Consider the following 72,089-nt stretch of genomic DNA (forward strand, 5'->3'; position numbering starts at 1 on the left):
ACCAAGAGGAGAATATTTACAGACCAAATAGGTACCCTGTATGAAACACACACTGCAGACATGACCTGCATCGGACGCTCCAAAGTCAACAGGATGTTAGCTTTCAGGGATGGGTCTGAATAAAGGCCAGGAGGAGACAGAAATCCCTTAAATCCTTGGTTCACTCTAAAATCAATTGCTTGACACGAACTTGCAGACTTGTCAACTGTGATAGGTTTTGTGAGACTCTTTTCATACTCTTGACTCAGATTTATCCATACATGAGAGGGTCCATCTCATTCGCGGAGAAGCTGTGTATAGTTACATAGATGACCAACAGCAGAACTCAATCAAACATCAGCAGCCTGGGCCCAGAGTCTGTGTCCTTACCTCCTACCTATTGCTAACTCTGTATAGCATAGTGCAAAGAAGAAACATATGTTCAAGAAAAGTTCAAACTCAGCACTTTTATTTATTCCCATAATTAAATATTGTAACTAAAATGAATTCAGGGCCTTGCATATGCTAGGCAGCTACTCTGCCCCTGAGCAGTGTCCCTTGTTCCCAGGCCAGGTATTAAAGACTCTTCTGTAGCAGCATTTCCATGCTTAGCCTAATGCTTAGTCTTTACATGATTCTATTGTGGGATTCCCCTCTGTATGCTGTGAATGCCATTGGTTAATAAAGAAACTGTTTGGGGCTATAGCAAAGCTATAGGGGAACAGAGCTTGGCAGGAAAAGCTAATCTGAATGCTGGGAGAAAGGAGGCAGAGTCAGAGAGAACTCATGTAGCCCAGCCAAAGATGGACACTGGAACTTTAGCTGGTAAGCCACAGCCACATGACAATACACAGATTAATAGAAATGAGTTAAATTAATATGTATGAGTTAGCCAATAATAAGCTAGAGCTAATAGGTCAAGCAGTGATTTAATTAATACAGTGTGTGATTATTTCGGGGCTAAGCAGCTGGGAACTAACTAGCAGCTTCCTTATAGCATGGGACACTTGTCTATGTTGAATACTACCAAAAGAGAAGAACTCTGGAGCCAGGCCTTGTTTCCAGAGCTCATGTCAGTTCAAATAGGTATGGCAAAGACCCAAGATCTTATCTTCCAGCAAAAACCTGGATTTCAGCTGTTTCCATTAAAGTTTATATTTATTTCTAATACTTGTAGTCCCGAAGGCAGTTTCATCTGTGAAATGCCAGCACTTACAACACTTAGTAAGAGAGACCTTCATTCAGAAAGATGTCTTTCTCACTGATGAACTCAGTAGAGGGACGACGGTCTATGTAAATCCGTCCTTAACTCTGTGTATTTCAGGCTGAATTATCTCTTCACTGTAATATCAGCCTCACTACTGAGAATGCGTACTGTTTCACTGGCTTAAGAATTGAACCCATATAGGATAATTAATTTCTCAAGATTTTCATGTGGATTAAGAGCTTTAACCAACTCACTCATTTTTTTTTCTTTTTTGTAATCCTTGTTCTCCACTTTGTGTTCTAATTCAAGGAAATGCAAGCAAAGCAGTTACTCTTCTGCAACCAACCATGGGGCACAAGCAGTTGGAGTGATACAAACACTGGAATACACGAATTCTTTACACATTGGTTCTTTACTTTAAAAACTGATCAACGCGAGCCTTGATTGGGATAATTCTTTTAAAGAACACACCACAAGGTCTGGCCTAACAGGCGATCCAAACAATTATCTTTACTATATCATAGCAGCTTCCTGAGCAGCAGCCCCGTGTCTGGCAAGCTTATCGTGTTACCAAGATGTTATTGTCAAAACCAAAGCAGGGTCCTGCGATTATAGTCTGAATTTGACTGTTGTTTTCCTACCCTGTACAAACTGGGTGGATGTGACCCGCAGAGATAATGGTTTTCTCGTGTTATGATGTCCTTCAAGTGCCTTTGATAAAAAAAATCTAGCTTCTGCACAGTAGCTGGAACATGTTAATCACTAACTGAATATTTGATGAAGAAATGAATGAATACTTGGGCAAGTGCCTCGTGGGAGACTTTCAAAGTCCTGTAGTTTGGCTCTAGCCTCTCACCATAAGCATTGAAAACTCTTGGCAACTCTTGAGCATTCAAGGGAAGATAAAAGAGCTCTGGGTTGTTAAAGAAAACATCTATTAAACTTCCATTTAATTCCATATTATCCTTTGTTTTTTGCATTCAAGGTTTTAATGCTGCTGCTCTGCTTGCCTCAATTAAGCCACTTCCTTCTTTCTTGCCAAATTCATTCTTTTTAATCCCTCCGGCTTCAGCTCAAATTTTACCTTGTTCTCCATAAACAGCTCTCTAGCCACTCAAGTGTAAAACTATCTCCACTTTATTCTTCCTCTGACTTACTAAGACAATTTCTGTTAACTATATTGTATTTTATTTTGGCCAGGAATTGTGCTTTATATGTAAGCTTTCTGGCATGATATTGTTAAGATGCTTTTATATGAATACGTAGCTGCCTCTTACTTCTTTATGCCATTTAAATCTGTTGATGTCATGACCTTTGAGTTGTTCTCTGTATTTCTTGTGCCCTTCTCATGCCCGAAAATCATGGTTTCTCCTCTAGCAGTTCTTGAGCTTATATTTGCTCATTGATTGATGGATAGGTTACTAGACATTTCCTTCTTATAGCCTTGCTTAGATATCCAGCAGTTTAATAAATGTTCATTGATTGTCCAAGGATATATTGATTTATTAGTAGTACAGAAAGAAAACTAAATATTTTGACAGAAACTGAGAAAAAATGTTCTTAAGAATGGAAGAGATGGAAGAGTTGTACAATTAAATGATAGCATATGGCCTTGCAGAAAAAGGCTGTAATATATATATATATATATATATATATATAATTTATAATTTATACACTGTTTATATCAGCACCAGGATACTCCCTGTTTCTGAGTCATGGCTTAGAGTACAGATTCTTAACCTGGTGCCTATGAAGGTTATAAAACCTCTAAATGCATCTTAGCATCTCCAAAGGTAAAGCTGTGTCTCCAGGCTGTGGTGGCACACAAATCTTTATTCCCAGCACTCAGGAGGCAGAGTCAAGGTGTATCTTTGTGAGTTTGAGGCCAGCCTTGTCTACAGAGTGAATTCCAGGATAGCCAGAGGTACATTGAGAAATCCCTCCCCCACAAAGGAAAGAATGCAGTGTCATTATTAATACAAAGTGCTGTAATAGAGACAGGCTTATCTAACTCAGATGCTAAGGAAGAAATACTTCCAATTGCAGCATGATGTCCGTGCTTTAGGGGTTGTCAGAACTGAACGTTGCTGGGCTACAGAGAGGATGCTGTCCTTCTTTTTCATCTTGAATGCCCAAAGCAAGGCTTAGGTAATGATGTCCCCAAGGGCCACAGCAATAGAACAAAGTACAAGTGTGTGCGTTATTGGGGATAGCCAGACAGAGCTCTTAATGAAGACCCATTAGCCTTCTTTAACGCTCACCAGCAGTTCACACAGGTGACAGGGCATTGACTGCCCACATTTTAGATGCTGAGTGCCTAACGGCAAAGTTTTGCTGACTTATACAAGGTGAAAGTATCACGAACACAGTGGTGTTGGCTTGAGTTCATAGAGGCAGAAAAGAGCCAAAGTGAAAATTCTCTGCACACATATCTCAAGCTTCACTAAATCCCATCCCACCTATTTTTCTTGCCTGAGACAGAAATCTGTTAGTGTTGCTAAGGTTTAGAATGACATAAAACCCTCAAGTCCTGACTTCATTGGTTTTGAAGATAGTCACTTGTTTCCAGGCCTCTTAGAAAAAAAGGGTGTCAGGAGCCTTGCTGGGCTCCAGCACTTCTCAGATGTGTAATGTTGAGGGCATAACTTAGCCTGCTTGTCTGTGATTTTGGTGAGAAAGTAAGATTAGCCTTAATGGACCTTTACAGCCCTGTGATTGCAGTTGCGCTAGCTGGTGGGCTGTCAGGGGAAACATATCACCACGTGAGCGGATTTAGCAACAGCTCTGGTATTCACTCTGAGCTGGACTATTTCACATATCTATATGGAAGCCAGGGTTTCAGGGAATCCAATGCTGGAACCCTGCAGAGCAGGGGGTGCTTAAGCAATCTCTACAAAGCTCTGTTTCCAGGCTCAGCATCACTCTTTGCATTAGAATGCAGAGACACAGACTCCACTGATGGCCTACTTATCTTTCTTTGACTTAAAACTGTGTATGACTTTCCTGTGATCTAGGTTCTTGCATCTAAAAAAGGAAATAACAATATATAAAATACGTAATTTGTAAAAAAAATAGATGAAGTTTAATAAATGTGTGGAAATTTAAAGTTGTCACTAAATTTCCAAAATCATGACAATGAATGAAAATATTTCAGAAATAAAAATAATTGTTTCTACATATAGATGAATAAAAGTTTATGCAGTATTGTAAATTCCTAAAACTTTTAAGAAATTAGATGATGATAATGACTAAAGTGGTGTGTGTGTGTGGGGGTGATATATGCTTGAAGAATTGGTTCTTCCACCTTTACCTGGGTTCCAGATGTTGAATTGACATTGACAGGCTAGAGGAATAAAAACCTTTATCTTCATAGCTGTTTCTCTGACTCCAGTATTGAACGGTAGCATAGTTTTGAGATAGAGAAGGCATGCTATCTTACAGATTTAATAGTGAGTCCTTGTGGGTTAATGTTTATTCCCCTTATGATACAGCGCAGCTATGCAACCGTGATTCAGAATAAGAACCCTGATAGTTGCTTTTTGCTTTGCTTCTTACTAGCTTCATAGACTTGGACAGGTCACTGGTTTCCAATTTGCATACTTGCAAAATGGAAAGAATAAATACTATTCCCCCTGCCTGCCTCAAGGGAAAAGTAGGTAACACGCTAGAAAATAAAGGAAGGTAATGTTTATAGAAAGCTTTCACTGAAAAGGCAAGGCCTTCAGCAAAAATTCTTCTATCTACTGTATTCTTCCATGTTTTATCTAAGGCTATAAATTGAGTGTTGATTTCTACGCATTCCACAGGTGCAGAAACTGGAGAGCAGGGGGGTTATGGGAGTTGTTTAATTCATAAACCTGTTGTCACAGGGAAGATCCCAGATGTGAACCATAAACCAAGTGCCTCTACCAGTAACAATGAAATGATGTGTATATCTTTCTGTTCCTATTGTCATTTGTATTCTGCTTTCATTTCCTATTCCTTTACCTTTCTTCCTTCTCTGTCTTCCTTCTATATTAGGTAACAAGTGCTGCTGTAGTTTGCCAAGATTCTCGCTAGTGACATTCACTATTGCTAAGAAACAAGCAGAGATCCCGAAAGATAATGGTTACAGTGCAGTGCAAGGTCAATATTGGTCTGTCTCCGGTAAGTCACAGAATAGTTCTGAAATAATTCCCTAAATATTGTAACTATATTAGTTAGAGGGACCCTGTATGCTCTTTGGGAGTAAGACATGTATATAAATAACTGTAATATAGACAAGGAGTCATCATATGTAAGAAGAAAGATATAAATATAAGGAGCATTCAGAGGAGAAAATAAATTAATGCCAGATGAAAGGTCCTTGATTTTACATCAATGTCAGCTAACGCCTGTACTTGCCTCTTTCTACAACCCCAGAATAACCCAGTATATTGTCACTCACTGCATGAAGCGTTAAGGGACAGGCAGTTAGACTTGGGAACAGAGTCAAAGTAAGTGTAGCTACATCCTCCCCCTCCTTCAGACTGCCTCTCAAGAATCTAATCCCTTTGAGCTTTGTAAAGCTAAGGAATATTTACTGTAAAAACATATCCCTAGATGGCTAGAGGGAGGAGGAGAGAGGAGGTGCAGAGGGGAATCATCTCATTTTTCACAGATGTTGATTTCATGTTCCCACCTGGTAAGAGCCTAGGGGCCTGAGCAGAAAGATGCAGGTCGGGACCTGGAGTGGCAACGAGAACTAGCCACGGCATCCAGAGATGGAATCATAAAAATCTCTAAAACATTTTCTAGTGGCTAAACATCTCATTCTCTGTTTTCAGTTTCTCCCTCTCCTTTCTTCTTTTTTTCCTATTTACTGAAATTTGGAAATGGTCACAGAAAGCCCTGACTACATAAAGGTCTCATCTATAGAAAAAAATATTATCTTTTTTAACCTACAAACTAAATAACATTATATAGCTTCTAGTTTCTTTGTGTTTTATTTAGCAACAGCCATGGGTAGACAATAAGAAAGATTTTTAAGTCGTGGGTAATGAAATAATAAATGACACACTTTCCAGATTAAATTCTGGCTTCCTTCCAGAACACCCTAGAAATGCATTCAGAAAGCACCGAAAAATGCAGCGCACTGGGACTTCAGAGCCCACGAGGCATTCCGTGGGAGGTTGCTAGGAAGACCACATTTACAACCGCGACAAGGTCCATTTGACTCACTTTCCAGACCCACACATCTCCAAAGCAAGAAAAATCGTGATCTCCGAAGGAAAATAAATACAACTTACAAACAAGGCTGGGAAGGGCGGAGAGCGGAATGGGTTTGGGGGTGGGGAGACAAACCCTTCAGTTGCAATCTTTTCCGGGTTGGGGGGGGGGGAGAAAAATAAGACAAATTTCAAATCAAGTTGCTCCTCGAGACTACAAAAGCGGTTTGGAATGTTAGGCGGATGCAAAAGGAATAAAGCAAACGTGGAGGGGGGAAAAGGGAGGCCGATAAAGTTTCTGGCTACAAGACAAGAGACGTATCATTACCATATGATCTAATGTGGGTGTCAGCTGGCTGTTCTCATTGAGTGAAACCTTCGTTTTTCACTCTGCTATGGAGTAGAAGCTGGAGGTTTTCAGCCTAGTGACAGTCACAGCGCAGCACGCCCCCCTCCTCCTTTCCACACCTGCGAACTCTTTTGCTCGGGCTGAATATCTAGTGTAATTACATCTCAGCTCTGAGGGCTCCCGTGGCAAATACCCGGATTAAAAGGTATGGCTTTCAATAATTGTCCTGAATTTTGCTACAGGCTAATAAAACTTCCGTCAAGTGGAGGGCGGAAAGAAATACTCGGAGAAAGAGAGAGAGAAACAAGGAAGAAATCGTGCTAAACTTTTGACTATCTTTATGCAACGTTAGAAGCAGGAGTTGCTTGAAAACAGAAATTAAGTACTCGGGAAAATAATCGTTTGAATGCATTGCTTTAGTGCTTTCTCTTCTATTCTTGCAAAGATGCTTATTAAAAACCTGTAACTTAACACCATGACTGCCTATGCTGAGGTTTTTGCATTTGTACTGATGAAATATTCTGCTCCTTATGAACTGCTAATAGAAAAACATTCTAAGCTAATCCACTGCTTGTGCCTAGATGAGCTATTTAAGATTTATTCCCCTCCTGGATTTTTGCATACTTCACAAATCTTAAAAAGTCTCAGCAAGTGCCTAGCTATAGAGATATGAAGTCTATTTCTGCAACACCAAAAATGAATAGGAATTATTACCAAAGAGGTGAAAAGCTACACTGAAAATAACTTCAAAATAATGTTAAATAACTTTAACATTGCTATGTTAAAGATCTGAGACAGTACAGCAGCATACTTTCTTGGATATAAATAAATGTTCCTGTCAATGTATTCAGTGCAAATGAAACTTTCTTAAGAGGTGCAGTGACTGTGAGGTGAGGGTGGGGTTGATTCTCATTTTAAGGTTAAGCAGCGTGACCAGATGGGTTAAGTGTGCCCTCAGTGATCTCAGCGTCTATGACTTTTTCTTCCTGTTGATGTTTATTTTACCAGAAAAAAAGAAAAGGAAAACAAAACTTGAGTTTTATAGTGGCTCTTCCTTACAACAAATGCTACTCTGATTGCCTATTTTTTACTTATTTCTATTAAATAATTACTGAAGGAAATCTCCTGAATACTGGGGCATTTAAAAATTGTTCTGTATTAGCAGATTATCTTGCCACTTAAGTGTTAAGATTTGACTTTGAAGCAACCATGAAAAGTATAAACATGTTTATACAGATGTTACTTGGGATGATATGCCTAATTAAATAGGGGCCAGAAATAATACTTTTGATGAGGCATTTCTAAACTACAGCAACCGTTATTAGTGGAAGAGCAACTTTACAAATATTTGAGAGTAACAGTTCCCATGAGTTATAAAAAGCGGGTGTCATCTGTTACAGCCTCCTTTCTTTGTGTATGGACAACCTCTTTTTGATGTTCTATTTGCTATTCATCACATGAGAAAAAAAATCACTGAAACAATAATGAGGACCCTTAGCAAATATTTATTAATTACTCTATCATGCTGGAACTTTGAATATGAATATTATAAAATATTATATAAAGAGATTTTATGAAAATTAGAATAAAAATTTTAGGTATGTAGACACTCACACACACGAGAGAGAGAGAGAGAGAGAGAGAGAGAGAGAGAGAGAGAGAGAGAGGAGAATGTAGCTGAAATGGTATGCAGTCTGACTGTATCCAGCTTTAATCTAAAGGAAGGTTGTGCAGAGAATTCGCACTATTTTAACAAGGGTAAACAAATATAAATGATGAGGGTTCCTCTGAGCCAGGGGCTCAACATTTCCTTTTTTGGGTTGTTAGGGAAGCTACCAGGCATCTCTGCTCTGGAGAATGGATTACCAAGGGACATCTGCACTAACTCTCCTTACCCTTTATTAAAGCTTAAAGCTAAGATTACTTTGACTCATGCTTTCCCCTGAAAATTATAAGACATTAAATATGCGAGGCCAGCAACCCTGTGGTAAACCATAAACATTGTATTTCAATGTTGAAACGGTTAGAAGGCGTCTCCTTTATGGCCATCCAAGTAAACTTCTTGCCAAAACAATAACCTCCCTTTTAAGAGAGACCCAGTAACTCAGTGGGAATGGCCTGCTAGAGGACACTTTTTATTGAACTTGGGGGCAGTTAAGTGAATTACAATCTTTATGGCCTTTTTAATTGATAATCAAAATCCTGGGTGGGGTGTGCTGTTTTATACATACTCCAATATTCCTGGAGTAATGCTACAGTATTTAGACATATTCCAGTAAACTAAGAATAAAAGGGAAATTTTTAAAATTACAAAGCATTTGTGTCTGTGCTAGTGGATCAGGTAAAAATGTCTAGGCTATAGATACTGTATCTGGTCAAAGATGCTGTTTTCTTTCCTTTTTTCTTTTTTGGTAGCTATGATGGACAACTAGGGCACAAGCAGCATTGTGTGCGCATTTACAGAGGCACAGCTATCCAAGAGTAAATGTATAATTCTAAGTTGAGATTATGAGTCCAAAAGAAACACTGACAATAGGTTTGGTGATGACTTCTAAGAGCTGCAGAGAGATCTTCGGCCATCCCATCTCAAAATAGGTTGCTTGATCTCCATTTAAGCAAATACATTTTGTTATTTAGACTGTCCATTTGGAGTTATTTCATTCATATCTAAATAACTTGACATTTGGTGTAAATATACACATTGTGTTTTAATGCTTTCAGACCTGTTTGGTTTCTTGGAACCAGCAGAATACACTGTATTGTTAATAAACTGATGGTTAGCTGAGTCATTCATGTTCAAAATATTGTGCAAGGCATACAGAACAAGGAATAATAAGTCACGCCCTGAGGAAGAACATCCGCTAATGTGGGGGACAGAGTGAACACACAAAACACATTATAATATGTGATAAGTTCATTAAAAGAGGTCAGAACAGCATACTTGAGATCCCAGAAGACGCAGAGAGCAAACGCCTTGGATGAGTCAGGAATTACAGGAGGGAAAGCCAGAATCTCGCATAACCATTAAACGTTCCTCGGAAGGTAGGTAAGCAAAATGATAAGGGGGGTCTGTGTGTCAGGGTTGAGTATATCCTCGAGAGAGAGAAAGAAATGAAGAGAAAGGTAGCTTTAAGTATTAGTTGGTACCAAATAGTGAATGGCTTCACAGACAACTCAGGAAACACGGTTATCACTGATAAGTCATGAGATGAAAACAAACAAAACCAAGCGAGGTGAACTGAAGTGTTAGACAATGACTTGGGCAGCAATGTGGAAGACGGTCCGGGATAAGGGAAATGTCCAGGGCAGAAATGTGTAGGAGCCTCTCACAACAACTTAAGGAGGGGATGAGAAACCCTAGACCAAGGAAAACGCAGGGGCATCTGGAGACCAACGTGGCTTGATGAGGTGTCTCTGGTTGGACTTGGAGATGTCTCAGTGTATAGACAGAGGTTTGATCGTGGTATGGCACTGCTGAGTGAGCATGGAAAACACCGACATGATTTCTTATTCAGAAACAACTGGCCAGTGATGTGGCAACTCATCATTTAAATCCAGGCCACTAAAGGAAGCAAGCGATTTTAGTACCGTTTGGATTGCTACTGGTAAGCAAATGGTGTGTGTCCTGTAGTCACCTTTACTGCCTTTCAAAGACTTTTTGAATGCCTGACTTCATCACAGTGTTATTTTTTGTTACTATATTTTTTTCTTTATTTTCCTCTGTACTCACTCTGCTATGGGATAATTTGTAAACAAAAAATAATGCATGAATTAAGTGACAACCTCACTCCTCCTAATCCCTTCACTTTGCTTTTCAGGTCCCCAGGTTGTGAAAATACGTGAGATAACCATGAAGACAACTCTCCTCTTACTCCTTCTGGCGCAAGTCTCTTGGGCTGGACCATTTGAACAGAGAGGCTTGTTCGACTTCATGCTAGAAGATGAGGCTTCTGGGGTAGGCCCCGAAGACTCTGGTTTTCCTCCTGATCTACCACACCTGGAGCCCCTGGGACCCGTGTGTCCCTTCCGCTGCCAATGTCATCTTCGAGTGGTCCAGTGTTCTGACTTGGGTAAGTGAGTCCGGCCAATCTTGTGCATCTTCTTCAATGAAGTGGAAAGTCTCGGTGGTTGGCATTTTCAGGATTTATCTCTGTGATTCCAGAAGTGAGAGACAGCGCCACCTAACGAGGAGTAAAGAAAGCTGTCAAGGAGAAGGAGAATTGAGACTAGGACTCCTTACGCTTTTGCTTCACACAGCAACCAAGCTCTTCTTAATTCAGTTCCATCAATTCTGCAGTTTGCAATAAATCTCTTAAAAGTAAAGCCATTCTGACTTTAATAGACCCCCTTTTACAAAGTAAAACGTCTACCAATGCCTCTTCTTGTAGTCTGTTTCCAGGGATTCTTCTTCTGTTGGTGCTTTGTTTGTCTGTTTTGTGTTTAGTTCTTGATTTGTTTTCTTAAGATGGTAGATACTAGGAAAGCCTGGCCAGGCCTTTTCTCTTTACAAGGTCCAGGCAACAGAATTAAACATTACTAACTTGCAAAATATGCAGTTGTCAGAAACAAAATGAGTTGGGTTGAGCAACAGAAATTTATCTTCCAGATACATAAGTTCTCCCTCTATCCTCCGGTCTTGGTTTTCTTCTTCTTTGACAGTTTGCAGCCAAGATGCTTATGGTCTTTAGAAAATTTCCAAAGAAATAACTACGGCTATAGTATAATGTAAATATCCAAAATACTCTGGGAGCAGGAAACTCTAGCCTACTACACTAAAGACAGCTGGCTTATCCCTTAAAAGTAAAAAATGGCCTGGAATTCCAAGAGCCACATGCTTAAAAGATAAATATTCAGAGAGTTTGAAGGCTCAGTGGTTGGGCCAAAGGTCAGTGAGTTTGATTTCTACGTCAGCTGTTTTTCCTTTCTTCCTCTTCACTTGTATATTTTCTTTTTTTTAATTATATATTTTTTAAAAAAAATACCAATCCAAGTTCCCACTTCCTCCTCTCCTCCCATTCACTCCACACACCTTCCCACCCCACCCCCATCTAATCCTCAGAGAGGGTAAGGTACATGGCTTTGTGGAAGATCCAAGGCCCTCCCTACTATATCTAGGTTGAGCAAGGTATCCATCCAAAGAGAACAGGATCCGAATATTCCTGGTTCCACTGCCAGTGGCCCCTCAGTCTGTCGCAGCCCCCGAGCCATACAACTATCAGCCACAGTCAGAGGGACTAGTTTGGTCCTATGCTTGTTCCTTCCCAGTCCGGCTGGAGTTGGTGATTTCCCATTAGCTCAGGCAACCTGTTTCAGGTGGTGAATCCATCATGGTCTTGACCTCTTTGCTCATATTCTCATTCCTTCCACTCTTCAACTGGACTTGGGAGCTCAGTCCAATGCTCTGGAAAAGATGATCCCAGGAAGAGCATTTTGCTGTGCATCTTTCCTTATAAAAGGAGTACCACAAGATAGCAAGGTGTGTCTCTGAGAAGCCCCATATTTATTCAGGGCAATTTGCTAGCCATATTTTGAAGAGAAATGGCACCTAATATTAACCAAAGGAATACACTATACAAAGGAGCTCAGAAAAACATTGAAATGGTTCAATATCAATAATTGAGAAACATTTATCTCAGTCATCTTTGGTGCTGACACAAACTGTACCTCACTTTAACCCTCCAGTGAGAGCATATATGAATGCTATCCAAAGGCTACAGATAGCTCATTGATCCATTCATTAATCTGGTACATTGCACCCTATGATGGATCAGTGGCGTTTTAGGTATAGAATTGTGAATTATTATCAGTTTCCATGGCTAAGTTTTCCATAGGATTATCCTTGTCAGAAGTTTTAACAAGATAGAGGAGGTACAATATCCAATCTTTGATCAATATTGCCTATATGTGATTTCAGTATAAGCAGACATTTTCAGTTTAAATGCTTGACTTTGTGTTTACCGCTAAGAGTTATTTGTGTTGATGTTAAACAACATTGATTCCTTTCCTAGGCGAGAAATTAAAATTGAAAAACTAAAGCCCTCTCACGTGTCTATGAGGAAATGCAAACACTTCTGGACGACGCACAGAGTGTTGGGCCCTAGTTATCTCTCTTCAGGGTACCACCATTTCATTACAAGCTTATGTAGGGCACAGAGGACTGAGAAAGTAAACATGAATTGGCCATAGATAGTGGCCCAATTCTTTTTCAGATTCTGTTGCAATTTAGTTTTTGAGTTGAACCAGAATCCAGTGTGAGTCCCAGAGTTTCTCTTCTACCTTTATCAGGTGAAGATCATTTTATTGAAAAACCAAACAGCAAATGTAGTCTTAACTAATTAAGAAGTCCAGTCATTATCTTAAACAATAAACAGTAAGTAAAACTTGTTCCTTTTATATTTACTCTTAACAAATATATGGTTTTGTAAAATTTGGTTACATTATGGGGACCATGTAATACTTTGGTACACATATACACTGAGTGAATTGTAAGTCTGTTAAACATGCCCACCTTCTCAAACATTTATTCCTATCTCGTGAAAAACCCTTTTCCAATCTTTCCTCTTGCTTTCTGTAGGATATAGTACAATGTAGGTATCTAGAGTTGACTGGGTATAACCTCCTTCAACTGAACTTAGTAACCATAGATCTTCAGACTGTCCTCACTCACCCATTCTACCCAGCCCTTGGTCATCACCTTCTGCCCTCAACTTCCTGTAAGACCCGTTTTCTTATGTTCCACACAGGAGTGAGATCGTTCAATATCTGCCTTTCTGTTCCTTGTTTGTTTCACTGAAGGAAACTCTCCAATTTCATTCATGTCGCAAAAGACAGAATTTCACAGTTTTGAATGAGCCGCAGCCCCTTGTATATGTGCAGCACAATTTTCCTAACTATTTATCACTTAATGTGTATGAGAAATAGGATTGTAACAAATTTTAACGCTTTGGCTTAAAAAACGAATCAGTAGAGGGAAGAGGCAGCCTACACAGCGGGAAAACATATTTACTAGCTATACAACTGGAAAACGTTTTTTCCAGAACATAAAAGGAACTCCAAAAATCCAAAAAGTCTGTTTTCTTATTTAGTGAATGGATATGCACTTTTATTTTGCTAGAAAATAACTGAAAATACATGTAGACATTCTTACAAATATAACTTTTATATTTAGGATACAATCTCATTGATAAGCAAAAGCTGACTATCTCATATGTGCATGGCTCGTGAAGCTGTCCAAAGCCAGGTGTGGTGGTAAAAGCCTATACTCCCAGCTACTCAAGACACCCATGAAGAAGGGTTTGTAATTTCAAGGCCTATTTGGGTTTGGCCTAAAGAGAGAGACAGAGGCCTAGGGAAGCAGATCAAAGGTCATCCTAGGCAAATAGGGAGATATCCAAATAAATGGTAAAGATATGCTCCTGTGACCTATCACCTGCTTTTATACTCATTGAGGATTAGCTTTAGTTTGAACTGACAGTAGTTAGCCATAGGGGGCTGGAGAGATGGCTCAGAGGTTAAAAGCACTGACTGCTCTTCCAGAGGTCCTGAGTTCAATTCCCAGCAACCACATGGTGGCTCACAACCATCTGTAATGGGGTCTGGTGCCTCTTCTGGCCTGCAGGCATGGAGGCTGAACACTGTGTACATAATACATAAATAAATAAATAAATAAATAAATAAATAAATAAACAAACAAACAAACCAAGTTTAAAAAACAAAACAAAACAAAAAAAACCAAATTGAACCTTAGCTCTAAGGTATTTCCATGTTTGTTTCAGATGAGAACAGAGAGACTCGAGTGTGTCATGTGAAGGTTGATTCATCTCGAATTCATGGTTAGATTAATTTTAATACAAATAATTCCGAAGTCAAAAGTGGTTTTAAAATAGCTGATATTTTATTGACTTACAAAAACCTGGAGCCTCCTTTGTCTCCATTAAATAGAATGAAGTTGATTAGGAGCATATTTGGTCTATAATCATTTGCTGGGAAGTATGAGCTAACTGAACTGAAGGTTTCCTATCCACACATGGACCTATGTAGATAAACTCTGAAAGACCTGGACCTCATGGAACAACGATCAACACAACACTAGTCTTTACTGACAAGACAAACCAAAACCAACACAGGGCTAAGATGTTTGCATGAAAAATCTGGGTTTGACATACTTGAAAAATAGATGGTAATCTCTATGATAACATTTATTAATCATTGTAATGTACAGAAGTTAAAAACAGAAAGACAGACTATAATCAACAGCAAAACAATTAGTCTAAATTCTTTCTTATTGACACTAATAAGATGCTGAATGCATTTAATGGGGGAAACGTGAATCAAATAATCCCAAGCTAACTCCGAATAGAGTGCTTTAAGGTTTCCTTTATTAAGAGGGAAAACTCTCAGAAAAGGAAATAGGGTCCAACATCAAGATGCGGAGCACAGAAAGGAGGGGCAAGCTGGCAGACTGCATCCTTTTGGTACCTCAAAGCCATACCTCAAGCTGGTCTGGCCTCTCAAAGGCCATTGACTGAAGGAGGTTCCCCATTGCTAATCATAGATAATGAGAATAGTTTTTCGAGACAGGGTTTCTCTGTGGCTTTGGAGCCTGTCCTGGAACTAGCTTTGTAGACCAGGCTGGTCTTGAACTTTCAGAGATCCGCCTGCCTCTGCCTCCCGAGTGCTGGGATTAAAGGCATGTGCCACCATCGCCCGGCTACTACTTTTTCTTTTTGAATTTTAAAATAGTCGATCACTTCATAGAGTTAAAACAAAACTTACAAAGATAACACAGCCTTTTAGCAACCGTCAATTCAATTTTAAAAGATCTATTTAAAGCTAAGAAGTAAAATAAAAGCAGAGAATGATCTCAGAATTGTGTGTGTGAGTGTGTGTGTGTGTGTGTGTGAACTAACATCAAAACTAGTCAGATTAACTAATATATTTTTCTTATTTTAATGCCGTCTGCTAAAAACTTCATCATAAAGTATACACAAAACAACAGACTAGCTGAGATTAATTAATTCTCTTAATTAATTAAGATTATTTCCCTTTGGGACATTTTAAGAACTCATATTTTGGGTAATTTATCTATTACACTTCTAGCTTTTTTTAATGTGGTGATTAACTGTATGCCACTTTCTTAAGACATGGAATGTATAGAATTTGGAGGGAATCTGATATGCGAACTTATTTTCCTTTGAGGGTACAGATAAATTTGACACACAAATATCATGTTGGGAGCCTGGAGTGTTGTCTATTAGCCACCCCCTCTACTCCACACTAGAATTTTGTTCATGCCATTAAACCTTTCCTGAAAGTCACTAGGTGGAGGAGAGTTACCACAATGCTTTATGTTTCAGCTTCTATCAAGAGAATTCACAAAACAGTTTAATATGTTATCATGTTACTGCTATGAAGGGAACAGTATAACATAGTTTTAACTGAAAATAATCTCTAAAGCTATCTAATTCAACGTAATAATAATAAACATCAATACAGGAGTTTGCCAAATGTGTATAAGTCCCTTAGTAATTCAGAACAGATACATAAGCGTTAGAATTTTTATCACTAAGGTGGACTTCCAAGATCTAATCTGCAAAGATCACAAGTCTGAAAGTGCTTTTTGTGCTAAGTCTTCATCTCTAAGGTTTATACCTTGAATCAATCAGTTTCTGTTACAAAGTTCAAGGTAGACAACATGAATCAAACCGTCAGCCATTCAGAGGTGTTCTTCTGCCCTTCACCTGTGAGGATTCGCGTCAGCCTGACATTGTCCAAGTGAAACTGTCAGCCATTCAGAGGTGTTCTTCTGCCCTTCACCTGTGAGGATTCACGTCAGCCTCACATTGTCCAAGTGTTAGGACAGCCTCTAGAATTTTAGCTCCCAATTATACAGAAGGAAGCATGTATGGAAATTAAATCCCTGCCAGAAAAGAGAAAATGAGTAATAATGAGACATGGCACTACATTCCAAATGAAAGGAAGTCAAGTCTTCTCGTTGGATCACACTAATTATAAAAGATTTGGCAAAAGTCTGCCTCCTAGTTGCATGCAATTAGCAAAATTAGCAGATTGACATTTTTGAAAATGGAAGTGATTATGATTGTGGAGGAACCCTCACAAATCCTCCCACAAGGTAAGCTGCTTTATAGTTTACTCGTCAGGATTGAAAACATGTCAGTCTTACATTATGGGAACCGTGTCTGTAATGAGTTCTGTGTTTATAGAGCATACGATGCCAGGTAAGTACCAACAGCATCTGATACTGAACTTTATTAAGACACTAATCATGGATATGAACAATATTTCCACCCATTGCCATTGGAGTGTTGGTTTGTGGATGAGACCAACAACAATAACAAAAAAAAAAAAAGAGCTCAGAAATAAGTGATTTTAAATTTACGTAATTTTTGTGAAAGAAATGAAGAGATTTGAAATTTTATTGCCATGTGGTTTCTGAGTACATGCTCATTAGATACACAGGACTGGAAATCTATCTTCCCAACATAGTAGTTATTATATTTTCTTGTGATTTTAGTTTTAATCTAAACTGCAGCAAATTATATTTTTTATCAGTTACATTTCCAAGTGGGTAGAGCTTGTTTGTTTCAATTGCATCTCTAGTCAAGAAGCAGAGAATTGTCAAAAGAGTCAGAGATGGTAATACTTGAAGCTGTGTAATGATGGGAAATTTATTTCTGTCAAAAATATTACAGAATTAGAGTTTTGTTGTGATGTATTGAAATAAAGAGATTGACACTCTATGTGAGGATAGGATTTCCAGGTTGTTTTTACTTTATGAAAAAACGATCTCTCTCTCTCTCTCTCTCTCTCTCTCTCTCTCTCTCTTTCTTTCTTTGTGTGTGTGTGTGAGCAAGGGGTATGTGCTTAGGTTCCCACCTGTTTATAAGAATTTGCACTGTGTGTGTATACGTGTCCATGGACTCAAGAGAGGCCATTTGATTCTCTGTAGCTGGATTTACAGACTGCTATGATATCTTGATATAGGTGTTGGAAAGCGAACAGACCTCCTGTAGAAGCTGTACACACCCTTAAACACTGAACCACCTCTCTGGAATCAAATATCTGGTTTTTATTTTACTTCCTACACTTCCCCAAAATGAAAATAAAAATATCTAACAAAATTGGTTAAGTGACTTGTGAAATGTATTTTTTAAGACCAAAGACTACTTGGCTGTTAAGTGTGTACAATAATATACTGAAAATCTACATTCCAAAATGAAAGCTTCATAAAATTAATTTCACATATACCACCATATTTACCCTAATTTATACTACCATCCCATAGATCAGTTGGTTTTAAAGTGACTATTAAAACTCATACTGTCCTGGCATTCTAATTAAAAGGAAATCAATTGCTCTCCCTAAAGATTAGATACTTTTTCATTGTACAACAAAGAGCTTGGTGACGAGTTCAAATGACTTTAAGTTTAAATGCAAATCAGCGTCAGTGTCAGATGTATACAAAGGAGGCAGAAATGTGGCTGCAGCACTCTCTTAATAAGATATTTGTATGGACGGGACAGCTTTGCATTGCTCTGCTATCAGATATTTATGAAACAGTCTTTAAGGCACAACATGGAGTGGGTGATTTGTGCAGCATCCTAAAAGAAATGCGATTTTTCTCTATGCAGAAAAACAATTATACTGGAAACAATTTCAGTTTATGACTAAGGGAAAAAAAAACCTTGATTTGGTTTGAAAATATTTTCAACTATAATTGATGTAAGTATTGGAGAAAAACACGTTACAGGCAGATCTATCATTGAAACTTTCATTTCCTAGTAAACACTTTTTTTTTTTTTTTAAGTCAGAAGCAGTTGTAATTCCAGCACTTGGTAGCCTGAGGTAGGAGGATTGCAAATGTAAGGGTACCCTACAAGGTGAATATTGCCTCAATTTTTTTTTTAAAGATCCTTTGTGATTTTGTATTGAGAGTTCCTTCTCACAGACTACGTATTCCTGTTTCTTTTATGCTAGGTTTGGATAAAGTGCCCAAGGACCTTCCACCCGACACAACACTGCTAGACCTGCAAAACAACAAGATAACTGAGATCAAAGATGGGGACTTTAAGAGCCTGAAGAACCTGCACGTAAGAACTGTCTTACCTTTTCCTTGGTTCATAAGATCAGACTTGATCTTATAAGATTAGGTTTTCAGTTTGATTCCTGTGGGATACATATGATTCCTCTCAAAATGTTAGTGCATACCTAATATAGGTAACCCCGGCATCAATATCTAAAGCATATTGCCCTATGAAAATGTCAATGACTGTGATCCACTGCAGAGCAACTTTTGACATACTGGGTACGATCCTTGACAAAGCAAATCAAGGTGGCCTTAAAGAGTAAGAGAAGGATGGGCATGGGGAGAAAGGTGGCCTTAAAGAGCAAGAGAGGGATGGGCACAGGGAGAAAGAATATAACTTTTGTGGCCACAACACAATAAATAGAAATGTCTATGTTTACGTTGAATGAAGGTGACAATATATTTGAGATGCCTAAAAGGAGGAGGAACTACAATGACTTTTGTCAATAATGAGACAACAATTGTTCTAGTGGGGAGAGACTTCAGGGAAGCACATTTTCACTCCACATTTAAATCTAATTTAAAGAAAATTTCCAGAAAGTAGAAATTCTAGTGATACGGGATCATAGACATTTTAATTTGATAATAAATGTCACAGTAATATAATTCTGAGGCCTAAAGCATTTAATTCACATATTTTTAATTATTATCCTCATTGTAGAACTAATTGAGTAAATGTACAATAAGATAAGCAATATATATGATAAAATACACCATCTAGCTGTTACACATTAGAATAGAAATTATAGATACAAAATTAACAATGATATGCAAAGTAGAATAAGTGGTCTGAAACATTTTAGAGTTAATATAGTCAAGAAAAGATTTAGTAGTGAATTACTTGACACCCAAGATGACTATAGCCATAAATATTAATGAGACACTATACTAGATTTGTAAAAGAATTCAAATAGTTGTCTCAAATTATAGATTCTATATTGATCTTGCTAACGAATGTGTAAATTGAAAGAATTATAAAAAGAATCTAGGATGCAACATTCTTTCAAAAACTCCTCTATCAAATACAGAAAATAGTAGTATATATGAAAAAGATGTCTGTCAATGTGTCCTAGCATACACATGTAAGTAGTGAGTGCTAAGAGAAAAATCAGATTCCATCATATATCCAAATAGCAGACAGTTTTGAAAAAAATGTGACAGAATCGCCTTAAAGGGTTAACGAAGTGTAGAAAGGGCTCGTTGTGCAAGAGAAAAGTAAAGTTAGTAGGAAATGAACAACTGACAATAAAAAGGAGTGCTGCCTGAATGAAAGTTACAGCCTTCCATGCTAGAGGAAAGATCCTGAACAAGAGCCAGGAGCCCTGCAGCTCCTCCCTGCTGGGATAAGGATGAGCACTACTCTCCAGCTCACCACTTTTGCTCCAAGCCTCTGCCAGAGTTGACAGAAAACCAAGCAGCACTTGTTTGTAATGGTTCAAGTCATTACTCAAAGAATCTCATTAAAGTGAAGATAAAGAGTCAGTATCATTTCAATTAACTGAAACAATTTTAAATATGAATTTTCTCTCTCAAATTGTATTACAAATCTACTTTTATTTTTTTAAGGAAGGGAACTTCCCTTATGATAGCTACAACTTCCTAAACTTAAAAGTATAATCTGAGTAATTTTGGAAAGTTCTTTGTAAAGAGAGATCCGGTTTCTGCAAGACTTGATTTCTGCAAGACTTTCTCCAACGCTGCTATAGGTTACTTGCTTTCAGAAGCTTCTTTTTGGAAGGTTTGTGAAACAGCCGTCATCTTGGCAAGTCTTTGCTTCTACTTCAAAGTGCCCATCGGAAGAACAGGAGAGTTCATTAGAGCCTGTGATCACGCAGGGAATGCCAAACAGCTCTTTTTCTCTCCGCTTTTTATTCTCCATTTCTTCCTTCCTTGTTATTATGCAAACAAACATTATAATTTTGGTTGGGAAAACTGGACCAGAATGACAAGGAAGGAAAGAAAGAAACAAAAGTTTAGTAAGGATTAAAATAGAAAAAGTTTAAGGGGAAAAACAAAAGTCCTTTATTCTCTAGTTATTATCTGCATTTACAATTCTGTCGGTTATTGCTTGAGTAGTTTTATATACCATATATATGTTTAGATGTATACGTATACATAACTTGTATATAATAATAGTGCCATATTTAATATGCTTGTCTGAAACTACGGCTTGATAAATATAGTAAGGAGTGGGTTTTAAAATAAAAACCAACAAAATCTCTTAGCCACTGAAAACTAACAAGTATCTGTTTAGCGCTTGAGGTACTGTGGTCGTGGTTTTCCAGTTTAGGAGGCCTTATTTTAATCCCCCTGGCTAGTCTCACGTTAATGTCGCTTCTCTATGGATAAGAAAACAGGCAGAGAGATGCTGGTAGCTTTTCACAGTCACACAGCACCTAAGAGCCAGTTCTTGACTACAGAGGTCAGGAGCATTCTGTACCAACATGGGCACTAGGTATTGCTTATGAATGTATGAGCGACCACAATTAGAATCTCAGAGCAGTACCTGGGACAGTGGAACCCTACATGAACGTTTGATCAAAAGACATACAATGGTACAAATTATATTTCAACATTCAGCAGAGTAAAACAGATTTTTGGGGCTGTATTCATACACGTAACAATGTTAAGATTTCATTACTGTCCTCTATGGCTGGAATTTAAGGATTTCTGTTTCATCTTAAATTAAAGTTCTGCAATTTTGAGGAAATACAAAAGCTGAAATTTGCCTTATTCTGTTCCTCTAGATCAAGCCATCACTGATTTCTTTCAAAAATACTTCTATTTTAAAAATTATATATTATATTTTAATTATGTTCTTTACCTTCCAAAAAACGCCTCCTAGATCCTCCCATTTCTCTCCCACCCAACTTCATGTTCTCTCTCTCTCTTTCTCTCTTCCATCATCTCTCTCTCTCAAAAATCAAACAAACAAACAAACAATGATGAATAGAAGTACATAAACAGAAAAAACAGCAACAATAATATGAGAAAAAGTATCAAAATATGACAAAAGATAGGAAGTCCATTTTGTAGTGGCCACCTACTCTTGGGCATGAGGTGTGGGCTGAGTATGAGAACCAGTAACTTTTCATTGAACAAAACTGATTTTCATTTTCTCAGCAGATCTCACCCACAAAGAGCTTCTTAGTTACGGGTGGGTCTTTATCTTCACTACTTCCTCTCAGCTCTGGGATTTTGTCTGGTTGGAAACTGAGCAGATATTATGAGAAGTGCCACAGTCTCTGTGAATCCATCTGTGAGAAAATTCTTTAGTGTATGGAATATGCTGTGTCCTTGAAGTCATCCAGCACCTCTGGCTCTTAGAATCTTTCCTCCTCTTCCACATAGATCCCTGAGTTGGGGGAGGGGTGTGGTTGATAAAGACATCCCCATTAGGGCTGAATACTCTAAAATCTCTCATTGTCTGTACATTCTCCAATTGTTCGTCTCTCTTAATTACCATCTACTACAAAAAGCAATTTCTCTGATTAAAGTTATGTCTACAGGTACAGCAATATGTCATTAGGAGTTATTTTATTGCTTTTATATTTTAGTAGGATTATAATAGTAGGTAATTGCTTTATGTGTGGGTTCCATCTTATTGAGTGTGTCTCAAATACAATTAAAAAGTAATTGGTTATTCTCATAACATACATGTGACTATCGCACTTGCACTAATACATCTTATAGGTAGGTTCTTTTGTAGGTCACAGGGCTTGCAGCTGGTGATATTGATTATTGTATTTCTTTTCCAATAACATGTATAATACCTTCCAGTGCCATGAATTCTTGTCAGCAGGGGTGCAGTTTAGTTGGGGACCAATTCAATTTCTCCTTGTTTTATGACATAAGTAAGTAGTGTCTCAGGAATAGGGCTTTACCATTGTGGAGGGTGACCTTCACAATATCCTTTGATGTTTTTTATATGTTTGTTTGTTTTTTGAAGAGGGCATGGGGGGCAGGAATCTTTGAGACCCCTTTAACTGAAGATTCAACAAGATGTAACCTATCCATGACACAGAGGGTTTTACTTGGTAGCATAAGATATCTTGTTGGGGCATTGCCTCCCCTTATGGCGATTCCATTGAAATTTCTTTCATAAGTGTATATTTTAGGAAGCTTCTCCTGTAGTAGGTTTCCAGATGGCTGTTCAAAAAGTATTTAGTGTTATTTATCTTGCCGATATCCTCTCCTTGCCCTTCTCTCTCATTTCCCTCCCTACTTAAACTTCTTATTCTAGTTTCTACTTTCTTTTTTAAAATCCTATATTCTGTTTTCTTTTACTGAAAGATTCCCTCTTGTCCCTTAAGATACCTAAAGGTTACTCTGTTTTTATTTTAATTGAAACATAATTATCTAAAACATAAAGCTAACATCCATATATATGAGAAAACAAGCAACATATGTCCTTGGGGGTCTGTTACCTCAGACAGGATGATCGTTTCCACACCCTGCAAACAATTTAATTCTTCTAAACAGCTGAATAATAGTCCATTGTATAAATGTACCATATTTTCATTATCCGTTCATTAGTTGATTGGTAGCTTGGCTTTTTCCAATTTCCCGCTAGCTATTATAGAGCAGCGATGAACCCAGACGAGCAAATATCTCTGCGGTAAGATGTAGAGTTTGGGGTATGTGCCGAGAAGCAGTATAGCTGAATCTTGTGGTAGATCTCTATTGTCAGCATTATAAGGAACCATTGTGATGATTTCTACAGTGGCTTTAGCAGTTTGTACCAACAGTTAAGAAATGTTTTCCTTTCCCTAAATCCTACCCAGCTGCCATGTATTTTATTGATCTTGGCCATCCTGACTGAGATAAGACAAAATCTCTGGTTTCACTTTCATCTTACTGATGGCTAAGAACACTGAACATTTTCTTAAGTGTTTCTCAGTCATTTGTGTTTAACCCTTTGAGAACTCTCTGTTTAGTTCTATGGCACATTTTTTTTGTTGTTGTTCATTTGTTTCTTGAGATAACGTTTCTTCATGTAGACCTGGCTGTCCTGGAATTCTCTCTCTAGGCCAGGCTCACCTCAAAATCAGAGATTTGCCTGCCTCTGCCTCCTTCGAGTGGGGATTAAAGGCAGGCTCCACCATGTGTTGGAGGAGGCCAAACTCTGAAGCCCATTTTTAATTGGGTTATTTGCTTTTTTTTATGTTCAGCTTTTTAGTTCATTGTTTAGCTAGGCGGGAATGCTATATTGAACACACAGGGAAAAAGATGGCCTGTTGGGGGTGGTGGTGCAAACAACCACCAGAGAAGATTTGAAGTAACAAGCCACAGGCTTTGTGGTAAAATATAAACTAATAGAAATCGGTTAATTTAAGTTGTAATAGCTAGTTAATAATAAGTCTAAGATAAGAGGTCAAATAGTATGTGATTAATATTAAGCCTTAGAATGGTTATTTAGGAACTGGCAGGTGGGAGAGAAACTTCCAGTTTCATTATTCCAAAATATTTTTAGAGCTATTATGAAAAGTTTTATTTCCCTGATTTCTCTCCCAGTAGGTTTGTTATTTCTGTGGCATTGATTGATGGTTTCTAGGAATCTTGTGTTATTCAATGATTTCTTTAATGTCATTTATGGAAGCATGGCTCATAAAAACTCAGAGAGAAAAATTGGGGTTCAACCTGAAGATCTCAAAAGCAAAGCAGTCACCCACTGGCTCTTGCCTTGATCTCAGTCTGAAAGTGGTGTTCCAGTCTCCAGGAATCGCAGAATGAGACTTTGTCTGAGAGCTGTCTTCTTCCAATTTTATAATCCTCTCTAGCTCTGGGATTAAACGCATGCACCACTACTGCCTGGTTTCTGTGCCAAGCTAGTTTATCTGCTGGGATAAAAGGTGTGTATTATTGCTTCCTCGTCTATAAGACTGGCCAGTGTGTCTGTTTTACTTTTCTAATCCTCAGGCAAACATCATTTATTAAAATACAAGTGTAATGACACTACAATTTATTTTAAAAACTTTTAAGTATGTGTACACAGACATATCCACATGCATGGAGCACATTTCCACATTTCTCCGATCTCTTGCCATTTTCCAAATTTCTCTGCTAGTTTCGTGAAAAGAATGAAGATATGTTTTATATAATATATATGGGCACATTTGAATTTCAGGCATTGTCTTCTTCAATTTCTGCAGACCTTGATTCTTGTCAACAATAAGATCAGCAAGATCAGCTCTGGGGCGTTTACACCTCTAGTGAAATTGGAGAGGCTTTATCTGTCTAAGAACCAACTGAAGGAGCTGCCTGAAAAAATGCCCAAAACCCTCCAGGAGCTTCGTGCCCACGAGAATGAGATCAGCAAAGTGAGGAAAACCGTGTTCAATGGACTGAACCAGATGATCGTCATAGGTACAGATCTGATTGTAGCTCGGGGACCAGGCTGGGTTGGGGGAGTCATGAAGGGATTTCGAGTAATCCTTAGCTGCAGGAAGGGGATGGGCCAGAACCCATGAGTCTGAAGGCTGTGTGAATAGCATTCGCAGCTGCAGGAAAAAGGGAATATTCTCCCTGGACTTCGGTGATGTGAGACTGGGAAGGGAATACAGCGTATCTGTTCTCATGAGTAGGATGAAGGACAGACAGTGCTTAATCAGAGAGATTCAGGGAAACCTTTCCATAGCAGAGCTTGCTTTCTCACCATCTGTAGATTATTTCCTTTCTAAAAAAAAATTGTTTTTATAAGGTTTTGGTGGGTGTGTAATTATTAAGTGTGATTTTAATGTTGGCTTGCAAAACGATAAATTTAAATTCTTTAACAACAGTTAGGAAATTTATAAAATAAAGTATGATTTATTAACACCTCCTTAGCTTTTCTGGAGAAATTATTAATAGTGCCATGGCTATAATTTTTCATAAATAATTGTTTTAATTGTTTGACTGATTCATTCATTCATTCATACAAGGTTTTGTTGTATAAGACAGTCTGCCCTTGAATAGCAAATGATCTTCCTGCCTCAGGTCCCTGAGTATTGGGACCATCACACCAGTTTTAGTAGGACAAAGTTTCATTTCATTTTGATGTTTCTCTGAAGAACGTAGTCTTTCTTACTATTTTTTTTCCATTTTTCTCAGTCTATAAGTTACTAAAAACTAATATTTTTTTTTCTAGAATCTTCACTGAAGCAGATACAGACATCCTGAAATGTCCTCTAAGAGCCTTGCACTTTTTTTTTTTTTTATCTTTGTAGAACTGGGTACCAACCCTCTGAAAAACTCTGGAATTGAAAATGGAGCCTTCCAGGGGATGAAGAGGCTCTCATACATCCGCATTGCAGACACCAACATCACTGCTATTCCTCAAGGTGACAGGAAATGCATCAAAATATTTTGAGAAACAAAGCTCTGATAGATTTGACATTAGAAAAAAAAATGATTGTGAGTGTTTACATTGGGGCATGTGGAAAGCCTGGCTTCAGTGAACTCTCAGTACCTTGAAGGGGTTCTGCTCAGGCCTAATTGATGCACTTGTCATGCAGAGATTCCCTATACATTCCTTCTAAGATTTAACTTAGGACACTGTAAGTTTGGGTTCTGCTATCATGATTCCTAAAGAAAATACCCAGTTAATAAGAGTACAGTAGTACAATTTTGTTTAAAAAAGCGAAGGGGGAAAGTACTCATATCTGGCTGTGTCTCTGAAACTGAGACAAATTCTTCTTTGATTTTCTCATCCTACAGAGAACTCTTTTCACTACAAAACCTTCCATTCATCAGTATCTCAATAAGGAGATCCAACTGATGATGTAATTTTGGTCATTATAAAGAATATGACTTCAGAGTCTTTGCTTAGATTCAAGTTGTCATTAATGGGTTCAAGGGCACTCAAATTCTTAGTATTAAGGTCTCAAAATTAAGTAGAAGATATGAGCATATTTAAGTGGAGAACTTATATTGACTTCTAGTATTGTTTGAAAAATGCATTAAAGTTTTAAGCTTACACAGTGTACCCTGGAGACATACTGGGAGTAAAAAGACACTGTTTCTTCCATCAACCAGAGCCAGAAGGCTGATCGTCGTCATCAGTGCTGCTTCTACGGCCACATAGAGTCCTGTCCTGGTGAGCCAGGGAAAGCAGCAAAACACCTACAATAAGTGCCTTGAGCTTCACTTTCCTCCTACCTCAAAAGTTCAGCCTCACAAAAGTCCCTCCATCTTTGCTACTATCCCTCACCCCTGCCCTCTTTAAAACAAGTGCCTTTCTCTGTAACTGGATACTGGGTGCAAATTCTCATCTACAGGAAACACTGATTATTTTTACATCATAGATAGCTTTCTTATAATCCCTGGTTACTCCAGGCTTTTTATACAGAGGGTCGTTTGGTGCCCTGGGAAATAACTATTGGATAGATAGGTACATACATACATACATACATACATACGTATGTACGTACATACACAGGTACATGTTTGTAAGCAGAGGCTGCACTTACATTTCCTGGAGGCCCATACCTGAATAACCACACAGAAACTATATTAATTACAACACCGTTTGGCCAATAACTTAGGTGTATTCCTAGCTAGCTTTTACATCTTACTTAAATTAACCCATTTCTCTTAATTGGTGTATCACCAACTGGCTGTGGCCTACTAGTAAGGTTTCAGCATCTGTCTAGTGTGGCTGTGATATTTACCAGATAAAATTAAGGCTCATATTGTATAGGTAAAGTACCTATACCAAACTGATGTTCATTTATTTTGTTTCTAAAATTAAAAGGTAGAGAAAACCAAAAAGCATGTCACAAGGGAACAGAATCTTTTGACAAATGTCACCATGGGGAAGGATAATGAAGATCATTTTTTAATTCATTTCTCTTCAGTAATGCAACTTTTTCCTTCATAGTTAAGCTTCTTTCTGGCCCTAACTTGTGAGAAACTGTGCTCTTGGAAAGAGGGGCATTTAGCAGCCAGTAAGCAGTAATAGTGGAACTTTTTATTGATGCTCTGATGGCAAAAAATAAAAACACCACCAACAAAACTCATTGAGTTATAGAAGGAAGGAGGCATCTCAAGTTTTCTCGATGAAATACACCCTTGTTGCACTTCCAGGAAGATTTTTAAATTTTATTTGTTTATGTCTAGAAGAAGTCCGTGCTTAAAACATTTTATTACAAGAGTAGTTGTGATTTCCTAATATTTATTCATGAGAAAATTCAATTATTATTTAATTTCTTCTGGCTTAGAGAATGTTATTTCAAATTCCGTTGTCCAGATGGGAGCATGGTACACTTCCTTTTTAAAATTTGCAAATTTATAACTTTGAGTCTCTGTTTCTTTACTAAGAACAGGAATTGATTTTCATCATTTTGCACATTGAGAAAGTCAACATGTTGAGAAAGTAACATGGTCAATTTTTTTACATAACAAAGATATGGGAAGTCTCTATCTATCTATCTATCTATCTATCATCTATCTAATCTATCTACCTATCTATATGTCATTTATTTATTTATTCATATTTTCATTGTTACTTGCTACTCTAAACATTCATCTATGAAGAAACGTAATAACTTTAAAACCAACATAGAAGAATTATGGCAATAAAATCACTAACTTAATTTGCTAGTTGCAATGCAAATTTCATAGCTATGAAAGCTGCTGTTTCCTAATTATGAGTCTTTATAGACAAAAAAAGCCTAAAATTTCCTCCAACCAGGAACTAGGTCAACATGCATCCATTCACTGTTTTCTTTGTAGCTGCTCCTATTCTTTACAGTGGGATACTACATTATTAATGGCCATATATTGCCAAGCAGCGCGGCCCCGGTCTGCACTCTATGCGCTAGACCCCAGTTCGCGGGCTTAGGGCAAGGGGCTGGAGGTTGAGAATACACAGGCGCAGAGACAGACAGACACGCATACCTTTTAACACTGATACCAAAGCCCTTCTTTAATAGCACCATGGAGGCTTAAATACACTGCAGTCAATGGCCAACAGGTGAAAATCCCATCCTCTAAGCAAGGCACAGCTTCTAGTAACTTTATTTAGAAGGTTCTAGGAGGGAAGAGCAGCTGAAGGCCAGGATCCATTAGTCCCAACAATATATTATACCTAGTCCTACATAAACACATAGAAGACATGAAGAAATGAAAATAAATTCTAATATTGCTTACTACTTATGTTACTAAATATTTGGAAATCATAGCTATTCAAGAAGTATCGTTGAGAGTTTAGTGTGCCCTTTGGGTCTTAGATTATTTAACCAGGTGCTCCATATATGTCAGGTTGCTTGATTATAGGGTTCTTCACACACCTCTTACAATAAAATAACCTGAATTTAACACAGCATGTAAGTCAGAGATTCTCAATCTGTGGGTCATGACACCCTCTTCTCAGGGGTCACCATTGGAAACAAAGATATTTACACAAGAATTCATAGCAGTAGCAGTAGCAATGAAAATAATGTTATGGTTGGGTGAATGCAAGGGGTTGTAGCATTAGGAAGATTGAAAACAATTTATATTATAAGCTGTTTCTGTACAGCCATGGTGGAGAGGCAACAAATGCTCTCACAGAGAAGTCAATTCTAACGGCCAACATCAGCAGAATACACTTGTGCAAGTTATGAATAATACTTGTAAATGAAATATCTGCCTGCATTTTGACACAGACTTAGATGATACATGGATACATGATCCTTGCATTGCAGTTCCATTGATGATCTCCTCGTTTAGTCTTTGCATCATGAAGTGTTTATAAAACAGCAACCATGTAAGCCCGCTGACTCAGGTGGAAGGAACAATGAGAGTTTCAGTATTTGACTTTCATTCTATGGGTGCCAGCACAAAACTCTATCACAAGAGGTAAAGAGCTCATAATTTTAAGCTCATAAGTCCCTATGAGATAAAAGCAGTAAAGGTTCACATCACTTGAAAGTGTGCATTGTTATTATAATAAGAAAAAAGAAAAAGATGAAGGCTAAAATTATTTGAAATGACTTTTACAAATTGACAGCATGTGTCCACATTGAAAAATTGTATTTATAATGTTTGTTGACTAATTTAGCAACGTTTTTCATGTCCCAGGTCTCCCTCCTTCTCTCACTGAATTACATCTGGATGGAAACAAAATCACCAAAGTTGATGCATCCAGCCTGAAAGGACTGACTAATTTGGCTAAGTAAGTAAATTGATTGCTTTCTATCAAAGCAATGAGGGGTGGATTTCATCTTTAGAAACACAATGTCATCCTTTTTTTTTCTTTTTGGTTTTTAGAGACAGGGTTTCTCTGTAGCTTTGGAGTCTGTCCTGGAACTAGATCTTATAGACCAGGCTAGCCTCGAACTCACAGAGATCCGCCTGCCTCTGCCTCCCGAGTGCTGGGATTAAAGGCATGTGCTACTACTGCCTGTCTGTTCTACTTATTTTTAAACTATCTCAAGTTAATATGCTTTTAAAGCAACATCTCAGCTTACCAAATTCTTGACAAAAGTGAACAAAGTAATATAATTACTATAGACAGTCAGATTGATAACATATTCTGTGGATATTTTGCTGTTTATAGGTATTTTGTACAGGTGTTCAATTAAAACAGGATTTAAATGTCCGTTTAATATATTCTAATTTAGGGTCATCAAGGGGAAAGTTAAGAAATCTGTAACCATTCAATCCATGTTTGAGAATGTATTCAAATGGTACCTATATGAACATAGAAATACTACTTTCAGAATAACTGCAAAGGAATCCTCTAACCCCTAACCCCTAGTTTCTCAAGAACTTAAAAGAAAATGTCATTGCACATTTACAGAAGACTCACAAAAGAAATATTTCTTTTTTTGTGGACTTGTTTAACTGTATTTTTTCTTTGTACATCGCTAGGTGTTACTTTCTAATTTGGTTTCAAACCCTCCTGTATTTATTTATTTCTTTTTTTTTCAAGGTCAAACAGTATTTTATTAATGCCAGTCCACTACCAGTCAAAAACAAAATGTCATAAATAATAAATGGGCATGTAAAATGAAGGTAAAATCTAAACATTTTCAGCCAAGATGACAAGTTAGTAACCGGTAGTTAAGATAATCAGCGATGCTATTCATGCCCCCAAATCTGTTTAATTTAACCTTTATTTCATAATCGATCCAGGACCATACTTGGAAGGCTTTATTTATGTAAGACCAGCATCTGGGTTCGAGTAGGCTCAAGATTTGAGCCTACCTGAAGACTAGGAAAATCATTCTGCAGCATCCAGACCAGCCCTTTGCATGCCAAGATAAACATTCCCTTCCTTCCTTGCAGCTGTTAGCTCTCCTGTTATGCTGTGGCCTCATTCTGGTATCTGCCCTATGGATTAACATCTCTCTGCTTTGGGTGGTTTTATCCCTAGAATGTTTAATGGATTAGTCATGCCTCTAAAGCAAATTCTTCTGGATTGGAATCCCATTAATATCATAGAAACCTTATTTGTTATGCCTTTAATTTAAGAAATATGAACCAAGACCTCAACCAAATGAAACTCATAAAACAGAGAAATGAGTCAGATGTCTGAGTAGGGGGAAGTGAAGCACATACCAAACTGGTCCAGGGTGCAAATAAAGGGTTACTGGAGAACTCTTTGTTTTTTTATCTACTATAACACACTAATTCTATTTATTGCTCTGGAAAGTAGGCTTACCTGACATTTCAGAATGTTTTATTTTTAATTACCATGACTAAATGTATACAATAAACGAACAGTTGTTTCATTTCCAAAGAGACTAAAAGGCTCCTACTATTTTTTTTTTTTGCTCTTTCCCAAATGAATGTGCATGTTTATTAAATGGAGAAATTCATTCATGATTATTTGTGGACTATGTCAGAGTCTACTCTGATTCTATGTTAGAAATAGATTTTCTACAAGACAATTGCTATTCCAAAGGAGAGGTATTCAAGTAGTCAACTTAGAACACTGATTTTTACACTTCCTAAGATGATCTCATTATGTTACAGAAGAATATTTGCTAGAGGTCTCCATTCAGGAGTCGTCATAAAGGTCATCCTGAGCTCAGATGTTAGGAGTTGGCTTTTTGGGGTGATGGACATGGTTCTGTTGGTGACATCATTGCTGTGCAATCATGAATACCTGAGTCCAGACTCCCTACTTTAAAACCCTGGGCATGCCGGGCGGTGGTGGCGCACGCCTTTAATCCCAGCACTTGGGAGGCAGAGGCAGGCGGATCTCTATGAGTTCGAGACCAGCCTGGTCTACAAGAGCTAGTTCCAGGACAGGCTCCAGAACCACAGAGAAACCCTGTCTCGAAAAACCAAAAAAAAAAAAAATAAATAAAATAAATAAAAAAATAAAAAAAAATAAATAAAAAATAAAACCCTGGACATGGTGTCACATACCCTGGAAGAAGAAAGACACAAAGGGATCCCTGGAGCTTGCTGACTGGCTAGTTTTGACACTTTGGTGGTCCCCAGGTTCAGTAAAAGACTGTTTCAAAAACTTATTTGCAAAATTAAGGAGGAGGCAAACCAATGTCAATATCTGGTCTCTGAACCCTTGCGCCACACACACACAGACACAGACACACACACGCACATACTTACGCGCATGCGCGGGCACACACACACACATGCTCTTTCAACTTCACAAACATCTGCACACGTGCACACACATACAAACAAAGAGCATAGTTTTGGTCTAGACGCAGAAAGTTTGGAAGAAAACACTCAAGAGGAAAAGTCCATGCAAACGCAAGGAATGTATCATTAAATTGCTCAATTTCCTACAGTGTAAGAAAGGGATTTTTGACCACTGTGCACACCGATTTCTCAATTTCTGCTTCCTTCTGCAGGCTGGGGTTGAGTTTCAACAGCATCTCTGCCGTGGACAATGGCTCTCTGGCCAACACTCCTCATCTGAGGGAACTCCACTTGGACAACAACAAACTCATCAGAGTGCCTGGTGGGCTGGCAGAGCACAAGTACATCCAGGTAACCAGAGCCAGTCCCACCTGTGAGGACCACCTGGCGCGCAATCTCCTAGTGTCATTCTGGGAGGAAGCGAACTCTTTTTGGGAATAGTTTTCAGCGTCATAGCCCTCCACTAGAACAAAATCCCATGCTCGCATGGCTAGTTTGCAGTGAGGGACTCAACCAGACAATGAACCCCTGATGTCAGCTCTGAGCCTCACATGACAGAATGAGTGTCTTCTTGTAAAGACAGTAATCCCATTTGAGCCGGGCCACTTTCCAAAGGCCCATTCCTCCACCCCACATTATTGGGATGGTGTGAATTTGGGCATATACAAAGTCATTACATACAAAGGAACTTTTAATATTTCGCATATACGGTCTTACTGCATAGAAAGCATGCTTGACTTATTAATTTTTAAAATAACGATACTTCGACTGTACTATGAAACTCAGTGCTAAATAAATATTTCCTATGAGCTAGGCTGGCTTATATTCCTAGCTCAGTGCAACAGTACCTGTTTTATAAGGCAGTGAGAGCATAATGAGCGACAGAACAGACTAATTTTAGCTATATAGTCACAGCTGACAAAAGTCATGCATTGAGTTAAATTGATGCAGATTATCAAATTGCATAGCTTAGTAAAGATAGGAATACAGGAGCCAGTATTCCAGTGGGTGATAGCCTCTGCGTCTGTGAATCTAAAAATGAAAAGCATGCATACTAAGTAGTAGCAAAAATAATCATATGTAATAACAGACTTATAGTGCTGCTTTGAAAAACTAAAACTAGAATGTCTATTCAAGCTACTCAAAAAAGTACTTTTTAAATTTGTTTTATGTACACCATTATTTTTCTATTTCTTCAGTGCTTTTTGGTGTGGTTATTTATTTACTTATTTTAGTTCTTTGACACAGGTATTTGTCTCTTGAATGCTGGAATAAAAGGGGTGTGTCACCACACTCAAATTTTTTAACCTTTTTTCATTTAAATAGTTGTTAAGTTCAGTCACTGCGTCTCAGAAACAATATTTTGAGACATTTTATAGGTAAAATAACAAAATCTATGGATTTTGCTGGTGACTCAGGGTAGACTGAACTTTTCTGTCATCAGAAATGCTATCAAATGTCTCGTCCCCTGGTGGTTGTGTAGCCGAGGCAAGTACAAATCCAACTGACAGCGAATTCAACATTAAGTGGGTTTAATAAGTGCTTGAGCCGGGCGGTGGTGGCGCAGGCCTTTAATCCCAGCACTCCGGAGGCAGAGGTAGGCGGATCTCTGTGAGTTCGAGACCTGCCTGGTCTACAAGAGCTAGTTCCAGGACAGGCTCCAAAACCACAGAGAAACGCTGTCTTGAAAAACCAAAAATAAATAAATAAAATAAAATAAAATAAGTGCTTGACATAAATGTGAACATGAAGGCTGACATGCTTTCTTGAGTATTGCTTTCAGTAGGGTGGTAATGTGTGTGTGTGTGTGTGTGTGTGTGGTGTGTGTGTGTGTGTAACTTAGACTTGATAAAACTAGCTATCCTTCTTGCTGGTAAGGTTCTCATTGTGCTTAGTGCTTTTTTTTGACCCCCACTTTCACCTTCTTTATTTCTGTTTTTCTCATCAAATGAGCACACAGTATGGAGATCGCGGAATTGTTTTACCAGGAACATTAAGGAATGAAACGCATTTCTTTAGGAAACCTTTGTCCATTTTGATGTCACCTCCTATAAGTTTGCTTCGTTATGTTTCTGCTCTGAGCTTGAAGATGTAGCCCACTTGTTTTGTGAGTTGCAAAGATAGGTAATTAAACGTGACACTTTGAAGTCTGTTGAACTTAAGCACATAATTCTGCAGTAACCTATCATTGGAAAGTAGCATTCTCAGCTTTTTCTTTATAATCTTTAGTACATACAGCACTACAGTACAGGCCTATATAGTCATCTGACCACTACAGCACAGACCTATATAGTCATCTGACCACTACGACACAGACCTATATAGTCATCTGACCACTACGACACAGACCTATATAGTCATCTGACCACTACGACACAGACGTATATAGTCATCTGACCACTACAACACAGACCTATATAGTCATCTGACCACTACAACACAGACGTATATAGTCATCTGACCATTACAGCACAGTTTTAGAGAGGGAGGTAACTTTGTCTTAAAAGGGGCCAGCTGTTCACATTTACCACTAATGAAGACACTAGCTGCAGCTGATTTGCAAATACTCTCTATCAAGTGATCTCTGTATCTAGCTTGGCTGCACTTTTTAACACTGTCTTTCTTGGCATAATTCTCTGTGCTTTTTGAGGTGATGTTTTGCATTTCATTGTCCATATAGTGTATTAAATTAATTCATTATAAGATGTTAAATCAGTTTTAAATTCTTGAGACAAATCATTCTTGGAAATAGTATACATTCTTTCTGTATATTGTGAAATACAGCTTCTTAGACTATAATTTTCTTTTAAGTTTTCAATCTGGCCTTGGTATTAGAAAACACCTTCCTGGTAGAATGTGGCATCCACTTCTTGTTCACAGTTTATTCCTTGCCATATTCCTTGACATATTCGCTCACTTTCAACATGAGCCATCAATTATTACTAAGTATTGCTCACTTTTCTTGACAAGTTCTGCTAGTATCAAGGACAGTAATAACAATACAACATTTTCAAAATGTAAAAATCCTGAAAGAACTATCAAAACTATTCCCCTGGTTTTAACAATACTCCTTTCTGATTTCTAATGCTATATGTCATTGTCCCTTTAAACAATTATATTCATAAGGGTGTTTTAAACACTACACAGACATGGGTTTCCTTGTTGGTAACAGATAGCAAAACATCACTTGAAGATCCTATTTCCAATGCCTTAACCCCCAATTTATTTTGCATTATTTCACTATATAGCCTTAGACCGAACTCAGACTCATGAGCCTCTTGCCCCATCACCCAAGTGTTAGGGCTATAGGAGTGCTCCATCATGTTTGGATGATGTTTGTTTAGTTTTTAAATTAACCTTGTGTCTAGCAACACTAAGAAAATTTATGAACAAATTGCCATTCTATTAAGCATGACAACAAAATGTATTTTATAAAACATTTTGGTGAGTTGAAGTTTAATAGTTTTAGCATAGAGTTTGTAAACTAAATATCGGCAGAGTATTATGTTGGTACTCTCTTGGAATCCCAGAATTGGAGATACTGAGTCAGGAGAATTGAAAGCTGGAAGACAACTTGAACTACCCAGAAAGACCATCCCAAAGACCACCAAACAAAATAACAAATAAAAGGAAAACCTTATTAAGCCTGCTTTTGTAAATGTGATATTTAAATATACTTAGGAATTTGTGTTTTTTATTTAAATTCTAATGTGTACATTTTCCTTTTTTATTTCCTTACACATTTTTTCTCCTTCTATATATCCTTATTAAGTGATTTAATATTTTTGTTTTTGCTCTAAAGGTTTAATGTCCCATAAAGATAGTATATGCTAAAAGTATATTTAATATGTGAAGCAACACCCATTCCTTCAGCGTACTTCTTGACTATAGCAGGCACTGGAGATGTGATCATTACGCTTCTGTAATGAGGAATGTTCTAGAAAAGAAAACACAGAGAAAGCCAATTACACTGCATAGTGATAACCACTATGACTATAAGATAGACATAACTCTGAATTAAGAATGATAGATTGGGATGTTGAGAGAAGGGTTGTATGTTATGAGGAAATGAAGCAGAATGGTGTCAGACTGTAGGATGGGCACGCCCTAGTGAGAACTTTTGTTGTTATTTTTTCCTCCAGGAAAAGGCAAGGAATAATTTTCACCTGCTTCTGATTTTGTGACATGGATATTTCCTTAAATTTATTTTTGTTCTCACCTTTTTGTTGTTGTTCTTCTTCTTTTGTTTTGGAGTTCATCTTGGATGTAATTTTTTTTTTAAACGGACTTTTGAAAATAGAAAAAGGAGCCTAGGAGGAGCAACCGGCTGCTTCAATAGTTGAGGAAGGGGCCTGGAGGCTCAGACTGGGCTGTGGGAGTAGACATGAGGAGGAGCGCTCTATGAACACATTTTGCAGAGGGACGAATGGGATGATGGAGTCGAGAGTGTAAGAGGGAGCTCAGTGCAAAAGTATTTGTAGTGTTTCTAGCATGAGCATCTAGAAGGATTGAGGTGCAGCTCACAGAGTATGACATTATGAGGAAGGAAAAACAATTTCTGGAGGGAAGGAGGGAATCAAAATTTGGTTCATGGAGTCGAGACGCATGCATACCACCAAAAGGTCCGAATTAAAATAATATGTATGTGAAGAATCTCAGCACACGTATGGAGGCTAACCATTCTGCACTGTTTCATGCCGCAGGTTGTCTATCTCCACAACAACAACATCTCTGTAGTGGGCTCCAACGACTTCTGCCCACCTGGCTACAACACTAAGAAGGCTTCTTACTCCGGAGTGAGTCTTTTCAGCAACCCCGTCCAGTACTGGGAGATCCAGCCATCCACCTTCAGATGTGTCTATGTGCGCTCGGCCATTCAGCTCGGAAACTACAAGTAACTCTCCGAAAAGTCTCGTTTATATAATCTGGCAAAGAAAGCCCCAAAATCCAATCTGTCAATATCATTACTAAAAGGAAAAAAAAAAAAAAAGAAAGCTAGATGTTGGAAACTCAATCAATGCCTTTTCCACATGACCTATTATGCATCAAGCCAAATATGCAGATTGAATAATTGCCTACAATAAAAGTATTTTGCCTGCAATAGTCAGAATCATTTTTAAAGGTTTCTGTAGATGTAAACTAAGCTATCAAAACCTGATGTAACCATAGAGGTCAACCATTTAGTAAAGCTTTCAAAGGAACCAAATATAAAGTCTTTTATAATTCATAGAGCTAAATTAACTCTTTTGACACAAAGTCAAATGCCAAACTCTAGCAATGTATTAGTCTCCTTTATTATTTGTAATGCCTCATTTGAATATGTAAAGTCAATACAGGCTCTGTAAAATTTTCACTGCCATTATACTGAAAAAAATAAAATTTTGAAAATGCATTCAAAACGGATATTTTATAAATATTTAATCCTAACTATTCCTGAAATTTCTGGGCAGTTGACAATATTAGTATATATTTTCAATTTCTTAACACTTCCTCTACTCTTTATACTTTCATTTGAGAATGGCAATAAGTAGTCTCTACGTTCAATGTTAAGCTTGCAAAGCACAGAACAGATTCGGTTTCATGAGCATAGAGAACTCACATTTCCTGTACTCATTTATGAAATCAGTTTTAAGAGAACTATGACCACAATCAGGCTGCTGTCTAGACATTTCTGCATTTACTGATGTCCAGGAAATCGACATAGCCTTTAGTTAGCCTCTGACTTCCTAAAAACATTGTTTTGAGTTGGATTTTGAAACAGCTATGGAATCTGGCAATTAAGCGTGCCTCAGGAGTGGACGGCTGGGCTTAGAGAATTTATGACTTGGAATGTTTGGGCCAGCAATACCTAGTGGGAAAGTATGGGAGGACAGTCTGTGTCAGCTGCAGAGTAGATGTCTTATCATCAGCAATCAGAAGACAGTAATTTAAACCTTGCTTTAAGCACAAGGAGCACCAGTTTTCAATCCCGGAAACGGAATAAAGGGCTCCCGTTTTTACATCTTCTATAGCATTTGTTCTCAGTTATTTTGTTGATCTTAGCCATTCTAATTGTACTGAGGTGAACTTTCAGAGTTATTTTGATTTGCATTTCCTTAATCACCAAAGATAATTAAAAAAAAATAACTCTTGGCTATTTTACTTTTCTTTCTCTCTCTCTTGCTTTGACTTTCATTAAAATAAAATTCTCTAACACATCTTGCCCTCAATTATAGCTATTTATGATTTTGTTTTAAGAGTTGGAGAGAAGGGTTTGACTCTTGAGAACTCATCATTATATGTGTCTGTGTGTGTGTGTGTGTGTGTGTGTGTGAGCACAACCTCCTTTCTTATTCTTTCAGATGAAGATCAGTGTAACTCATCACCAACCCTTCCAAACTCCATATTTGCACATCTGAGGGAAGCAAATATTTTTGCATTTCATTTCCCCTTTGTTTATAGTGTGGTATGTGGCATAACCAAGTTAAAGCAGTGTTTAGACAAGTATCCGAATCCTGAAGATGAGGAAAATGCAGATAACTTTGCTGAGGTTGCTGCTCTCCTTCTCCAGACACATAGCTTGGGCTTCAGTCGTCTCTAGGGAAATTCCTTTGTCCAGACCTTAGTTGGAATCTGAGATTCTGCATTTGAGATAAGAAGAGGAATGCTGACACCCTCGGCCAGCAGTTCTTAAACCATGGACTATGATCCCATTGGCAGGGGTGAAGGAATCTTTCACAGGGGATACCTAAGAACGTCAGAAAACACAGATATTTAAATTATAATTCACAACAATTGCAAAACTACAGTTATGAAATGCTATCAAAATAATTTTATGGTTGGGGGTCACCACAACATGAGGAATTGTATCAAAGGGTCGCAACATAAAGACGACTGAGAGTCACTGCTCTAGTTCTAGCCTTTGAGGAAGAAGACAACAGGAAGTTTTCATGGTGCCTGTTGGACCATTTCTTCTTGTTCCCTTATATAAAATTACCACTGCTGGGGTTTCAAAGTCTTTTGTGACAGAGCAGTCCAAGCTAGGTAGTTTCAAATGATAGAAATCTCTTCTATTATGATTTCAGAGGAGAACCTTGAAAGTAAAAGTGCTGGTTCAGTCATAGTGATAATTTGGAGCTAGACTGTCCCTTTTCAAAGAGGAATATAGCTTCAACTCCGTATTATTGCAAGGCAAACAGAAGTTTTCCACGGCAAAGCCTAGTGGGATACTGTAGCCACAGCAGTTTGCCCTTGAAGGGGATTATGGGAGCCCATCTCCTTCTTACCACCTTCCATGTTCAAATCAAGAGATAAACAGTTTGATTAAAACATGTTACCATCATGATTTTCTTGATGTTCTCTACCATCTCTATAAGAATAGATCTCAATTTCTTTATAGACTGATTACGATAGGTAGTTTGTTACAGTAATAGAACCCGGAATGACTTAGAGGCACTCCTTCTAAAGTTTCTAAGTAACCCATCTCATTTCTTCAAGTTCTAGGATTTGTGAGACAACTTGATACAATCTCTCTCTCTCTCTCTCTCTCTCTCTCTCTCTCTCTCTCTCTCTCTCTCTCTCTCTCTCTCCTTATGACTGTCATTGGCTGGTTTTATCTCTAGCTCACATAGACCCATGAGCAGTACGGGACTATAGATCACTCTGTCTTAGTATGTAGCTTAGTATGTAGCTTAGTATGTAGCTTAGTATGTAGCTTAGTATGTAGCTTAGTATGTAGCTTGATTACATCTGCAGACACCATCATCCACTGATGTCATAATTCCAGGCAGTGCTGCTTAATTTTAAATAGCATTAGGAGGACACACAGATCAACTCTCAGCAAAGATTTTAACTTTAAAAATAATTATTTTTGTTTTACTAACAATTCAATTTGATTAACATATGATTTATATAAAGGCTGAAAACCATTAATTTGCCTCTGACCAGTGGTTCTCACACATGTCCTGAACGACTCTGCACCACATCTTGTCTGCTTCACATGACCCACACTTTTCCAGAAAACAGCTCACAGGATCTCTTAATGCATTTTTCATCCATGACCTTGACCTGGCAAGGGATGCTGCTATGTCATATTCATCACAGAAAATGACTATCTGCGTTCCACCTGGAGCGTTCATTTCTCTGAGTCATCATCATCATCTTTCATTCTCCCTTCTTCTTTTCCTCCTAACACTGTGCCAAGAAACTCCATCCCACCCACAACTTTATTGCTGCTGCAGACACAGGACATACCTCTCTTATCTTTGTGGAAATGGCGAAACACCTAATCCCTCAAGTAAACTAAAAGCATCCTCCCAATCTGTTTCTCATTCAACCCCAACTCTAAGCATGCCTGTTTCTAGGCTGCCACTCTGGACCTTTATAAGTCCTATCTGTCCTTCAGAGGCCAATCTCTATAACACAGGAATTATTAGCTACTGAGGAGGCCACTGCAGTCATTTTGAGAATTCCACCCTTATTGATAAAACACTTCTAGTGAATTTGTTTAAGTATGTGAACGCATTACTTGTCACAAATACTTCACAGGCTTATAAGAGCTAGTTTCAAACTATCATTCCTAGCAATAGAGAAAAAAGTATAATCAAAGGATATTAAAACACACTATTAGCAAATTCACATCCAATCATAAATATATTGCAAAGTTAGATAACCTTCAATGACATGAAATGCTAGCTAGCTATATTATGTCTCTGAGCCTAATAATAAATAACCAGGATAGGACAGGGTAAGGCCTCATCTGAGTTTATGAGCCCCAAACAATGCCATCAGATAATCTCCTCAGACACTTACTTCCCTGGAGACTTTGAGAGCCTAGTTAATGTCTCCAGGTCAACAGCAACAAGTATAGGAGAACAAATCAATTTAAAAGAGACGCAAGATGTTAACACCATCCTATCGTAGATGTAGAATAGAGGGATGAAAGGCAGGATTGAATAATACACAGTGAGAGAAGATGGGTTCTCTATGTCCTATATTAGTGCAATAGGGGAAGAACGGCCTTTTCATTGGAAGTTGACAGTTGAGAAGGAGGAGGAGGATGGAAAGGCCAACTTGAGAGCGGCACACTCACTTTAGGAAGGTGCTTGTCAGTCTCCATAAACAGCAGAGAAGATAACTGTGAGCAAAAGAGACAAGACATGAGGCCAGAGTCATTTCTGCAGGGCACGACTTCTTCAGCATCCTCATGCATGAACTCTTTTAACCAGAGACATTTTGACAGAATAGTGGGCATAGAAGCACATAACAGATATACAAAGCTAACATTCCACTGGTAATAAATCATGAAGAAATATAAAATAATACTTTAGTACACACACATATATGTAATTTTACAAATTATTAAAGACTAAAGCAAATTTATCTAATCCATGCTGTATACAGCTTAGTCTTAAAAGAAACATAGCTGGTTGCTGTGTGCAGATGATTTTCTGCAGATGGAGTTCTCAGGCAGTTGTGAGCCACCTAACTTCAGTACTGGGAGCCACACTCCTGACCCTCTGCAGGAGCAGCAAGCATGTTTAACAGCCGAACCAACTCTCCAGCCCCATGATTCACATTTATTTTGGGCAAGATAAAAAGCATTTTAAGTGGCCTCCGGGGGGATGACTTGATAAAAATTGCATTTGATATACTCCTTTAGTTGTCCAGACTCAAGGGTCACAGGGATGGGCAGAGGAAGAATATGCAGACTGTTGTTCAAATTGTCGAGCAAGAGATGATGGTGACTTTGGCTTGAATATGCACAGAAACAATGCTGAAGGGGCCAGCGCACAGATGTGTTTGGAAAATGAAGATGACAGGTTTGGCTGACCTATGAGAAGGGGCATGGGAAGAGAGATGACTTCGTGTTCTGGCCTGAGTCACTGGAAGGTTGGAGTAACCATAAGCAGAGACGGAAAAGATTGAGAAGGTTAAGATGGAAGGACTGAAAGCCAGACGTTTAGTTTGGAATCTAGGCTTTTAGAGGCACTGATTCAACATGCGTGTGGATTTATCAAGGGGAACTTAGATGTTGGGCTTTCGCTATAGTTAAAAATCCTGGCAAAGAGAAAATAGAAACCATGGCTGTTCTTTATCGGCACAGAAACAACTTGACTTTATCCAAACTAAGCAGTCATTCTGTACACGTTAGTAACACATTTTACAGGGCCAGTTCTGGCTGTCTGCAATGTTCCTGTGGTTGCTAGGATAAATAAACAGTATATGCGTCCCTCTGGATGCCTTTGCTGTCAACATGTCAGCATTTCCCAAACTGGCCTTGCCGGACCACACCAAGAAAGAAAAATTTCCTGATTAAGGGTTTTATTGTTTGCTTTAACATCAAGTGGTTTATCTCTTGTGAATTTCAAATTGTTTAAAGGTGTTCTAGTGTCTGTTTCCTCAAGAGTCCCATTAACAAAAGCGTTACTGGAGCTGTCTTGAATGTTGCTTGTTAACGTGCTAGTGCTTTCAGAGGCACAAATAAACAGCATTTAAAGATAAAATAGTGCATTCCTAAAACTGTAGGTGGTCTCGATGGGGTTCAGGTTCTAACTATGCAACCATGTCTCTAAAACCATAGAAATGTGTGAATTTCACAACTTAAGCGATTTCTAATGGAAAACTAGAAGGAACGATTCTTTTATTACTTACGTTAATAGCTGGTTTATAAAGAACACATACGATCACTTGATCTAGCAACAGAAATAAAGAAAAAGAAATCTTGAAATAATTTACTTTTCTTTCTCTTTCTGTAAAAGAAGGAATACCCGTTTGTAGGCCAGGTGTGGGCTCTTCTAGTCAGAACATGTTTTATGACAGAAGTAGAAATTAAATCTTCGTCTGACAACTTAGTCATTTACTTAATCAATTCCGTATTTATTGAGACCCTAAAATATTGCAGAAATCGTGCTAGATGTCAAGAAAATAAAAATAAAACCTGTCTGTTTTCTTTGGATTCACAGGTAAGTTTGAAATTAGAGAGAGTACGTGAAAACTTTTCCACCCTCCCCTCCTTCCTTCTTTCATTTTTCTTTCTCTTTTCAGATGGGCATTTTGCTATGCAGCTGAAACTGATCTTGACCTTATAAACACCTACCTCAATTTCCTAGTGCTTGAGTTACAGGCACACAGCCCCAGCTGCAACAAATTTTAAAAAACAAATTAAGTGAAAGTATCTAAAAAGGTCCTCAGAGGAAATGAAAGTCAAAAACATAGCATAGCCATTGGTGATTATAAAGTATAATGCTATATAAATTTCCTGTGGTTTATCCCCCCAGCAAAGTCATCTGAAACACTGTAACAAATGCCAGGCAACCTCCGAGTCAAGAGACAGGCTTCAACTGGACCCAGGAAAGGACAAACATAGCCACCCCTCTAGGTGTTTCTGGATGGTGCTCCTTTAAACTAAAACCCTTCTCACAATATCTGGATTGATAGGTGACTTTGGAAGCTATTCCTTCCGAGATTCCGAGATTCCACAACTCTCCCTGGTGGGAGTTCTGCTTTGCAAAGATGGATGCTCACAAAGCAGCGGTTTTTTGAAGCTAAGTTGGTGCAGGCCTTTGCTGTAACTGTGATTCAGCTCCAGCTCCCAGGCTGCTGTCTCTTCTACAAAGTGGATGTCTTCTCCAGATGTTAATGTCTATTTCTAAATTTCTTTCCCAGAAAATGCTTTCGACGCAGGTTGAACTACAGGGGTAAAAATACAAAAAAGAATGTAGGTTACTAGAGCCCTTTAACTCTAAATGTTCTATTTAGTAAGTTCTATGTTTTTGTTGGTTGTATCAAAACACAAGAAGGTAAGTGTGTGATACATTGTTTCACATCTGCAATGTACAATTTGCAAAAAAAAAATGTTTGTTCACTGTGGTGGTGCATACCTGCCACTCTAGCCACTGGGAGGAAAGAGCAAGGGAAGAGCTATAAGTTCAAGGCCAGCCTGGTTTACACAGTGAAGTCTGGCCATCTTGATCTACACAGTGGGACCTCCATCTCAGAAAAACAAACCAAAGAAATGAATAAACAAGAAAAAAATCAGTTTAAGCAAATCTAACTCCTCAAATAGTTGTTGGTATGTAAAATACATTAAAAACAATAGAAAAGAGAAAGAAGAGGAGGTAGAAGAAGAAGAAGAAGGAGGAGGAGGAGGAGGAGGAGGAAGAGGAGGGAGAAGAAGAAAAGAAGAAAAGAAGAAGAAGAAGAAGAAGAAGAAGAAGAAGAAGAAGAAGAAGAAGAAGAAGAAGAAGAAGGTGGTACCTTCCTTTCCTTCCTGTGCAGCATAGAAAGTTTCACCTGAGTATCACTAATTCCTTATTAATCAAAGCTGCTTCTTCAGTCTCAATCTAATGCTCCAACATAACCAACATGAGACTGTCTTTCATGAAATAGCTTGAACTCATCAGTAGTATAACTGCATACTTAAAAGGGGAGATGACTTCGTGGGGTTTATAAAGGGAAGTGCAAGATAAACATATAGATTCATAGAAACATTAAGGGACCAACTGTCATGTAGTTGAAGCAGTCGTCCAGGGTTGTATGCCTCAATCCATGTGTAAAATGCTGAGAGAAAGGAAGAAACTCTAGGTGTTTATTATACATTCTGAGGTACTTTTGAAAGTCATTGCATAGTAAAAAAAACACTTGATTTGACCTACTGCTTCTCGGTGAAATGATAAACAAGGTGACATTACTTTAGAAAAAAAGAGAAGAAAAGAAACTCTTCTGACCATTTATTTAATGTATAAATACAACTTTCTTGCTCATGAAGTAGTGGAAATGGATATTCTGGGTTGTTGTACCACTGTTTCCCCCTATTGCAAATAAAGACCCTGACTATTTTCACTGATAGAAGGAATAGGTGAATCCCCTGAAGGACATGCATGGTTTATACTCAGCCTGCCAAGGACAATGTGAGCAATTTAACTCCATCTCCTACATGTCTGAACCTGGACATGGCAACCACTCCTGCCATTCATATTATCATGATGCATATTAGTAGTAGCATCTTCTTTGCTGAAGGCAAGAATAGAAATTGAATTTCAGAGAGAAACATAAATTTTCATGTTTTTTTTTACCAGAAGCAGCAAGTTTTCAACAACACCATAAATTATGTTGTTGATGAACAGCCCATCAGATTCCAGAAATTTTGCCCCAAACCAGGTTCATGTTTATAAAGATGATTGAGAGAGGATATAGAACAGCATTTTGCAAAACCAGCACATGGGACATTATTTAAGGGTTCATATTTACCACAGAAGTACTCCATCATTACTTTACTGGTTAGCTAAGCTAATAAATTAAAAAAAAAACTAAGGTTAATTTTTAGTGTAGCAAAACCCTTTCAAATGCCAAATTGTGTCTTAGTTAGCCTTTTCTTTTTAGCAATAATCTTGTTGTTAGAGGAGGCATTAACAGGTAGTAGAGCCAGGAGTTTGTTGTGGGTTCTAGTTATGTCAGAATATATATTCAGAAACTCTCACCAACATGACTTCCCAAGCATGAGTTGAACAAAGATGGCAACAATAGACATGCCAAGGTAGATGGAGAGAGACCAGAAGGCCTAAAAGAATTACAGATGGCAGTTAAATCTATGGGACCCTCTTATAATTCTCTACAGATTTTAGATATGATAGGAAGTATATGTTTAACACCATATGATTGGCATCAGACAGCAAAATTAATCCTGTCTCCAGGACAATATTGGAAAACAAAATATAAATATGGAGCACAGGATATTGTTCAAAAATCTCTCCCAAAGAGAGGAGCAAAACCAACTATGGGCATGCTTACAAGGTTAAGGAAAATATGCTACTTTACAAGCTCAAAGTAAAATACCAAAACAATTTTTAAAAGAAGTTTCAGAATTAGCTGTTACAGCTTGGAGAAAATTGCAAGTAGGGGAAGGCAAGACCACAGTTCTTGCTGGTATTAGACAAAAAGCAGATGAACCATATGAGGATTTTGTGGCTAGACTTAAAAAAAAAAAGTTTTGAAGAGAATGATTCCTTATTCAAAAGGAACTAAAACGTTATTAAAACAATTAGCTTGGAAAAATGCCAATTCCCTCTACAAAGAGCTTATAAGACCTATTAAAAAGACAGGGGCAATACAAGATTATATTAAAGCATGGATCAAGGTATGGCCTATATTGCAGAAGTTAAGGGACAAATGCTCAATGGTACCTATATACCAGGACTTAATTTTTTAAAAAAAGCAAGCTGGGGGGTATGCTTCTCCTGGAATGGCCAACCAGGACACATGAGTAAAAACTGTAACAATAACAATAAGAATATTTCACCAAAAGGAATTAAAAATAAGGATCCACCAGGGTTATGCGCTAGATGCAGGAAAGGAAAGGAAAGCACTGGAGAAATGAATGGAGATCAGTGTTTGATACAAAAGACAACTTGTAAAGTAACAACAAAAAAGGCTGATGATGCCAAAAACGAGAAGAAGGGCAAGCCCTGAGCCCCGTAGAAGAAAGAAGGTATGCAGAGCATCTAGCCTTAATTCTAACGCACCAACTTTTAATATATTTGATTTGCCTAGGGTAACACCTTAAAGCACAGGTTTGGATCTTGCTGTAATAAAAGATTCTTTCTTTTCTCAGACAGATGGGACACAATTTGTAGAAACACATTTGTAGGGACCTTTGTCTCATGGGCTAGAGGGATTAATCATTGGCAAAAGTTCTAATTATAAAAGAAATTTTAAAGTTCTACTAGGAGTAAAAGATGCTGATTATACTGGCATTATAAAAGTAATGATTCAGCCATTAAAAGAAACTATCCAGTGAAAAAATGATCAGCCTGTGTGGATGGATCGATGACCCCTAACAACAACAAAAGAAATACAGACTGTAAAATCTTTAGTTCAAAAACAATTTTTAAAAAGGCCATTTAAAAAATCCAAGAATTATTAAAACACACCAATTTTTTGTAATATAAAAGAAATCTGGAAAATAGAGGGTCTTACAAGATTTGAGAGTCATTAATGAAACTATGCAGGATATGGGAGAGCTTCAACCAGGGCTTCCTTCAGCTATGGCTGTGCCTCAAGGATATTATATCATTGTTATTGATTTACAAAATAAAATAAAAATAAGATAAATGCCTATAACTTCTTAAAATTGGTTTTAAATTTTTTAAAAGTTAAATACATAAAAAAACTTCTTCTACATAGATTACAAAAATATAAAGACTATAAACTATAAAACTTTTAACCACAACCACTTGACCCTAACTCAAAATGTGATAAACTCATAATCTAAATAAAGATTTATATCAAAACTGCCTTTAGAGTTCTGGGATTAAAGGGGTGCACCACCAACACCCGGCAAGCATATATTTTTAATCAGTTGAAAAATAGTCAGTCTCTTAAAAGAAATGCATGCCTCAGTTCCCATCAGTTTTTAAATACTGAAGTGTGCCTGGCATTCAGCTCTGCTTGTGGCTAATCATTATTAACATTCTTAGCTTTGTTTGGCAAAGAAAATATAATAATGCTTATAAAAATACCAATATATTTTTTTACCTTTTTGTTTATTTTTGAGATCATGATATAATTATAGCATTCTTCATTTCCTTTCCTTCCTTTCATCATGTCCAAATACCTTTCCTTATTCTCTTTTAAACTTATGGTCCCATTTCTATTAAATGTTATTTCTTGCATATATATATAGGCATATGCATTTTTATTCTTAAATATAACCTGTTAAGTCTATATAATATTACTTGCATGCATGTTTCCAAGGTTGACCATTTGATAAAACATAGATAATAGTTCTTTATAGTATCTTAGAATTAAAAGAATAAACATAAATTCTTGCATTTCTAATGCAATGCAGTATCATTTATTTATTTATGTGTAACAAGAAAAGCTCCTTAGAATGATCCAATAGTAAGTACTATTCAGATATCAGTCAGAAAATTTGCTTAGAGGGTTTTTGTTTTATCTTTATTATCTTTACCACCATTTTGTCTAACACCGTGATCCCACAAATAGGCTATGAAATATTTAGAATGATATTTTTTGATATTTCCATTCCCTAATTTCTGTACTTCCCTATTCTACCGAATAGCTTTATTAAACTATAAAGAATAAATTAATTAGCACTCCTCCATAATCCCAATATATTTTATTTTACATAGCATTACTTATTATTTTCTCAAGATATATTGCTTACTGGCTAATTACCATTCTACTTCCATGTACATAATTTTGAGGACAGAGATCTTTTCTGTTTTGGTTGTTGCATTGGCAAAAGTAGAATGATTCTAGATAGAAACCCAGTGTTCCTGAATAATAAACAAATTAATATTAAGGATATGACTAAACAATAAAGGTTTTCTTTTAGTCAATATACTTACTCTGACAAGAATTCAACATGTATGCAATTATTAATCAAAACTATGTGAGCTATTTGTCTTTATTTCCAGTGCTTCTCTTATGGGAAAAATGGAGTTGTGAAAGTCGACTTCAAGGGATGTTTTGTTACTTAAGTTCTGAGAGGGGCACATTGAGGAGGGATTGGAATGCTAGAGGATGGACAAGCTCAAAGTGACACCATACCAGTGAATGCAGAACTTTGGCTATCGCTTCCCAATGGAAACTTGTGCTTTCAGCAAGATGGCTTCCATTCTGCTAAGAGTGTCCAAAGAGAGGTCACAAGAAATGGGAGGAGGTAGAATGAAGAGAGGCATGGAGGGAGTGATGCAGGGAAGGAAAAAGAGAACAGAGGAGGAGAAAAGGGGTGGGGGGAGAGAGAGAGAAAGAGAGAGAGAGAGACAGAGAGAGAGAGAGAGAGAGAAAGAGAGACAGAGACAAGTGTCAAATGTGATTCTTTGGATTGGCTCTGGACTCAGAACCCTGCAGTTGTGGCGGAGCCCGTTCTTCTCAGCAGCAGCAGGAGGGAGAGCCCCTTCCTGCCAGCAGTAAGTGGATTGTGTGTACGAGTGGGTTATTCAGTCTTCGGAAAAATCCTAGTGGGATCTGTGGTGATGTGGAATGCAAATTTAAGAAGAGCTACAGCAAAGATCTCCTGCTGCAGATTTTGCTTGAGCTTGTCATCAATGAAATACTTGAAAATCTTTCTTTGATCACTGAACCGTAATTTATGTAACACAGTGGATTTTGAAGGCAAGATAAGGAATCTTGAGCAACCCAGATATGTTCTTTAAAATAAACACAGGCATGAATACTTGCGAAATGCTGACCAGGGTGCACAAAAGTATTTAACCCCCTATATGATTATACCATGGGCATTTTAGAATCACACTTAAAATTTTCCAATGAGCTGTTTTCATATTTGGATAAAAAAGTGTAATTGCATTTCATCAAACTACTATAGTAACTACAGATGTTTAAAATAAGTTTTCAAAGATTTGTAGAAAATGCACAGATAAAATGGACTTCTAAAACATTCTCTCTACTTCTAGTTTGAATAGGAATTACATGAACAATATGAGCTAGTGAAACCATAGTTACAAAATGGCCTGCAAGAGGAATCCTGAACCTGTATTTCTGTATTTATTGATTAGAAGTATCTTCCTGCCTCAAGATTTCAATCAAAGGCGTGTGTTTCAACTCAAGATCTGGATCAAAGATAAGTGTCTTCCTATCTCAAAGGTTCAAACTGCAAATAGATTCACCTGCTTCAAATCAAGCAAATATTCTTAGAGGTGTGCCCTATATGTCTAGATTGTAGTTCATTCCACATGTACTCAAGTTGACAACTAAGAATAGTCATCCCAGTAATCTATGATTAGAACAATATTTCGATATCATATAATAATTGAACTTTAAAATGTTAAGAGAAATAAAAGTACACCCAAATGGCTGACTACATGCCCAATTAACATTATGAAACACGATTATAATTATATCTTATTATATAATAAATTGTGAACAGTTCCACTCAAGGAACATAGATCAACAATATGCCATTCACAAAGTAGTAACTCATGACTTAATATAAATCCTTGAACAGTCAACACACCAAATAATGACATCCTGACTTTTTTTTTGTAATTCTTAAGGGATTTTTAAAGATCTTCTAACAAAATCCACATCATTTGGTGTAAGTAATGCTTTCATCCAAGATAACACTAAGGCATGATCATATATATATATATATCCTTATATATTCAAACTACTGCCCTCTGCTGAGCATTGCATTGGATGCTGGAGGCCCCATCCTGCAAGCAATTGCATCAAATCACATATATGAGCATTCTGGAGGGTTTTTTTTTTTGTACATGACAATGGGGTAGCAATCAGAAACTTAATAAATATGACAAGCTGCCTGTGCACAAGATTTGTTGAAAAGGAGAGAAATGAGCAGGAATGTGTGGGGGAGAGTAATTGGGACTGAATATGATTACAACATGTTTTATATATATATATATGTATATACATATTTATCTATATATATCTATACATATACTATATATATAGTGTATAGTTTGTCTGGCTTAAAATCCAGCAAAAGAAACCAAATGAGAGGCTCATTCACACATGTGCATATCTAGGAAAAGCAGGCAGAAAAGTCAACAATATACCATGATATACATTCTGTCAAAAGCAAAGTGCTAACTGGGCTGAGTGGCTGTCTTGGTGAGAGTGAAGCTTAAATGTCCTTAGCATGAGAAAAGAATGTGTTTTAAATTGGGTGTGAGATGAAGAGAACTGCTAAACCAACACAAAGAAAAGGGCAGGCAGCGTGAGACAAAACTCAGGGTTCTGAGATATTATCTCAAACAGGTTTAGTTTTTATTCTACTAGAATTTAGCAAGTATCAAATGAAATAATTATCATTTGCACAATCATTATAGTGGGTTGGTGTGTGTGTACTCTTGAATGCAAGCAACAGCATATGGTATGTGTGACTGTGGGTTTGGGTGCTGTGGTGATTGTATGGTGGTCAGAAGGACAACTTTGTGGAGTTGATTATTTCCTTTCACGCTTATAAAGTTCCAGGGATTGAACTCAGGTCTCTAGGTAGGAACATCTGGCCAGTCAGGAAAGAAATTTTCTGTATTACAAATATTAAGTAAATGCAAATGATCATTATTTTCCCTGTCAAGAATGGCAAATGGGTGAATTCATCATTGCCACAGAGTTATTTAAGGAATTGAAGATTAAAATAAGAGCTATAGGAAGCACTGCTTAGAAAGAGAAGTCTGTTGAGAATGACCACAATGACTCCAGAGCCTTGGAATCACAACCTCCTGACACCAAGCCTGCTAATTCCAGAACTGTGTATTGGTGGGCTTATGAGACCTTGAAATCTCATTGGACAGTGTTACTTTTAATTTCCCACACTGTAATATCCCTTCACAGGAAGAAAATGGTACTTAGAATCAGGGAAGGAATGTATGGAGTTGAAATTATGACAAATAAATCACATTTGAGTAGTATTTACTTTATCTCCATCGGTCATATTTTCTAAGGACTCTCTAAGAAATGAGGACACCGGGAGTATTCCTCCTTTCAGAGTGGATATAAAGAATACTATATATATGTTCAATATCAAAGTAGCGAGTGTATCGACAAATAATCCCCTTGCCTCTGAGTTCTCTTGTCATGTTCAGTTGCAATTTGGGAAGAGAGGGTGTTTGTGCATCAGATACACATTAATACGATGATAGAAAGTGGGACAGGAGTTTGGAAGTACGGGAATGTTAAAAAAACAAGTGAAATATAGGGAGTGTGGGCCGAGGGTGGTGAGATCAACAGAGAACCTGAAAACTTTGAGAGTCAAGATGACATTAGAGAACTGAAGACTAGTTTTCTCTGGCTGTAATTGATGATCCAGAACAAGCGTGCTGTGTTTTCCTCCTTAGATTCTTTTCTTCATTCTACCTTTCCAAAATGGCAAAATGAAATCATGCATCGTTTCAAGGTTCTATTTGAGTCATGGTCATGGCAGTCACGAATCCAAGGAGGCTTCAGAGCCCCCCTGCCTCCCTCTTATTGGCCCATCTACAATGCACCACCCGTTCTGGGAAGAGCAATCCACATACCCACAAGCACATTCCCAGGTCCTTTTAAGATTATTCCAAATTCTATTCCCAGAAAAGACATTAACCAGATCCAGATTAAGTACATCATAATGTTACTTTCCTTGGCTTCCAAAGGGGTATGTTTTAACTGGGACACATACCAGCTGAATGAATCTACTAAAGGTCACCTCTCTAACCACCTTCATTACTGGATGTTAAAGCATAAAAATTGTCAAATTCTCAAATAATGGTATGAATTATAAAACTTCATATGTGTGTCTATAATTATCATTTTTAAAAGTATTAAGTACATTCAAAGTCATTAATCTAAAAAGCAAAGTTTCCTCTAAACAAGCATAGATAGATAGATATAAACAAATATATATACATATACATATATATACATGGAGAGAGAGAGAGAGAGAGAGAGAGAGAGAGAGAGAGAGAGAGAGAGATAAAACTGAGAAGAACAAGTTCCACAAGGCGTTTTGAATACTGTAGTCAGAGTAAGCTTTTCAAAGATGCCCACATTTTAGTCTTCAGGTGTTCTTACCATGTTATATCCTACACCAAGCAGGATTTAAGATAGGTGGTGGGATTAAGGGTGCCACAATTGACTTTAAATTTTGAGTTGATCCTGAATTATCTTGGCAAATTCAATGCAATTACACGATCCATAAACAGGGAAGAAAGAGGTGGAGGATGCATTGCCAGAGAATGACAGAAGGAGGACTCCTGGCCATTGGTGTCTTTGGAATTGGTGACTGCAAGATCTGAGGAATCAGGTTTTTAGCAGCAAGTTGAAAGAAATGGATTTTCTTTCTCTCTTTTAAATTAAGAATTTCAATTATTTTACACCTAGACGACAGTTCCCCTTCCCTCCTCTCCTCCCACCCTCCCCACCTTCATCTCAGTCCCCCAACTTCTGCTCTTCTCTTTCTGTTCAGAGAGGGCCAGGCCTCTCATGGGTATCAGCAAAACATGGCAAATTAAGTTGTGGTCACAATAAGTATCTCCTCTAGTATTAAGGCTGGGCATGGTAATCCAGTATGAGGGATAGGTTCCCAAAAGCCTTAGAAATACATACTCGACAGAATGCTGTTGGACAGATATATTAATTTTTAACCCATCCACAGCAGTTCATTTCGGATTTTTTAGGGTGGCAGGACAGGGGGACGGGACTCCAGAGTTAAAAGACAGTAAATTTTTTCACACTAATAAATTTGTGGCAGTTTGTTACAGGATGCACAGGGTTTATCCTGAAATGTTGTCCCCTTCCCTCACTACACTCGAGACACCCTACGCTCGGGTCATTCCGCAGAGCCACTGGTGAAGCACAGGTGTGATTGCCAGCAAGAGTGCTGTGATGGGCACATGGATGAAACAGGATATCAGGCTGAAGACTCATGGCCTCCTTCAGACAGCCTCAGAGACCAGTCAGTAAGGAAATTCGGAGGAACAGCAGAACGATGAAACAGACCACCACAGCTAAGCCTTACCCATTTTCTGTCCACCAGAAATGTTACCTCAGCTTTCTGACTTGCAAATTCCACTTTGTGGAAGACAATGGTGAGATTATTGAAATAGGGAGTCCTAAAGTAACTTCGCATTTTCAAAGTGAGTTTAAATACAGGTGAAGAAAATGTTCATTAGTCTAAACGTCCTCCCACCTACAGTTCAGGGAAGAAAAATTACATTAAAAATGAAAATAAAGGCCATGTAGAATCTCTGCATAAACATTTATTTCTTGACAACATAAAGAAGATAACTACTCTGGGACTAACTAGCCTCCAGGTTCCTGAGCACATGGCTAAATGACAGAAGTATTCTAAAACATCCTGGACCTTTAAAAATCTTTTCATAAATTTGTATTATTTGTGGAGAAAGTAGGTAAGATCCCCAACTCATGTGAAGACAGTGTGAATCTCCTCCATTGTCTTTAAGCATTTTTCATCAAAAAAAAAAAAGGCAGAGACAGTACCTTTAGATTAAATTTGAAAATACAGCACACTGCAAAGTGCTTATCAATTGTGTCAACCAACACAAGAAGCTTGAGATTTTGGAGCTGATATTCTGAAGGAGTGATAATTTGTTCATTGTGAAGTAGGGGTGCTGTCATATTTAGCCTAAAACTTTCAAACTTGGCATAATGGGATTTCCTGCCACACACAGAGGTAAAGAAAATCAATCAACAAAGAAAAGAACATAACTTTTTCTCACAATTATCTTCATCACTTAGAATATTTGTTAAAGGTGTAAGTATCTTGGCCACTCACACTCAGCCTGAACTTTAAAAGAAGTTTCTGGATATCCACATTTATAAAAGCATATTGCCTTTCCACAAAATCTGAAGTATTACTATTCATCATGATATAAATGAAAACATTGCCTTTTGAAAAAAAAAGAGATTTAAATAAGCAAACCATTGCCAGAATTATCATAAAATAACCCAGAATTTTCCTGCTGGAAAATTTAGAAGGAATTCTATGGATAGCCATGCAATTCCACTGTTGTACAAAGGAAACATTTGGATTGGGTTGGAGCATGAGTAGTTTAGTACATATGCAAAACCACGTTCCACAAAAGGCACAAAGGAGACTGAGAGACATTCATGTTTTCAATATTGAAATAATTGTTGTAAAAACATCATTGTGGCTTATGAATAAGTCAATTATGTATTTTAAAACCCCATCGCTATTATCTGAAACTCCCCTCTGAAGAGTATGGGCAACCACATGACTCTGGAAAAACACACATATTATCTAAACTATATTAACAAATACATCTTATAACACAAGCATTTCCAATACAGAGAGCAAGAAATCTAGATTGATAGTTGCATATTAAATTCAGGACCTAAACTATTTACACTAAAATCATAAGAACTACCCAATGCTAAGACAAAACAATCCCTTTCTAACAGAAACTATGTGATGACCAGTCAACATTATGTCATTTTTCAAGCATGTTCTGTGGTTTTGGTGATGAAAGCACATTGGAGAATTAGCCGTGTCTTGAAAACTTGATACTTTTATGAGGATGTGCCCATTAGACTCCTCAGAAATCATTCATTTGCAAGCAGATCAGAAATTCTTTTAACTTATACATTCTTCATTCAGGGTTAGTGTCTCAGATGATGTTGGGTTTGGAATCATCAACAATGTCCTCTGAAGAAAAACAGATAGATTGCTGCATTCCAAGATCTTCATAAACCTTCTCTTCATGGTCCCAACTTTGGAAATCAGTCAGTCTCCTCACTATAAGACTCCTTGCATTTCCTTGGGCTATTGTAGACCTCTTTTCTGCATGAGGTGGTTTGAACTTTTCCCCCAGGGTTAACTTCAGTTCACTCTTTGCCCCAAAACTTCTCTTTGTCTTCCTTCCATTGTAGAAAATTTCCTCCTAAGTCAAAGGGCTGGCGTCAACCTGCTGTTCCTTGTTTCAGAGGATAACTTCTTCCTCCTGGGAAAGATACGGTCACATGGTAGTGAAACTTCATTTTATCTACACACTTATCAGCTCAGCTTTGGGTGTCTTGGGTTAGGGAATGATTTTAGGCGTTCCTATATAAACTGATGAATGAATGATCAGGTTTTCATGCAAGGGATACATCAAAATTTTAAAAGATACCTAGAACTCATCACATTAGCTACTTTTTCATCTGTGCTGAAACGCCTGAAGAAATCATTTGCATGCAGAAAGGTTTGCATTGACTCATCCTTACCTAGACTTTCAACCCGTCCTGGCAGAAAAGGCCAGGGAGAATAATTCTGTTCATGAAAGTGCGAGGGAGGCAGTGGACCCAGAGAGGAAAGGCAGAACCTTCCAAGGCCTACCCCTAGTTTCCCACTTCTTTCAATCACGCCCAAAAGACTACCAGTCTCAAAATAGCACCACAATCAAGGGGATGGATGGTCAGTCCATGAGCTTGAGAGAATATTTCAGATTGAAAATGTAACACCCACAAGTTTGGGCTAATTATTACTCGAATTGCATGTCGGGAAATAACACCATCGTGTTAGGGGCACTTCATTAGGGTTTTGTCTTCAGAAGAGATTAGTGCGCTTATTACAGGACTCTGGTTAGTTCTCAAGAGAGGCAGTGGCTGTAAACTGTGTTCCCTTCTTGCACTTGGCCTTGTGAATTCATTACCATCTTTATATCAACTTTATTGTGTCCTAGCCAAGGGAGCAGTAAAGACTGTCAAAGCTTGAATGTTCAGCCCCCAGTACTGTAAATAAATGTATTTTGTATAGAGCATCAGTCATTTTGTTACAGTAGTAGAAACCATAAAAACTTGCTGAGCATTGTAGCTTAGCAACATCTCATTAAAAATTGAACACATACTCCTTTGATTGCACGGCTGACTGAGAACTATGCTTCACCTATAAGTTACCATGCTAATTGTCTTTCTGAGTCTGGGTTACTTCACTCAATATGATGCTTTCCAGCTCCACTGCTTTGCCTGCAAATTTCAAGATGTCGTTATTTTTTCCTGCCGTGTAGTATTCCATTGTGTAAATATACCAAATTTTCCTTATACATTCTTTGGTCAAGGAGCATTTATGTTATTTCCAGGTTCTGGCTGTGACAAACAATGTTGCTATGAACATAGTTGATTACATGGTTTTGTGGCACGATTGAGCATCTTTACTCATTCATAAGTGGCTTTTAAACAGAAAGCAAAGAAAACCAGCCTACAAATCACAATCCCAGAGAACTTAGACAATGATGAGGAACCTAAGAGAGACACACATGGATCTAATCAACATGGGAAGTAGAAAAAGACACCATCTCTTGAGTAAATTGGGAGCATAGGGACCTTGGGGGAGGGTTCCAGGGGAGGGGAGAGGCAGGGAGGGGAGCAGAGAAAAATGTAGAGCTCAATAAAATTAATAAAAAAAACCCAAATTACCATGAAGCAAAAGTCTGGTAAGTTGAACCACGACAGAAAATTTTCAGTGTTCTCCTTCGTTGCTTCATTATTTTATTGCGCATGATTTACAACAATTTACAATTTCACCAGATAATTGCATTAACATTTATATATCAAAATGTAATTATTAAGCATACATTTGTAAATTTGATTGGGATTTGCTGTGGTTTAATTTAGAACACACCACAATACGCTTACAGGGTTCTAAGTATTTTAGCGTACCAGTCTGTCTGATCCTATAATAAGTAGTCCTCAAACTGTCGATCACTTTTGTAGAATATAACCTGTCCTGTGGAAAGGACTGCTGGTTTTCAAGAAGAATGGTTCAGACAGAGAACAATTTGTAAAGGTGTTAAAATAGGAATGGGGTTTGGAGGAATGGAATAAGAATGGTTGAGGGCCGGGAGAAACAGGAAGGAAGATGGCATCAGGAACGTTTATCCCCTCTGGTCAGATCTTTCAGCTCTTACCACCCTGAAACTAAAGAATCATGAACACAAATTGAGTTCCACATTTGAGAGTGCATATGTAATATCTACCTTTTCTGTCTGGATTTTTGCAACTGCATTGCCCAGTTATATCCATTCTGATGCAAATTAAAAGATGCCATTCTCTTTTATGGTTTAATATTCAAGCATGTATTTGAAACAATAGCACGAAAGCAGACACAATCCAGAGGGAATAAATCCTGCTGCTCCACATTATAGTGGTGATTACATTCATATAGCTGCACAGAAAATTTCATTAAAGATTTTATAAAAATATAATGTATAGGAGGTCAAACAATAAGCAAAAAAAAATTACAAGGAACCCTGGCTTGTAGTAAATGCCTTTAATCACAGCACTTCAGAGGAAAGAAAGGCAGATCTCTATGATTTCAAGGCCAGCCTGACCCACGTGGGGCATCTTGTCAGGGCTAATCCTCTTTATAAAGTCACATCATCAGTGCACACCATAGATATATGTTAAAATACCATATTGGATTCCATTAACATGTATAATCATTCCTGTTCAACTATAAGAAAAATTGATTTTTAAAATGTAGAAAGAGTGAAGATAAGAGTCTCTGTGAATTCAAGACAGGTTGGTCTGCATAGCAAGATCCAGAATACTCAGAGCTACCCAGTGAGATCCTGTCTCAAACAAATAAACAAACAAAATAAAAAGTCTATTTTTGTGTGTGACAGCTTAGAGTTTACCTGAGAAGAACTGGTTTCATCTGTTTTTCTACCGAAGTCTTCTCGGGCTGCGTCTTTAGTTCAACTGCATGCAGGATCCCTCACCAGAACTTTTATGAAGAAGGAGTGACCCGACTCTGTTCATTTTGGAGCTTTGAGTCCAGGGCAAATGAAATAGTCACCACCTTCCTCAGCACATTTACCAGTCTCAGGGAGTGGGGGATCTGGTGATCAGGATGCAGAGTGGCCACTGCCACTTCAGCTCGTCAGTTTGTGCTCAGCTGAAACCCATCCATCCTCATCACCCACTGTCATGCATCCCGTGAATTTCCACTGTCCAAGGAGTTCTGAAGGGCAGATCTGATGTCCCTCTTTGTGATGCTGAGGGGAGCTAGCCCTTCGTCACCGTTCTGATTGAAAATCCATCAGACTTAATCTCTCTGCTTATTCTCATCTGATGTTAATATTGTTTTTAGTTTTGAACATATGATACTACACTATAAGAGTTTGTGTGAAGTCTAGAATAAACATGAAAATTCTGAGAAATTATGGTATAGTGTGAATACTCTATAAGAATTGATTTTGGAGGATAGTGGGCGGCTTAGCCATTAAGAACACTGCTGTTCTTGCAGCGGACTGGAACTCCGCCTCTTGCTTACAATTAGGATACTTGCAACCACCTGGCATTCCAGCTTTACGGGATTCAAACCTCCCTTCTGGCTCCCACTGGCATCCAACACAGATGCATGTGCTCAAATACAATTTCTCTCTCTCTCTCTCTCTCTCTCTCTCTCTCTCTCTCTCTCTCTCTCTCTCTCTCTCACACACACACACACACACACACACATACACACACACACTCATACACAAGAGTGAAAAGAAATATTTAAAAAGTAATTTCTTCTTCACTGATCTAGGAACTATGCTTATGAAACTCTCTCTCTCTCTCTCTCTCTATATATATATATATATATATATATATATATATATATATATATATATATATATATCCTAGATTTGGCATCTGAAATTTTTCATCTAGGAACACAGGCAAGGACTTCCAGAAATGCCTTGGACTCATTATACATTCGATTTTGAACACATTTTTGATTCTGACAGGTCCAGAAATTTGTGACTGTTGCCACATTTTCACAGCCTTCGGCAATCAGTCACAGGGTTGTGACCCAGAGTCTAAAGGCTGTGTTGTCGTTATCTTCTGTCAGATGAATAGAGGGCAAATATTTTTTCCCATTTGTGTACCTCTGCTTCACTCTGTTAATTGTTTTCTTGGCTTTGTAGAAGCTTTTTCATTTATGCAAAAATCAGTGGTCAACTCTTGATATTACTTTCAATACTATTAGAATCTATGAGATACATGTGATTTATGACTGTTTCATGAAGTGTTGTCTGTCAATAGGTGAACAGATACCAAAAATGTGACATAATAAATAATGGAATTTTCCTCAGCTGTACGATATTAATTTCAGAAAAATAAATGGCATTGAAGATAATCATGTCAAGTGAGATAAACAAGAGTCAGACAATTATTGCATTCTTTCATATATGAAATTCAACTTTTGAAAATCATGAGGATATATATGTGTGCAATGAATATCTGGCATGAAAGCAAAAGGAAGACTATTATTAGAGAAGAAGGTGGTCAATGGGAAGAGGAAGGATAATAGAAAGTAATGGAGAATGAATATCAGCCAAGTTCCCGGTGTGAATGTATGAAATTATCATAATGAAACCCATTTATCTCAACAATTGGTTAAAATTTAAAATGTAATTAGTTAATTAATTGTACTCATATGCACAATTTTATTAAAAAGTTTATATTGACCATATTAACCTTGCGGACAAGAATCAAAATCGCCGCGCATCGCGCCCCCGTGTCTGCGCTCGGTGCGCTATTACCCACCAGTATGCGAGCTTCGGGAAAGGGGGCTGGAGGTTAAAATACACAGACACACAAAGACAGAGAGACAGCGACACGGGTCATCCTTGAATTCCCCAAGAATGCCCCCTTTATTGTGTTCAGGGGAAGATTATGTAGAGATAGCCACGCCCCAGCCAAACCCACCAGAAACCACTCTCCTGCCATCAGGAACTCCTGAAGGTCTCGTGCTCAGAGCAGCTGTAGGCCAGGACTTAATTGGTCCCAATACAAAATATAATTCATTTAAAGCCTATCAGAAATAAAAATACATCCCTCACTTTATAAAGAAAAGTTCTAAGGCATAAATAGATGCTAGATAAAAGAACATCCAAGATTCTAAAATTTAGTACACATACAGGTAATGTTTAAAGTTATCAAATGTCTTATTGCAAAGTTCTTTAAATATACTTGATCTTTTTATTTGTGATTTTCTAATGACTTATTCATTTCCTTTATTTTAAGCCTGACGCCTCCCCAAAACATTCTTACAATAATGATAATAGCACTAGGACTAATAAAGCTACATTTATAAATCTCTCAATTTTATTAGTTACATACAAGAACAAAAACATTCTTTCAATGGTTGCAATGAGCATAAAGCATTTATTACATTTTTTTTCTAGATAAGTGGGATAGTGACTAAGGAAATTAACATTCCTTGGGTCTCACTATTAAAATATGAAAAATATGATATGGAATCAGGTTTTTGTTTATTCTTATGTTGAGATAGGGTCTCATAGATCTCAGGCTAGAATCAAATTCACCATGTAGCTGAGGATGACCTAGAATTCCTGATCCTCCTGCCTCTTCCTTCAGAGTACTGAGTTAACAGCTGTGCATCACTCTTCATGTAACATCTGGTGCTGGGAACTGAACCTAGGGCTTTATGAATGATAGGCAAACCCTTTACAAACTAAGCTGTGTATCAAGGTGTTTCTAAAGGACATTATTTATGCTGTAATAGCCCCTATTGAAATATATTATTCTAAGAGTTTTCATAAATATGAGAAAATCAGTCTTTTTCATTAAAAAAAAGCCCCTATAGATACAACTAATATAACTAAGTAATTATAGAGGTAAGGAATTGAATACATTGCTCATTCGCTAATGCACACACAAGAAAGGGAAATGGAAAGATGTATCAAGCTGGGTCTTTGGAACAACCACAACTTTGGGTGACGTCCACCTTGGAAAAATGCCAGGAGCATGTGGTGACAGAATGAAGGATTAGTGACTTGTGATATTTTTAGGCTATATTTATGCTCTCTTAGTTCTTTTGTTTTTTTGGCTTTAAGCTATAGAATATTATCTGCAAGCAAAGTTTTGAGTGAGTTCCTGAGGGAAGTCCATAAATGAGAAACAGGTCAGACTTTGCTGAGTGGTTCCAGCTCTGAAGAACATAAAAGAGTCTCCTTAGCACGAGTATTGAAATGGAAAGTTCATGCTATCCCTTGTATCAAAACGTATGTGAAACATCACTCATAATATAGAAATGAATTTAGCCTTTGGGCAAGAAGTAAGCGGGTCCAAGTTAATCAAGCATATAATCCAAGAAAAAGATTCAATTTCTTTGAATTTGCTCCTTTGCATTTTCCTGAGATCCTTTGTTTTGTTTGCGATTCATGAGTTTTTCACATGAGCACAACAGTTGGCTGAATACATCACACTTAGATGCAGCCACACACGCAGAAGTCCAGAAGTTTACAGTAGAAACATTCGCTCACCAAACTGCCTTGTGTGCAGCAGACTTAATTCTTAGGAGATTTGGTTCAGTTAAGTCTCTCTCTCTCTCTCTCTCTCTCTCTCTCTCTCTCTCTCTCTCTCTCTCTCTCTCTCTCTCATAGGGTAGGGTCTATTCTGTCCACCTGCACTTCGTTAGAGAGCAGAGTGTTCACATGCCACACCACAAGAACCTACAGTGACATAACTCCATCCAGAGAATGGCGTGACTGGGCTGGTCCCCCACCCCCACCCCTCTTAAGCTCTTGTATCACTGAGAGTCTGGCAGCCAGTTCCACCCTGACAGAGTTCACAGCATATATTAGTGGATCCTTGTTCTCAGTGCGTCTGTTTAAGGAATTAACGGAAGCAGTGTCAAGAGCAAGGTAAGCGCTGTTTTAACTATAGCCCAGGGAATGCTGACTCTTTGGGACAGTGTTTAATTTTAACAGGAACGGAAAAAGAAATCTAGACGATTTTTGCCAATTTGCTATTCAAAAACAGTTTTGAACATTTATACTCATGTTTTGCTTAATAGGCTTTCCATCATTTATGGATAATTTCACAATGTGTGCTGAATTGGTTGCCGAGGGGAATTTAAAATAGTCTAAGGTCACAGTGAGAAAATAGTTAAACGAGACATTCAAAAAATACAGAATTTAAAATGCTAATTAGCTACATATGCTTATATTGTTGAAACCTAGAATTGGAGCAGAGAAAGATCTCTGCTACCAGCATTCAACAGATTTTTCAATAAAGTATGTTGTTACAGGTTACAATAAACATTCTGTGTTATAAAACATTTGCTGAATGACTCAGATACTTGTATGGATTCCTTCTTCATGTTCTGCTCATTTAAAGATTGCGGTTTGGGATGTACACCTTAAGAATCATGTTTTAAAGAAATTCTGAGATATACTTTTCTTTTTCTGCAAAGAGTATTTCTTTTATGGTCACAAGTATTTGAAAAATTTGGGTGAGAGTACGGTGTGACTTTTCCTCACAGTGGGGGCATTGTATGTTTACAGGTTCGCTTTGCATTCAGAGTGTTAGCTTTAACTTTGCCAAAACTGTGGAAGTAATTTTTATTACCATGCCTATTCAATTAAAAATGTCAAACCTTGTAAATGAATCAATAAAACATTATGTATTGTTAATGTGTTGAAAGGTATGGGGAATTCTGTTACTGTGTTTCACATTTCTAGTGCTTGGCTGTGGGCAAATCCTGTCGACTAAGTTAAAAACTTCCATCAGAATCAAGGGGGGGAGGATCATTTAATAGCACTGTGACTATATCTGATTGTAGAATATTAAGTGTTTCTTTTGCAAAATCTTCTTCAGTGTTTCATTTGATGAAGTCTCTTAGGATTCTAAGCTATATATTTAAAATGAATGGTCTCCCTACGCCCATCCACTCAAAGCTACCTGGTGCAAAAGTTTTTCTCATACTGGTCACATAAAATACCACACAATGCCCTCAGTTTGAGTGTGACTTCCCTTCACCTAATTTCTCTCAGAGGAATACCAGCTTTTCTGGGGTGCATTCTATGACTCCCAACTCTTATATTCTAGCTTTCTTTTATGTGAACTGGCAGCTTGTCTCTGAAAGTGGAAACACTGTTCATCCTCCTTTTAGGGACATGTTATGTGAAATTAACTACCATGAAATCTCAAATTTAGACTCTCAGCTTAATACCTTCTATACAGTTTGTGATGCCACCGTTGCTATTGCTATTATTGTTGTTGTTGCTGTGTCTTCTTCCATCTCTCTTCTCTCCTACTTCCACTCTGTGAGGACACTACAGTTTGGATTAGCAAATCACATCACCTCATACTTTGACACAAAGAAGATGAATTTACAATGTATTGGAAAAAGCAGAAGAACTTAACTTTTAAAAGTTGAAAACAACCTTTTTCTATAGCTGAGGTCCTTTTTGGTTTGGAATTAAAAACCAAGACCATTTGACATTTTGCTGTTGGGTAAACATTTGTTCTTCTAAAATTAATTTACTAAATACTAGCTCGACAGAATAGTTTTGCAGTGGATTTTAAAGCATGGAGTGTTGAGCTTCAGATAATGTAAATATCCATCTAAAGTAATCACCACCCTGTGAAAGGAATGTGCCTGCTGCCTCTTTTGCTCCACAAGCAGCAAAAGCAGCTTTTCCTCAGGGAAAACCACAGATTGCCCCTGTTCCCAGTTAGGGTCTTCCTAATGAGGCATTTTAATGATTTTAATGGCAGAGTGCATTGAGGAATATATAGTTTGTCTTTTAATTTTCATTTCTTCTGGTTTAGAGAAATGTTCTTAGGAAGGGTTCTAACATAGGAATCACCAGGCTTGAAGGGAGCCTTCTAATCAAAGGAGGGCCAAAACAAGGGTTAAAGTAATCATGTTAGCCATGACCAGAAGGGGGAGCATATGTGCATGCCTGAAAAGGGTTTCCTCCAAAGGTGTAAACACAACACACCCTTATTTTCATGCTTAAATGTAAAGGTTTAAATGACAGTAAAGACACTATTTTAAGCGGCATTGACAATGAAATGACAAGATGGGCTTTGTTAATGAATTCAACATGAATCAATCAAACTTTTTCTTTAAATTATACTGTTTTTATAATAATCTGTTTCTGCTTTATTTAGAATTCAAAGCACTTCCTGAAAATGAATCTGTGTGCATTTGCTCTCGTCCTGGCATTAGTCAGTGGTGTCAGTGGCCAATACTATGATTACGATGCCCCTCTCTTCATGTATGGGCAACTATCACCCAACTGTGCACCAGAATGTAACTGTCCCCAGAGTTACCCAAGTGCCATGTACTGTGAAAATCTGAAGCTGAAAAGTGTCCCCATGGTGCCATCTGGCATCAAGTACCTTTACCTGGGTAATAACCAGATCGACCATATTGATGAAAAGGCGTTTGAGAATGTCACTGACCTGCAGTGGCTCATTCTGGACCACAACCTCCTAGAAAATTCCAAGATAAAAGGGAAAGTGTTCTCTAGGCTGAAACAATTGAAGAAGCTGCACATAAACCACAACAACCTGACAGAGTCAGTGGGTCCACTTCCTAAGTCCCTGCAAGACCTGCAGCTCACTAACAATAAAATCAGCAAGCTCGGGTCCTTCGAAGGGCTGGCAAACCTGACCTCCATTCACCTTCAGTACAACCAGCTCAAAGAGGATGCTGTGTCAGCCTCTCTGAAAGGCCTGAAATCACTACTGTACCTCGACTTGAGCTTCAATCAGATTGCCAAGATTCCTAGTGGCCTCCCAGCATCCCTTCAAACTCTCTACCTAGACAATAATAAGATCAGCGGCATCCCCGAAGAGTATTTCAAGCGCTTTACGGGGTTACAGTACCTGCGTTTATCCCATAACCAACTGACGGATAGTGGAGTACCTGGAAACTCATTTAACATATCATCCCTTCTCGAGCTAGATCTCTCTTATAATAAGCTTAAAAGCATCCCAAATGTTAATGAAAACCTTGAGAACTATTACCTGGAGGTCAATGAACTTGAAAGTAAGTATAAAACTGCCCTTGTGTTTGGTTGGTATATCAAGTGTTAGAATATGTGAGCTTCACAATAGAATACGGATTGATTAAAAGAACATAATTCATACTTGAAACTCTAGCTCAGACACATGTTGATTCTTCCTAACCATTCCTCAGAGTGTCAGGAGCAGTTAAAGCCATAGAATTTTACACTAAATTTATAAGGACTTAATGTCCACACTGCTGTTTTATCTCTTAATATTTATCTATTATTTCCTAGTTTGTTCCCAGTGCAGATTTGTGTGCTTCCTTTATTATTTGGCAAGATTCAAGTGGGGAAAGGAGGACAAAAGTTCAGAAGTGATGCAGGAAGCCTAGGCTCTCAAGCATCCCCCTGCTTGTCTTACTCACACCACACATTTATAGTCAGTCCCATTGTTCCTAACCTCTTGAGATTCCTACAAACCTGGCCAACATCACCACTCTTATCTGGTATGGTGTATATGGTCTTCACAGTCTTCTCATGAGGATTCTAAGAAAGCTGAAGGGTAGAGAAAAGTTGATTATTTCAAATATCTCTTTATCTTAAAAATGCCCTTATAGAGCCCTTTACTTTCATACCTTCTGTTTACACGCTGCCATATTTTTTTTCTTTGTGATGGAGCTAGAGTTGATCTTCATTGTGCAGACTTCCATCCTCTTAGGCTTACTTCAGTTTCGATAATATGAAATTAGACATGACATTAAAATATTCTATGTAATAGAATTTGGGAAGGAAATGTATCAGTTCACCAACAGATGAAAACTCTAGGTGGAAAACACCATTTAAATCTGAAGCAATTATTCACAAAATGACCTTGTTGGTCTATTTAAATTGGACTTGTTTATCTAATGAGAGCTTCAACTTCCTTGTTGTGATAAACACAGTTCTATCAGAAAAATTATATTGGACATTGTTACTACATTGCAATTTTTCCATAATTTTATGTAGCTCCTGGGTTGCATATTCTCATGAAGGAGACTGTGATTGCTAATATAAACACCATGCTCTTTATTCTGTTTTTAAAGCCACCAATGCAAGGTTTGGAACAGGTTGACTGTGACGTGATGCATAGTTCAGGTTACCACAATTCTGTTGGCACAATTGCTTATAGCTCAAAGCTCACTATGTGGCAACGTGTCCTTTCATTTTTCCAAGTAATACATTCAATTGTTAATTGCAAATATCTGAGTCTAAATCAGGTTCTTTATTGAACATTACATTTAATGACGTCCTTTAAGCACATGTAAAGGCACATCCTTCAATACATATGGAAAATTGGTTCTCAAACTCTCTTGCATCCCAAACTCTAAAGTCCATTCTATAAATGCTGTAAGAGTTTCAAGTAACTTTATGCAATCCTCCCTCCTACATTTAACCATCTATAAATTAATTATGACGCTCATAAAATGAAACAATTAAAACTTTTTGCATTATTTATATATGCAAATTTTAAAAGATTTTGGCCTGTGGTTTATCTATCACATATGAAGATGAGGAACATCCTCTCCCAAAATACAAAGCTCCAATATACAACCACAAACATTTATCCCTTTTCCAGTCATATGACTAAGTGTTAGATTAAATCAATCTTATCTTCTTCAAGTGAAATTATCTTAGAATGAGAAAAGGTTAAAAAGGAAGAAATCAGTATTTATTGAGGGCATTATGTGTGTTGATATGCCGTGAGGTGCTTTAAATACAACCTTATAATTTTAATGCAAGTTACAGAAAGCAATACCTTGTATCAGACAGAGACAGCAGCCAGAGTTCCAAATTCCCAAGCTATGCAGCAGAGACAGCATCCAAACTCAGGCATAAAGTCATCTTTCTTTGCATCATAATTTCTCAGAGATGGGTATTATAGAAAGACTACGAAGTTATACTGAAATGCAACTCGAACAACATCATAAATGAATGGAGTTCTTTTATGGAGAGTGATTGAGTTTTATTCGTTTTTGCTAGCTAGAGTTTGAGAATAAAAGAAAATATCGATCTAAGGACTGGACAAGATAAATTTTAAACTGACCAGGGTAAACAAATGTTATCCTAGTAAGTCTCTTGGTTTCTATTAAAATATTAGACAAGTCTTGGATTGTGACAACTTCTCAATCACCAAGGTACACTGGCTGCATATTCCATGATATGGTTTATGTCTTAGAGTTTTGATTCTCTGCCATAGTGTGTGATTAATGGAAAATTCCTCAGTGATCATGGAGTCAAGTCTATCATTTTCTGGCTGGAAATACCAAGGATGTGAATTTTTCATTGATGAGATTATTCGTATAATTCATATGTACTCAGGTCAGGCTAGACATTTGAAGATCCTATGACTAATTCATGCTAGTTGTATGCATGTCTAAAGCTTCTTGTCAAAGTTAAAGACGTTATACTTTTTGAGAAGTTTCATTGAGCCTCCTGATTTATCCTATTTAGTGTTTATTAAATATCACTGTGAACCTTTAGTAGCCTGAAATCTAAGTTCAGTAGTCTTTATTTCACAAATACATAGTAAATATGGCTTTTTGAGGGACATCCTACCTAACAAGAAGTCAGTCATAGGTTATGTTCTTTTTTTTTTTTTTTTTGCGAGACAGGGTTTCTCTGTGGCTTTGGAGCCTGTCCTGCAACTAGCTCTGTAGACCAGGCTGGTCTCGAACTCACAGAGATCTGCCTGCCTCTGCCTCCCGAGTGCTGGCATTAAAGGCGTGCGCCACCACTGCCCGGCATAGGTTATGTTCTTTAAATAATAATTTTAATGTAGTAAAATGAAAAATGATATTCTTTTCTATTCCTTCATCCACAGAGTTTGATGTCAAGAGTTTCTGCAAGATACTGGGACCACTATCATACTCCAAGATCAAGCATTTGCGCTTGGATGGCAATCCCCTCACCCAAAGCAGTCTGCCCCCTGACATGTATGAGTGTCTACGTGCAGCAAATGAAATCAACATAAATTAACATCTTCTCATGACAGTTCATGGAAGTATGTTCTGGAGCAAAACTTCATGTTTAGGTATTTCGGGGATGTCTGTAAAGTTTTCACTATATTCTTTTGTTGTTGCTATTACATTGTGGATTTTAATTAATGAAGGAAATGTTTTGTGAACATTTACCACTGTTTAATAAAAGATGAAAAGCAGGCCTATTTCATCGTGAGAACAGACACACAAAAAATTAAACTTAATTCTTTATTTGTAAATTTCATGTTTTCTAAAGCTCTATGTTCAAATGATATGAAGCCTTTTTACTGATTGCATAAAAAAATCAGCCGAGAATGACTGATATTTATGGTCCTTACATTTTAATTTAATGACCTCAAAAACAGAAAAGAAATATGTATGGATGTTTGTTATCCTAATCCAAATTATCTTGATATGTTCAAATTTGTTTTGCTGAAATATAGATTCTGTAGTTTGAGACCTGTAATTTTGAATTATAACAAAGAAAATATGAAACCACATCCACCTAAAGAATTGTGTTTAGTACTGAACATTTGTATAGTCACTTAAAGAGACTTTCCTTGAATTATTTTTCTCTGTCATATTTATGTTTCTTTTTGATTATTTGCATGTTATGATTAACAAGCTAATAGCAAAATAAAACATTGCAAATGGCATCATGGTACTAATTCTTGTGAAAAATTATGTCCTTTATGAAACACATAAAGGAATCCAGTCAGAGTCTAAGACAGTCCTAGTTTGTAATATTTTACTTGTGAAATCGTAGGATTTTCCACACTTTGACTAGTTCTAACATCCAGATACAATGGATTACTAAAACACTTTCATAAAATGCAGTTATATCTCACACGTTCTTGGATATTGCTGATATTTTCATTCTTGTTTTTCTCAAGTATGTACATTGTTGACTCCATTGAAGGAAGTATGCAACATCTTAGCAGTCACTATTAAATTCTTAAATGGGAATGATGAGACACAAAGGACCAATAAATGTAAAATATTCTGAAAAGTATACTTTAAAATAGAAGTTATTATTTTCTTAGCTCATTGTGCTTGGAATATAGGCATTGGTTTCATACATCAGTAATAACAGATTTCAGTGGTCAATATTACGTGGTTCCATGGTTGTTCACAAAAGGCAATAGTAAAATATACATTTAAGGAAAATAACCTTTTCTGCCCAATAAACATTAAAGCCTTTGTTGTTGTTTGCTTTCTTTCCATTTAGAAACTATACCATTATTTCAACATAATTAGATATTTTTATTCCTAGAGAATTCTGTACACTCTATCTTGATGATATTCACTCCCAAACCCCCTTAGCCTTCCAGGAACATCCAATACACATAACCACACTTAATGAAAATTGTGGATTTAAGTTTTTTTTAACTGAAAATAGATTTTTTTTCATTCAGTATGTTCTGTTCATGATTTCCCCATCCTTATCTCCTTCCAAATTCTCCCTATCTCCTCCCACATCAAACTCCATAGCTTATTTCTCTCTCTCTCTCTTTTAGAATACAAATGGGTAAATTAAAAAAAAGAACAAAGCAATCAAATTGTAAAATCAATAAAAACACAACTAATATAAAGGCACATACACAAGCAGAAACACACACACAATAAACCATAAAATCACAAAATCAGAAACAAAAACATATAAACGAAATACCAGTAAGGTTTAAAACTCCTAAACTAAACATTATGACACCAAAATAAATCTTAAAAAAACAACATTAAGTTTGTTTTGTGTTGGCCATTTATGGTTGGGTATTGGACCAGCTCTTAACTGTGGTTTGTAGATCCAATGAGATGGCACTGAAGAAAACTAGTTTTTTCCTTTATGAATGGTTGCTGGTCAGAGAGAGCTTCTTGGTTAGGAATGGGAGCTCATGCCTACTTCTCGCTTTTAGTGTAAAGTTTGTTTCTTAACAAATGTCATCCAGTACCCACTGTATATGCCTCCTGTCCCCCAAAGGAAGTATGTCTTCCAACATGGTGCTTTCAGAGAACAAATTTAATGAAATTATTCCTTGTATTAGTGTCCTGTCACTGAAGACTTATCTAATGAATCTGAACTCACTAAGATTGGAATTGGAAGAATATTGTATAAGCTGACTGCATACCTGTGAATGGAGACTTCACGTTCATTTCCCAGTCTCCCAGACCCAAATACTCACACCAAAACTATATTAATTACAACACTGACTGATGGCTAGGGAGTAGTTCTAGCTAGCTTTTACATCTTAAACTAACCCATTTCTATTAATCTGTGTATTTCCATGAGGCTGTGACTTACCGATAAGGTTCTGGCATCTTTCTCCTTCAGGAACTATACAGTGTCTCTCTGACTCTGCCTTCTTTCCTCCTCTATTTCTGCTTAGATTTCCTGCCTTGCTATATTCTGTCCTGCCATAGGCCAAAGTAACTTCTTTATTTACCAATGGTAATAAAACATATTTACAGCATACTGAGGGGAATCCCACATCACATACCTGCTAGCCTCATGTCTTTTCTTTGTAGAATCACGTTCAAGTTCTTTGAATTGTGATTGCCCAACTTCTTTCTTGATATAAGCATAAAAGTACTTTTCCTCAACAAATCTATTTTGTAGAAGAAACAAAATTAAAATTTCTTACTTTTCCCATGAAATTTGTTTCTAGTTGTTGGAAACCTGTTCTAAGGTAGGAGAAAATGCGTCCTAAGTTCTTTATTCATACTTGTCCATACATGAGCTTTGTCTCTATAGAGTTTAGGAGCACTGTGTTGGTTGGAAGTGTGTCTACATCTATCAAAGCCCTAGATCTACATCTACCCAATGTATGATATTATTCTTAAGTCTAAAATATAAGACAATAACTTAAAACATCAATCCTCTTTGGAGTTGGGTTGAACTGACAAAGACAAAATTAAAGTTAGGGAAATATTTCCATGTAGAAGGATATGGAAGAATTAACTTATCATGGCCTGGTTATTATCTTCTCAGTGCAGAGCTGGACACAAACTCTGGCATTCTTCTCTTTTATGGCCCAGTTTTTGGCAGGTAGAAAGAGGATAGAAAAACCAGTCACTGACAAATGCATCCTTTCCTCATGGTCCTAAGAAGGATAGTGTTTTTCAAATTATCTGATGTCTACCAGCACAAAGACCCCAAATAAAGAGACCCAGCAAGGTACACAGAATAGCATTTAGCATTTCAAAACAACATCTCTGTGATTATTATTGCCACCATAATGACTCAGTATGACATTATAGTTAACATATAGAGAAACATGAGATAAAAATTTCTGATGTTCACAGCATCCACAAATGAGACTAAAAATGTTTTTCATATTCATACAGAGTAAATTTTCAATTTTTAAGAAATTACCACTGACCTAAATGCTAAGTCACTTCTAGGCAACTTTTCTCCTTCAGAATGCATAGTT

The 72,089-nt window shown here is 37.5% G+C and overlaps 2 protein-coding genes across 5 annotated transcripts; both read left to right on the plus strand.

The window, feature by feature from the left end:
• Positions 1-6,572: 6,572 nt before the first annotated feature.
• Positions 6,573-37,399, plus strand: Dcn (decorin). 4 transcript variants are annotated; one of them, XM_057758126.1, is made up of 8 exons: positions 6,573-6,926; positions 10,540-10,791; positions 18,719-18,831; positions 24,980-25,193; positions 26,033-26,146; positions 29,868-29,961; positions 32,618-32,756; positions 37,109-37,399. In XM_057758126.1, the coding sequence occupies exons 2-8, from the start codon at positions 10,572-10,574 to the stop codon at positions 37,301-37,303; spliced, it is 1,089 nt and encodes a 362-aa protein (XP_057614109.1). In that variant the 5' UTR covers positions 6,573-6,926; positions 10,540-10,571; the 3' UTR covers positions 37,304-37,399. The 4 variants fall into 4 exon arrangements, with proteins under 4 accessions (XP_057614109.1, XP_057614107.1, XP_057614111.1 ...); XM_057758124.1 differs by lacking the exon at positions 6,573-6,926 and adding an exon at positions 9,579-9,763; XM_057758128.1 differs by lacking the exon at positions 6,573-6,926 and adding an exon at positions 9,711-9,767.
• Positions 37,400-62,297: 24,898 nt separating this feature from the next.
• On the plus strand, positions 62,298-69,861 carry Lum (lumican). Its single transcript, XM_057757988.1, has 3 exons — positions 62,298-62,545; positions 64,803-65,685; positions 68,505-69,861. The coding sequence occupies exons 2-3, from the start codon at positions 64,824-64,826 to the stop codon at positions 68,657-68,659; spliced, it is 1,017 nt and encodes a 338-aa protein (XP_057613971.1). The 5' UTR covers positions 62,298-62,545; positions 64,803-64,823; the 3' UTR covers positions 68,660-69,861.
• The last annotated feature ends 2,228 nt before the right edge of the window (positions 69,862-72,089 follow it).

This window comes from Chionomys nivalis, chromosome 25, assembly GCF_950005125.1.
Source record: "Chionomys nivalis chromosome 25, mChiNiv1.1, whole genome shotgun sequence".
Classification (NCBI taxonomy): Eukaryota; Metazoa; Chordata; class Mammalia; order Rodentia; family Cricetidae; genus Chionomys; species Chionomys nivalis.

Bases quoted from the DNA above. Each gene is read 5' to 3' on its own strand.
- Dcn (XM_057758124.1), top strand. From the start codon at position 9,700: ATGAGTCAGGAATTACAGGAGGGAAAGCCAGAATCTCGCATAACCATT. The intron at 25,194-26,032 runs GTACAGATCTGA...TTATCTTTGTAG, and splicing joins GAACCAGATGATCGTCATAG to AACTGGGTACCAACCCTCTG. The intron at 29,962-32,617 runs GTAAGTAAATTG...TTCCTTCTGCAG, and splicing joins GGACTGACTAATTTGGCTAA to GCTGGGGTTGAGTTTCAACA.
- Lum (XM_057757988.1), top strand. From the start codon at position 64,824: ATGAATCTGTGTGCATTTGCTCTCGTCCTGGCATTAGTCAGTGGTGTC. The intron at 65,686-68,504 runs GTAAGTATAAAA...CTTCATCCACAG, and splicing joins GGAGGTCAATGAACTTGAAA to AGTTTGATGTCAAGAGTTTC.